Source organism: Pinus tabuliformis, chromosome X (genome assembly GCF_031772625.1).
Source record: "Pinus tabuliformis cultivar Carrire ecotype Pingquan chromosome X, CPIR1, whole genome shotgun sequence".
Classification (NCBI taxonomy): domain Eukaryota; kingdom Viridiplantae; phylum Streptophyta; class Pinopsida; order Pinales; family Pinaceae; genus Pinus; species Pinus tabuliformis.
The window spans coordinates 1,139,402,148-1,139,474,236 of NC_142308.1; the positions used below are offsets into that span (position 1 = coordinate 1,139,402,148).

Below are 72,089 nucleotides of genomic sequence, written 5' to 3' on the forward strand. Positions count from 1 at the left end.
TCCTTTCAAATATCGAAGGACTTTCTTTGTTGCTTTCCAGTGGCTTTCACAAGGCTTAGCCATGAACTGACTAAGTATGCTAACAGAATATGCTATATCTGGCCTGGTAGTGGTGAGATAGTTCAGACTTCCCACCAGTTGACGGTACATTGTTCCATTCACCTCTTTGGTTCCATCATCACTGCACAATTTGACATTCTGTTCTAAAGGAGTAGATATTGCCTTGCATTCAATCATATTGAATCTTTTAAGGATTTCCCTTGTATATTTGCTTTGTGTGATTAATGTTTTACCAGGTTCCCTCCAAACTTCAAGACCTAAACAATAATGCAATTCACCAAGATCCTTCATCTCAAATACATGTGACAACTGATTTTTAATTTCTTCAATCAACTTTCATGCATTTCCTGTTATGATAAGATCATCAACATATACAGATATTAAAGCAACATTCTTGCCTTCATCTTACTTGATGTACAAGTTAGGATCATTTTTGCTTCTCATAAAACCTTTCTCATAAAAGAAGGAATAAATTTTCACATACCATGATCTTGGTGCTTGTTTCAAGCCATATAAAGATTTCTTTAACTTGCAAACCAAATGCTCCTGTCTCTATTTTACAAACCCTTCAGGCTGAACTAAATAAACTTCTTCTTTTAACTCACCATTAAAAAATTCAGATTTGACATCTAACTGATGCATTTTCCAATTATATTTTGTAGCTAATGCAATCATGATTCTAATTGTGTTCATCTTAGCTACAGGTGCAAAAGTATCTTCATAATCAATTCCCTCCTTTTGTGAATATCCTTTTGCAACCAATCTAGCTTTATGTTTATCAATACTTCCATTAGCATTAAATTTAGATTTATATAGCCATTTGCATCCTATGGGAACTTTGTTTTTAGGCAATTCTGTTAATTCCCATGTGTCATTCTTAATTATAGAGTTATATTCTTCATTCATTGCATCTCTCCATTCTTCATATTCTTTTGTTTCTTCATAGCCTGAAGTTTCTACAACATTCATAACAAGAGACATTAATGCATAATCTTTATACCCTATAGGTACCTGACTTTGACGTGATGACCTTCTTGGAGTTTTACTACTTTCATCTTTCTTTTGGCTTTGCAGAGTCTCCTCTCCTCTCTTTAGAGTGTCATGACTGCTTGATGCTACTTGTTCTTGAACTTGTACCTGTTCCTGTGCTTGTTCCTGTTCTTGTTCAACACTTGGATCTAATTTGACATAATCATCAATATCATGCCATACACTAGTATTATTTATTTTATCACCTTCATTTGCATTCTCATGAAACACCACATCCCTACTTGCAAGCAGTCTATGAGTATTGGGATCAAACAACTTGTATGCTTTCTGATTATCACAATAGCCAATAAATATACACTTAATTGACTTTGCATCAAGTTTTCTTCTTTCATCTTTAGGAATATGTGCAAATTCCTTGCAACCAAAAACTCTTAAATGACTCACTTTTGGCTTGTACCCATAAAATGCTTCAAAAGGTGTTTTAAGCTCTAAAATTTTGGTTGGACTCCTATTTTTCAAATAAACAACAGTATTAATGGCTTCAGCCCAAAAAACATTAGAGATATTTTTACCTTGAAGCATACTACATGCACATTCAACTAGTGTTCTGTTTTTCCTCTCAGTAACTCCATTTTGCTGAGGTGTATGTGACACTGTAAATTGTTGCAGAATCCCATTTCTTTTACAATATTGATTAAATTCTCTTGATTTGAATTCTCCCCCTTGATCAGATCTCAAAATTTTGATGTAATTACCAGTTTGTTTTTCTACCATATTCTTAAATTCTTTAAAGTACTCAAAAACATCACTCTTCTTTCTTATGAAATAAACCCATGTATATCTAGATCTATCATCCACAAAAATAAGAAAATACCATGCTCCACCAATAGATCTAGTTTTCATAGGTCCACATACATCAGTATGAATTAGTTCAAGTATTTCCCTTTGCCTTTTTTCTTTATGTATAGGAAATTCCTCCCTATGTTGCTTTCCAAATACACATGCTTCACATTCAACATGATCATTCTTCAAGACAGGAAGCCCTTCAACCATAGTGTTCTTTTGAAGTAGCATTAAATCTTTGTGATTTAGATGTCCATACCTTTGATGCCATAAATCTACTGTTGATATTGTTGTAGATGCCAACGCTTGATGACTTTTCCTGGTCACATCCAACTTATACAAGCCTCCAACTCTGGTTCCTGTGGCAATAACCTTGTACTTATCTTGAATGTCTTTCACTACGCACTGTGATTTAACAAATTCCACCTTCAAATCTTGGTCAGTAATGGTAGAAACAGAAATTAAATTCTTTTTTATATCAGGAACATACATCACATTATGAATCTGTTTCTCTTGTCCATTAGGCAAATTCACACCTATTACTCCATAATCTTGAACTTTAAGTGATCTGTTATCTCTTAGACAAACATATGTTCCATCAATGTTTTCATGATATCCATCAAACCACTCCTTATTACAAGACATATGGAGTGACGCACCAGAATCAATGAACCAAGCATTCTTATCATCATTTTACACAGACAATGCAGCATCATAAACAAAAAATTTAAGATTTTTAAATCCATCACTGATTGAGGTATCTTTGTCCACAAAATTTCCATTATGCCTTCTGTTTCTTTGCCTAGACTCATTATATTTCCTTTTATAACAATCTTTAGAATGATGCCCAGGTTTGCCACAATAATAACACTCATCATTTCTCTTATGGATTGGAAATTTAGACTGTGTCATACCTTTTTGTTTTGCTTGAAACTTGCCTCCTTTGTTCTTGTCCCATGGCTTGCCTCTATATGGATATTTGCCCTTAGCCACCAATGCCAAATCTGAACTGCTAGAGCCCAAATTAAAGCTCTTCATCCTCTCCTCCTCTTGTAGAAGAATTCCTGTCAATTCATCAAATGTAGGGGGTTTCTCTCTAGCTGCAAGACTTGAAACAAAAATTTGATAATCTTGCACTAAGCCATTTAATATGATGGTGACTAAGTCAGTACTAGACACCTTTTCACCAATATTTCCTAACTTATCACTTAAATCTTTGACACGAGACATGAAATTGCTTATATTTTCATTTGCTTCCATTTTTAGTGATAAAAGCTTAGTTTTCAAAAACAAGATCCGGTTTGTATTTGTTGTTTCATACAAACCCTTCAACATATCCCATGTTTCTTTTGATGTCTTGCAATCTCTGATGTGAGGAATACTTTTGTCCTTTACGAACATACGCAACAACACCTTTGCTTTCGTCTCCCTTCTCTCCCAATCTGGAATAGAACCTGCAACAGTGGGTTTGGGCTCATCCCCACTCACTATGGACCACAAATGCATTCAAAACAAGTCTGGCTGCAGGCACTCGTACATTACAATATTTATTTCTTGCTCAAATATTTGCATAGTAGTCGATGGCAAAAAAACAGGAACAAGAAATCCCTCAAAAGAATCCACAAAAGGCCTTACTAAAAATGAAACGTTTAGCGGATAAACAGGAGAAGCATACACTGCTCAAACTTCTTTGGCACGCTTACCACCAGTACGTCGTTCTCCCAGCTCACAGCACACAGCTTACTGCTCTTCTGCAACACACAACAATATCTCACCTCCTTATACACACCACCGAGCCTCACACAGCTCTCAACCTCACACCCGCTCTGATACCATGACAGAGAGCAGAGGCGCACAACTCATGAACACAACACACAAACACTGAACTCAAGACTTGCTTCTATTCATCGATTAACAGGTATATATACAAGCTGAAGAATCTTCTGGATATCAATTCGGGCGGTGGCTTCCTGAAGAAGTTTGCCACTTTGTCAACAATTTCTAGAACCAGCATTAAAATCACTGTTGAATATTGGTTCTGGGTAATTGGAATTATTTCTGGTTCCTTCTAACAGCCTTGAAGGCTGAGAAGCTCGCACTTAAATGTACTCGCCTCCGTCAACAATGGAGAGAAAAATTATTTGAAGTATTAAGCGCGACTCGAGTTTAAATGTGTTTACAATTCTCGGCCGTCACGTAAATAATTCGCCACAGTCCATCGGAGAGAGAAATCACCGTAGTCTAACTGTTCTATGTTAGAGAATGCCAATCTATGCTATAGACAAACTGCAATTTTCCCGTCACGTAAATAAATTCGTCACCGTCCATCGGAGAGAGAAATCACCGTAGTCTGGTCTACGAATTCATTCCCAACGGGTCTCTTGATAAATGGGTGTTCGGCCTAGGCAAGTGTTTAGATTGGAAAACTAGATATTCAATTGCTCTGGATACCGCCCGGGGACTTGCGTACTTGCACGAGGAGTCGAGGCTTTGTATTCTACATCTAAACGTTAAGCCTCAAAATATTTTGCTGGATGAGGATTTCAAGGCGACCATGTTTGATTTCGGCATGGCAAGATGTCTAAATAGAGATATAGAAAGCCACTTGGTGACAGTGGTGAAGGGCACGATTGGATATATGGCGCCCAAATGGCTTTGGGGAGTAGGAATCACATCCAAGAGTGATGTCTTCAGCTACGGGATGGTACTTGTCACGCCCCCAATTCTTTTTTCCTTAAATTGGCCGGGTGCAGCACCGCCTAAGTAACCAACATCTTTCATTGTTAACTTACTTTGCGAACTAGGCCTTAACATTCATCATAAACATGAATAATTATATTAATGTGCGGAAACCATTAATAAAAACATGATAGAACAACCATGAACACATCATATGCAAGAGAATGCTTTTATTATATATATATGAAGATTTTGTACAATGACCGGGAGCTAGGCTCTACCGGCATTTCACCCTAGTTGGGTGCCCACCCGTGCAAGAGCGCATGGTGGTCTCACCTCAACCCAAAACCAAAATACAATACACAACCGAACACAAGTTTTCCTTTGCCCAAATGGGCGGGCGCGCCCGTGCACAACCCACACCAACCACAATCCAAAACCTGTTCCACGTCTGGCGGGCGGGCGCCTTAGAACGCCCTCCACCCGCACCTTCAACCACCCTTACAACCTTCGTGCAGCCCGTGTACACCACCCGGCAAGCGGGCGCATCCCTTGCGCCTTTGCTGCGGCCTTTACTTGCTCGCACCTCTTGTTTGAGCGACAGAAGATGAGCGATGATCGATGGCCAAAATGCCACACACCTCCGCTTGTTTATACTCCTCCTTCGCATGGCGGTCATGCCCTCGGCCGACCCTTCCACAACCTCCAACCAACGCGTCCTCAAACACAAACGATGCTAACACATGGTCGGCTCGCCCTTTGTTTATCACACTCCATGGTTGGCTCGTTCGGCAAGTCCTCCAACTCGCCATATAAACCCATGAATGCCAATTCATCCGCACATGTGCCTTGCCTTTGGTCGCTCGCGGTTCTTCGTTCATGCCTTAGTCGCATCTCGTGGAGGAAGGAGCGCGTGCCCGGTCGCTCATGAACCGCAGGACGTTACATCCTCCCCCACTTGAAATCATTGTCGCCCTCGACAATCCCGACTGCCTCAGTATCTTCCGTTCATACTTCGCAATATTCTTCTTCCATCTCCAAAGCGAGTCCTCTGATTCCCAGCTCTCTTCCTCCGGTGCATTCTTCCATTTGACAAGATACTCCCGTTTCATGTGGCAACCAAGCCCTGTAGTTCTGTAGCTCAAAATCTTATCCAACTCCAGTCCTGGCTTGTCCACAATCCCGGCTGGTCCTCTCTTCGGTTCAGCTCTCTCTGGATGATCATCATCAAGTCTGCATCTCTTCAACTGACTCATGTGAAAAACTGGATGCTTCATGTGCATATGGTGTGGAAGCTCTAGCTCATAAGCAACTTCCCCCACTCTCTTCTTCACTCGGAATGGTCCCTCATACTTCCGTGTCAGTTTTCTTGCAGTCCCCTTGGCTGGCTAAAACTGCTCCCTGGTAATCCTGAGAAACACCATATCTCTTACACTGAAGTGCGCATCCCGTCTTCCTCTGTCTACCCATTTCTTCATTCTCCTTGCAGCTTCGTGCAAGCGCAACCGTGCCAACTCCAAGGTATCCTCCCAAGCCTTCATGAACTTCTTCGCGTGAGGACTCCTCAAGAAACCTCCTGTCACTACGGTATGCGGAGGAACTGGCATCTGCCCATTCACCAACTCAAATGGACTGTACCCCATCGCAGAACTCTTTTGAATATTGTAGCTAAACTGAGCAATATCCAAGAGTTCAGGCCAATTCTTCTGATCAGCCGTCACATAATGTCTCAAGTAATCCTCCAGCAATGCGTTGATCCTCTCGGTCTGCCCATCTGTCTGCGGATGGTAACTCGAACTCATCAACAACTCTGTCCCGACTAACTTGAACAATGTGGTCCAAAATCTGCCTGTAAAACGCGGATCTCTATCCAACACGATGCTTAATGGCATCCCCCAATACTTCACTATGTTCTTAAAGAACAACTCCGCAGTCTGCTCGGCTCCACAAGGAATCTTTGTAGGAACAAAGACGGCATACTTGGAAAAATGATCAACCACGACCATAATCCCATTATACCCCTGAACCTGTGGCAACTGAGTGATGAAGTCCATTGATACACTCATCCATGGCCTCTCAGGAATCGGTAAAGGCTGCAACAGTCCTCCTTCCCTCTGAGTATTCGATTTGTCCTGCTGACAAATGATGCACGTATGTACATACTCCTCTACATCCTCTCACATCTTCTCCCAAAAGAATCCTCTCTCCAACAATGCCAAAGAACGACGCTGCCCTGGGTGGCCAGCCCACGGTGAGTTGTGGCACTCCTTCAAAAGGTGCCTCTTGAGTCCAGATGACTTTGGAACATAGAGTCAGTTTCCAAAGAACAAGAACCCATCTCGTAGAAAGAACTTTCGTGTCTTCCCCTCCTTTATCTGCTTCACTATATTCTGCACCAAAGTATCGGTTTCAACACTTTCCTTGAGCTTATTCTTCATCTCTTCTGACATCTAAATTCGACTCCTACTCCTTTCTACCCGGTCTTCACCTTCCAATGCTGCAAGTTGTCCCTTCCTGCTAAGGGCATCTGCTACCGCATTGTGCCTTCCCGGTCTATACTCGATAGTCATGTTGAATTCTGCCAAGAAGTCCTGCCAACGAGTTTGCTTCGTAGAAAGATTCGGTTGTGATGCAAAATAACTTGCTGCAATGTTGTCAGTATTGACAACAAACAGCTTCCCAATCAGGTAATGCCAATGTTACCTTGGAGTACCCCTTTACAAACTTCTGTTGGTAGTTGGTCATGCCCAAGAACACCCTCATCTCATGGACATTCTTCGGTTCAACCTAGTCCTCGATCACCTTCACTCTGTTCGGCTCCATACATATGTACCCTTGACCAACAATATGTCCAAGGAATGGAATCTCGGTCTGAGCGAACACACACTTAGACTTCTTCAAGAACAACTGATTTTCCCTCAGTTCCTCGAACACCATCGCCAAGTGCTTCTTATGATCCTCCATGTTGTCACTGTACACCACTATATCGTCCAAGTACACTACTACAAACGAATCCAAGTATGGTCGTAGGACATCATTCATCAAAGTGAAAAACGTAGCAGGAGCGTTACACAACCCGAATGGCATAACAAGGAACTCAAAGCTACCATACCTTGTTACTATCGCGGTCTTCTTCTCGTCTCCTTCAGCTATCCGCACCTGATAATACCCATGCCTCAAGTCCAGCTTGGAAAACACTCGGGCTTTCGCAAGCTTGTCAAAGCAATCAACAGCTAATGGCAAAGGATACCTGTTCCTTACCATCTGCTTGTTCAATGCACGGTAATCACAGCACATCCGTAGCTCATTCGAATCCTTCTTCTGCTGGAACAATACCGGAGCTCCATAAGGGGACCTTGAAGGTCTAATGAAACCTGCATCAGCTAACTCCTTTAGCTGTCATTTCAATTCCTCCAACTCAGGTCCTGACAACCGATAAGGTGCTTTAGCCGGGGGTTGCTTTCCTAGCTCAAGCTCAATGCTATGGTCCACTGCACGCCTTGGTGGAAGTTTCTTCGATAGCTCATCAGGCATCAAATCCGCATATTTGGTCAGCACCTCAGAAATCTCAGCTAGAACAGGCGTCCCCACTCCATCACCTTCGACTCCTTTGAACATCACTGCATATGTCTCCATATCTGATTCCTTCATAGCCTTCTCCAAACTTAGTGCAAAAACATGCTGCACCTTGACTTCCCTCCTTTGCCTATGAGTGGGCAAAGTCCAAGTTTGTGACTGTCCAACCAGCACCACCTCATCACAGAAGGGGACAACAATAGCCCTATTGCCCTTCAAGAAATCCTGTCCGAGTATCATATCGAAGTCGTTCATCTCCATCACTGTGAAGTCCAACTGACCCTTCTAGTCTTTTATCTGCACAGGCACTTCGTGTGCCAAACCCGCCACTTTAGCTCTAGATTTCACTGCCTTGACTTCCACATTCGATGGGAAGATCATCAGTCTAACCGCTTTCACCAACCATGTCGTCATGAAGTTATGAGTGGCCCCCGTGTCCACCAAAGCTTGAATGGTCTTGCCATGAACCATCAAGTCCACAAAACCCAGACTGTTCATCCATGATTTCTCCATAACTTTTCCCTGCATACATGTCTGTTCTCTGCGTTCATCATCAAGCAACGGCTTCACCACCTGTGAACCTACTCTGATACCAACTGTCACGCCCCCAATTCTTTTTTCCTTAAATTGGCCGAGTGCGGCACTGCCTAAGTAACCAACATCTTTCATTGTTAACTTACTTTGCGAACTACGCCTTAACATTCATCATAAACATGAATAATTATATTAATGTGCGGAAACCATTAATAACAACATGATAGAACAACCATGAACACATCATATGCAAGAGAATGCTTTTATTATATATATATGAAGATTTTGTACAATGACTGGGAGCTAGGCTCTACCGGCGTTTCACCTGAGTTGGGCGCCCACCCGTGCAAGAGCGCATGGTGGTCTCACCTCAACCCCAAACCAAAATACAATACACAATCGAACACAAGTTTTCCTTTGCCCAAATAGGCGGGCGCACCTGTGCACAACCCACACCAACCGCAATCCAAAACCTGTTCCACGTCCAGCGGGCGCGCGCCTTAGAATTCCCTCCACCCGCACCTTCAACCGCCCTTACAACCTTCTTGCAGCCCGTGTACACTACCCGGCAAGCGGGCGCATCCCTTGCGCCTTTGCTGCGGCCTTTACTTGCTTGCACCTCTTGTTTCAGCGATAGAAGATGAGCGATGATCGATGGCCAAAATGCCACACACCTCCGCTTGTTTATACTCCTCCTTCGCGTGGCGGTCATGCCCTCGGCCGACCCTTCCACAACCTCCAACCAATGCATCCTCAAACACAAACGATGCTAACACATGGTCGGCTCGCCCTTTGTTTGTCACGCTCCATGGTCGGCTCGTTCGGCAAGTCCTCCAACTCGCTATATAAATCCACGAACGCCAATTCATCCGCACATGTGCCTTGCCTTTGGTCGCTCGCGGTTCTTCGTTCATGCCTTAGTCACATCTCGTGGAGGAAGGAGCACGCGCCCAGTCGCTCATGAGCCGCAATTCCTTACAGTACTTCTTGAGATCATCAGCGGGTGCAGAAACGTCCATAAAAATGGGGATTCGGGCAACTGTATTTTCCTTCCATTGCTTTTAACAAAACGAGGGAAGATAAAAAGGAAGAATTAATCGAGAGTGGATTGGAATTGCAAAGGCCTGAGGGTTTTGACGAGGCATGTAGGTTGATAAAGATGGCGTCATGGTGTATTCAAAGCAATTCAGCGTTGAGACCTTCAATGGGAGCAGTTGTGCGAATATTAGAGGGGGACTTGGAGAGAAAGGATCCTCCATTAGACTACACGCTTCCTTTTGCCCCATCCATTGTTTATTTGAGGCCCGCTAGCAAAACCACTCAATCCATTACTCAATCCATTTCTGAGTAAATGGATACGGGTGTGCCCTGTTAATGTAGCGAAAGAGGTTGCTCAATTTGGGAATGGAGTTACCAGAGTTTTTCAAGCTAAAAGTAGAGTCTCCCTAGGGTTTACTCATGGAGACTATGATATTCACTTTATATTAGTTTTGGTATATATATTACTATTTTGAAATTTGATATAGGTATATATTTATTATGTACTTTATACTTTTATTATAAAAAAAATGTTATATTCATATGAGTCGTTTTCGTACGGTATCAGTAAGTTATAATATTGGTTTACTTTATTGTATTAAAAAATTTATTTACAAATTTAAAATAAAATTATAATTTAGTTTATTTATATGTTTTTTTTTAATCTTATATAATATAATATATAGAGTATATATTTTGATATTTAAAGAATTTATTAACTATTTAATCTTTATAAGTATATTAGTTAATGAAATAATTAAATTTCTTAGTAAATAAGAAAAACGGAGATTCACACATAAGAATGTAAATTTTAGAATGAATGAATATATATATATATATATATATATATATATATATATATATACATCGATGATGATGATGATGATGATGATGAATCCCTCTAAATCCATCGAATATTTTATTTCTATGATAAATCCGTCTAAATCCATCTAGAGGAATCAAATCTCTTGAGATGCAAACATCTTTTAGAGTGAAAAGAGATTTGATCTTACACAACTTGGTAGATCAAGAGTTAAGATGGATCTATGTTGTAATATAAATATAGTTGACGTTGAAATATTTTGTTTATAAATCATTTAATTATTTTTATTATAAATATTTTATAAATACTACATATCAAATCAATATTAAACATTGAAAGAATTACAAATATTCCTCATACACTAAGTCACATGACACGAGGACACGAGACACGGAGGACACGTTTTATATATATTTAAATATATATATATATATATATATATATATATATATATATATATATATATATATATATATATATATATATATATATATATATATATATATATATATATATATGTTACAAATATTAAATTGCAGGTTGCAGCTTATCTAATCAAATTAAAATATAATTACTTCTCAAAGTTCATACTTCACTTTAAAAAAAGGTGGTTTTTCATATTCTGTGGAAAGCTGAAAGTTTTAGCTATCAACTTGTTTGCCACGGGAGTCAGCCTTTGTAATCATACTCAGCTTTGTCAACAGTTGAGTTTCTCATAGTTCTGTATTGAAGGAATAACTGAAGTTACATCTTAAAGGAATGGAGCAAGCTTTGAAGAATGGAATCCCACAAGCAGACAAGCTAGCAGTAGTAGCTATTGGTAGGGAATCAATGTTAGATCAACATGTCTTAATGGTTAGCAATGCATAAATTCTCACTGACTTAATGGGATCAACGTTCAACAGCTGATATGTTATAGCCTTTAAGGAATATAATACCCTGTCAGATATAAAGCAGCCGCAACGAAATGTGAGTTTTGAAGTATGGGCACAGTGAATTTCAAATTGACATATTTAGCCAGTTAATAAAAAAACTGATGTGATACAAATTTTGAATCTCCAATGATTGGCAAAAAAGTGTGCTACATAAAGATTTCAGCCTTCAGGGAGTGCCTATTAACTTGTGAGTTTTCAACTGATGTAACATATCACTTTCGGATTTCCATTTTAGAAGAGAGGCTAATCTGCTGGAGTTTCAAATTTAGAGATTTAGTCAGGGAAATCTAGTGACTGCAATCTTGATGAAATCAGACGTGCATACAGCTTGCTTGAATTGCAATTAATTAACATTCAATTCTATATGTGAAACTAGGTAGAAGCACAAGCACAACTGTCAATAGTTAATCAAGATTAGTTAGGATTACATTAGATAAGGTCAAAATTAAATAAGATTAGATAATCTGATATAGAAGGTTTTGTATTTTGTGATATTGAAATGAATGAGATAACTGAGTTATAAAACCTTTGATGGTGTTTGTTGTTTGGTCATCTATTGCAGTGTTGAAAAATAACATAGTATTAGGTTGTCACCAGTGTGTGAAGTGAAGTGAGAAGCAATAATGGGAGTGCCATTCATGCTCCTTCCCAACAAATCCCAGGAGTGGAGTGTCGTGGAAGCTTTTCACTTATAAATTTATATATTATAAATTATTGGTATGTGTTGCATGAGCCCTCACTATCTAACAAACTTGAGACTTGTAAATATGTCCTTATGACTTGGTGGTACAATCCAAATCGTCTGTTGCCATGGTTCCAGAGGAAAATATGCACATGTTCTTGAGTTTTTCTGTGGTCCACATGTCTAATATGCTTTGGAGGCTTCAATAGAGAAGGGGGCCATTACTAAAGCTGCAGTGCAAAGCAGGGGCAAAGGAAGCTTTTAGCAATGAATGCTGGCAAGCTAGCTTGCGTAGCACATGTTGATTGCGAATCAAGAACAAATGTTTTTACTGCCAGTTGACATGCTTTCTGAGTGATCAAGCGAATTTAAAAGTTGGATAACTTCTGTAAAGACATGTTGTGAAGTCTTAGACTGGCGGTGAGAACAGTAGTGTTAAGACTGAAGTTAGGTATGACAGATTCTAATTTAACAACGACTCTATCCCATATATGCATTCAGCTTCCAAGTTCCTATACATAACAGAAACCAGTCACCTCATACCACAGTTCAAACTGATACCCCGACAAGGTTCACACTGTTCATTTGACAAAAAAAAGAAATGCACAAATAAAACATGGGTTCTGGTTTAGGGGTTCCGGCTTAGTGGTTTACGGGCCGGTCTTGAACGCTGCACACTGGCACACTTTGCTCCAGACTTCAAATAGCTCCAGACTTCAAATATAATGCTAACTTAAAAGACAAACACCCTTCTTGCAGCTCCACACGACAGCTCCAGATGACAGCAGGACCAAAATAACCCGGAATAGACCAACGCGTAGGCTTTAAATTATGTTTTTTTCGCAGTACGTATTCAACCTGTCGAAATACGTTAGGGCAACGTATTCTACCAACCAAATACGCGTATTCGAAATTTAGGACACGATGGAAAACGTAGAATACGTATTCAAGTTTTCATGACACGTTGAAAATTGTATTCGACACGTATTAGGGCCGTTTTCGTGTCCAATACGTAAGATACGGGACACAGGACCCTGGGGGACGTGTCCTGTGACTTAGCTCATACATTGAATTAGAAAATAGCTATTAATAAAATAAGAATTTTCTCAATCTTTCTATTTATATATGTTTCATGCTAAAATCTTTTACTGAATATAGATATTGAAATATTTTATTTCTAAGTTACATTAATCTTTATTTATAAATTCTAATGCTGAAGGAAATAAAGGTTAAATTATAAATTATAAACTCTGATTGTAAAGGAAATAAAGATTAAATTATAAGCTATAAATTTTCATTATAAAGGAAATAAAGATTAAATTGTAAATTGCAAATTCTCATTGTAAATTATAATTCTCATAAACTATAAATTGTACTTGTAAGGGAAATAAAGTTTAAAGTTTAAATTCTAATTCTAAAATAAAAATTAAATTGTAAATTCTCATTCTAAATTATAATTCTCATAAACTATAAATTCTAATTGTAAAGGAAATAAAGATTAAACTCTAAATTCTAATTCTAAAAGAAATTAGTATGAGATGTAAATGTAGTGAAAAAACTAAACTATAAAGAAAAGAATAATTGAAGGAAAACTTCATTTAGGGATGGCTACAATGCCAGCAGCCAAAAACAATATTTTTATTGTTAACATATTTTCGTTTTCAATATTACATGACAATTGAATGTAGAATGAATATGACATTATATAATATCAATACTATTATGTTTACATGATATTTATCAACACTAGTTAAGAAATTACATGTATCTAGATTTTTAATTTTCAATTATTTTCTCAAATATAAAATTAAAGTGAAAATTGACGTATTTTATTTATTACCAACATTGATTTTTTTGTTATTACTATCAGACTTGAGGATTCAATATTGACAATGATGGATCATTTTTTATTTGGCATCCACAACATATATATAGCAGTGCTTTCTCCATATTTATGTGCCAATGTGTTTATGTGATGTTATTGTTGCTTTATATGTTTAAATAAATAATTAATATATATATATATATATATATATATTAGTAATTTTTTATGTTTGCTGATTTTTTGCCCATTCTAATGTTGTCAACATTGCTTGGAAGTGGGCAGTAACAATTGGGAAAAAACTCCATGCTCTGAAACTCCTATTAAAACTGACTATAGAGAAGGAAAATGGTGTAGAAATTTGAAGAAAATGTTGCTTGATGCTGATTCAGAAATTTCACCTCATTCTTTAGGCTCCTCAAATCAATTACCTGCACCTCTTTGCTACTATCAGACTACAGAAATATGCGAATTATGGCCAACATAGATGCAGGGAAACCACTTTTGCATATAGGATTCTTTACTATACAAACAATATCTATAAAAATGGGGAGGTTCACCAGGGCACTACTACAATGAAGTAAATGGAACATAAGCAAGAAAGAAGCATGACTATTACTTCTACTGCAACTGCATGTGCATTGAATGATTAGCATATAAACATTATTGATATTCTGGATTGGAATTGGAGCGTCCTCTTAGAGTTCTTGACGATTCTATCTGTCTATTTGACAGTGGTGCTGGTGCTGAGTCACAGTTAGAGACAGTATGGGGGCAAGCAGATAGGTATGGTGTTCTTAGATTTATCTCTGTCAACCAAATGGATCTACTTGGAGCAAACTTTTAGAGAACAAGAACATGATAATAACAAACCTAGGGGCAAAACCTTTTGCTCTGCAAATTCCAGTTGGGGCAAAGGACTACTATCAGGGACCTGTTAGAATAAGCATCATTAATGCTGTACATACATCATTAACCAATTGTATGTATGTCCTGCATATTGTCTTTCAATGAAATGCATTTGGGTTTGTAGAAATAAGTAGATAAATCAATTCAAATCTCAAAGATAAGCATATTTTAAAAATTATGTTTTCTTGGGGTCCTTAATAAATATAGTTAAAGTCTATAAGCACTTTTTTAAGGCATTACAACACACCTCAGTAACTAATTTAATCATTTGCACATTTCTTGTCTTTTGGTGAGCGCGTTGGGACTTTTACAAAAGTTGTCCTGTTTTTTCGAACACAGAAAGGATCAAAGAACTAGATGTATCTGTTGTGTTTCTTTGCTTGTTTAAAACTTTTGAACAATTGATATCGTTCGACGTTTATGTAAATTGAAGTTATATCATAAGCCCTTAACAAGAGAAGAAATTTATAAAAATATGCTTTAACATTCAGATAAGGAATTAGTGAATGGGGACAATTATTCTCCCCGTCCTAATTCAATTTAATTTTCTTATAAAAAAATATCAAATAATAAATTATAGTCATGAAAACTAGGTCATTGGCGTCATTGTAGAAGAATTTTGGTTGAAAACTAGTCTCTGATAGATAGAATTCCCCTTTTTATAGCTCTTGTTACAAAAGAGAAACTTCCAAAATTCAATTTCCTTTTTTAGCATGCAAAGTATGTTTCAAAAGTAAAATCAATTAGAAACAAATAGCAGCAACTTCCATAGTATAAAAAGATTTCTATCTCGAGGTATCACATACTATTCAAGGATGCCAAGGAATAGGTCAAAAGATGAGATCATTGTCATAAAATGGAAAGATCGATTCAATAAGATGTCTCTACAACCTTAGGTACTCATAGAGCCATATGAAAAATGGACTTTAAACTTTGTAGGGAAAATTGCTCCAATAAACCAATGAAAAATGTCAGACCAGGTAGTAACTCCTCAACCAAAATTGATTCGTATATCTTATTCCTTCAGGTAGGTCTTCATTATATACATGAGGGAGAGACTGTTCACTTCATCTCCCGATGACCGTTCATATTACTTATTTATTTATTTACATTATATTCACCCAATCTTGATGGTTAAGTGTCAACATTCCCCCCCTTAATCTGAAGGGATGTTGGTGAGTCCAAGCATCATTCTGAATCGTTCAAGCTTTTCTCTTCCAAGCGCTTTGGTGAAGATGTCTGCAATTTGCTCATTAGTGGAACAATGATGGAGATGGATTGTTTTGGCCTCAAGATGATGTCGAATCAGATGATATTTAGTATTGATGTGCTTCGTTTGATCATGGAACTTTGGGTTCTTGGCCAACTTTATTGCAGAGGTATTGTCAATCATGAGTGGAGTTGATTGTACTTGTTTTACCTACAAATCTTCAAGAATTTTTCTGAGCCACACAATTTCTTTTGTTGCTTCAGCTGCTGCCATGTATTCTGCTTCGGTTGTGGAATTTGCTAGAACTGATTGTTTGCGTGATCTCCAGGAGACAGCTCCTGATCCAAGACTCATAGCATATCTTGAAGTAGATACCCCAATTTCTTTGTCTCCATCAAAATCTGAATCAGAGTATCCAATCAAGTTGAAGTCGTCCACCTGTGTATACTTGATTTCAAAGTCTTGAGTTCCCTTCAAGTACCTTAGAACTCTTTTTGCAGTAGACCAATGTCCCTCACAAGGCTTTTGCATAAACCTGGAGAGGATTCCAACAGCAAATGAAATGTCTGGTCTGGTAGTAGTTAGGTAGTTGAGACTTCCTACAAGTTGTCTATACTTTGTTGCATCCTCAAATTCTTTTCCTTCAATATATGTGAGCTTTAAGTTTTGTTCCATTAGAGTAGTAAGAGGATTACATTCTGTCATGCCAAACCTGTTCAACAGATCTCCAATGTATTTCTTTTGAGAAAGAAATATGGACTTCGGATGTAGGGTTACTTCAATACCAAGATGGTAGTGAACATAGCCCAAATCAGTCATTTCAAAACTTTTCCCCAATTCCTTCTTTATGGATGCAATGTATCTTTCATTGTTCCCTATCATCAAAAGATCATCTACATATACCACAAGATATACAACTATTTTGCCAACTTTCTTGACAAATAAAGTTGCATCATCAAGATCATAATGTTTGAAATTGAGTTTTAGAAGATGCTCAGTTAGTTTTTTCATACCAGGCTCATGGTGCTTGTTTGAGGCTATACAAGGACTTCACAAGTTTGCATACTTTATGTTCATGTCCTTTCACAGCAAATCCTTCAGGCTGGGACATAAAAACATTCTCTTTTAGATCTCCATTCAAGAAGGCAGTTTTTACATCCATTTGATGGACTTTCCAACTATTCTGAGCTACTAGGGCAAAGAGTGTCCAGATGGTAGCCCATTTTGCTATGGGGGCAAAAGTCTCCTCATAATCGACCCCTTCCTTCTGTGAAAAACCTTTTTCCACGAACCTAGCTTTGTGCTTGTCAAGTGAGCCATCAGCTTTATACTTGTTCTTGTAGACCCACTTGCAGCCAATTGGTTTGGTTCTTAATGGAGGATCAACCAGCTTCCAAGTGTCATTCTTTATGAGGGCATCATACTCCTTTTGCATTGCTTCTTTCCATTCATCATGAGAAGCAGCTTCTTTGAAGGAAGTTGGTTCAAAATCTGTAGACAAGTTCAATTCACAATCATAAGAAACATCCATATCAACAGGTGAATTACAGTCATCTACATCACCTTCGTTTTTCCGATTTGAATTTCTAGTTCTTGTCTTTCCAACTTCATCAGGATGAACACTTTCAAGTGTCTTTGTCAGCCACTTTGGGGGGACCTTTCTCAGATGGTCTAGACTGCTCTGTTGATTGAGTTGGGACAGAATCAAGGTTGAGTCTCCTAATTCTATCAATCACATCACTTAAAGAATCATCTGTTGTTGGAGTTTCATGTGGGGGAGAGTGTTCTTCAGAAGAAGATTCCACATGTTGATCTAGTATAAGAATACCCCCCTCAAGATGTGGAATTTGATTATCAAATTCTTGAAATGATTTTGCATTTGCGAATATATCCAAGCGATCAAGTTGCCGCTCAACAACATTGTCAGTTTTGGATGATTCAAGAAAAATTACATCTCTAGATATAACAAACTTTTTATTTACTTTTTCATAGAGATGATATGCTTTGGAGGTGTTTGAATACCCCAGGAAGATACACTTACGACTTCTAGCACCAAGTTCGTTTCTATGTACCTTTGGTATCAAGGCATAATAGGTGGAACCAAAGACCCTGAGATGCTTTACCGAAGGAACATGTCCATACCACATTTCATATGGAGTCTTGTTTCTAATAGCATTAGATGTACATCTATTCTTTATATATGTAGCACATAGAACAGCATCAGCCCAAAACATTATCTTTACATTTTTGAAGAAGAGCATGGATCGTACCATATTTAAGATTGTCCTATTCATTCTTTCAGCTACACCATTTTGTTGGGGATTATAAGGCACAGTTTTTTGATGTTTGATCCCATGTTGGCGAAGATAATTTTCAAATTCATTTGATGTGTACTCTTTTCCATTATCAGTGCGAATAGACCCAATATGAGATTGTGCATCATTTTCAATCCATTTATGAAAGTTATTGAATGTTTGAAAAGCATCAGATTTGTTCTTCAATAAATACACCCAACACATTCTGGTGCAGTCATCAATAAATTTCATCATATATTTATTTCCATTTGCAGAAGGAACAGGCGTTAGACCACGTAAATCTGAATCAATGAGTTCAATTTTTCTATGTGCTCTTGAATGTGAATCATGAAAAGACTGTTTGATATGCTTTCCTAGAATGCAAGCATCACATTGCTTAAGTTTCCTAAGAATTGTAGGTGAACTAGCAACACCATTTTTCTTCAACAAGTGGAGGCTATCATAGTTCAAATGTCCAAATCTAGCATGCCATAATAAACTTGATGGAAGAGTACCTTCTTCATGATGAGAATTGTATGAGAAATGTTATGCACGAGCAGAGGTTCCTTGCAGCTTGAGAAGCCTTTCTTCTTCTATTGCCCTCGTGACAAGTGAGTGGTCAAATGCTTTTCTCACCTCAAGCTTGCCATCAATCATATGAATGGAGTGACCTTGCTGGCGGATGTGAACCAAGGACAGCAAGTTTCTCTTCAGCTATGGGAGATATAGAACATGGTGCACAAGAAAGTTTTTCACAAGTTTTTTAGGAGTTTTCTTTAGTGCGACTTTTTGGACTTTCCGATGCCGGAATCCGACGGAAACAATTGAGGTCAAATCTTGATTTGTGTTATTTAAATTGGTTTTAAGACTGTATATATGGATTCAGCACCCTGAAAAAATCCCTAGGGAACTTCGATTGTGCAGGGATTACCCATCAAGCTTGTGATTTTAATAAATTCCTACCGGATTTTAGAGAAATTAGACCAGAAAAGATTCCAAAAAGTCTCACTAAAGACAACTCGGTTTTTTTATTTTTATTTTACTTTCACCGAGTAAAAAAAAATGAATAATTTTATTGAAAAAATAAAAATATATTATATTATTTTTTAAAATAAAAATATTACATTTTAAAATATTATATTCAAAACATAGAGTCCAAAAATTATCAATGGTAAATTCACTATTTTATTTTAATCTTATTTTAATTTATAATTTTATTTGCTTTAATTTTAATTTTAATTTTTATGCAATTTGACTAAGTCAAAATGTTAAATAGGACAAGACAGGACATTACAACATCTCTACCATACTGGCCGGAGAGCACCTCTCAACTCAATAAATAAAAATAAAAAATATAATATAAATTGAGTATTAAATATTATGAAAAAATATTTTATGTATTGATAATCTCATCTAATTAATAATATTCATTAAATAATTTTTTTTGGTCAGTCAAAATATTTTCATTAATTCTTCAAAAAGGTATATCATATATGTAGGTTTTAACCCCGTACAGAAATTACCTGCATACAAATTCTAAAAACAAAAAATAAGCAATGGCAAAAGCATAACACATAAAACAAATATACACAGATTTTCTCCTGGATCCCAAAACTGGGACTACTAGATTGATTTTTCATTATGTTCCTTTCAATGTTACAATACATATATATACATGTCGAAGCATCCATAAACCCCAATCCATTAACCCTAGATTAGAACATAATCGTAGTTCCCTTAACCGGATCTATAAAATACCATGGACCGAAAACCATCGCACCAAAAACCATGTGCGAAATCCATGCACAAAACCATAGTTAGGTCTGCCCACCTAATATAGGGTCCAAACAAATTTCCCTGGGCACTACCTTGGACCCCGTGCAATGTACAGGGGGCCTACCGCCTGACAGTGCAACGTACAGGGGGGCTACCGCCCCCTCTATAACCCCCCCCTTGTGTGGGCTAGTCATGGAAAGAATATAACACTACCCAACATTCTCCCACTTGTTTTCTTTTCACAGGGGCCACAGGAGAGCTTAGTCATTGATCCAACCCTACAACGCTCATTGTTTCTCTACACCAAGAGAACTTCTCAGTGCTCATAGACTTAGTCAATGCATCTGCAGTATTCTTCAAATTGTCCACCTTTACCAGCAACACCTTTTTGTCTTCTACCATATCCCTCACAAAGTGATACTGAACATCAAAGTGCTTTGTCTTTGAATGATAAGTAGGGTTCTTTGCCAAGAAAATTTCACTTTGGCTATCACAGTCTATTCCTTATAGCTCACTTTACTAACCCCATACTTGAACACAATCTCTGCAACCAAACTGCTTCCTTGCTTGCATGAGTGGCTGCCATGTATTCTGCCTCTATAGTTGAAAGTGGCACTATAGATTGTCTCTTACTCATCCAACTGACTTCACCACCAAATAGGTTAAACACATATCCACTTGTAGATCTTCTCTGATCCAGATCTCTAGCCCACTCTGCATCAACAAAGCCACAAATTTCCAAAACTCTGTCCAATCCTGGTCTTCCTTGGTAGCACAAGCCATAATCACTAGTGCCACGCAAATACCTGAAAACCCGCTTCACTGCTGTCCAATGCTCCTTCCTTGGTTTTGACATAAACCTACTCAATACTCACACTGCATGTGCAATGTCTAGTCTAGTATAGACCATCACATACATCAAGCTATAGACTACACTTGCATATGGAACACGGGACATGTCCTCTTCCTCTTCTTGTGTCTTGGGACACTATTCAGCAGATAACTTTACACCTACATAAATAGGAACCTTCACCGGTTTACTATCCTGCATATTAAACCTCTGCAATATTGTCTCCGAGAAAGCCCTACTGCTGCCATTGTCAAATTCAAGGCCGGAAGTATCGAGCCGGCCCATCACCATACCTTTGGGCATGATCTTCTTGTTGTGTCTGGGTCGAAGAGAGTGTGGAATCTCACTAAGAATCAGTGCTTCGATTTGGGCCCCGGGGATTATCTCTATACTCCTGCGCCTGATGTGCACAGGGTGCAGTGTTTCACGGATACTGAGTTTTTCATCAGATGGGATGGGCATTGGGATATATTTCTGGACGAGGATTTGCCCACAGCAGCCGATCACATTAAGGCGAATGTAGAGGAATCCAAATAGGTGTTTTTGCGTGTGCGTAGAAGCTCATATGCAGGTGCAAGCAATAAGTTAATTTCGTGGTACTATGCTATTTAAAGTTTCTGTAGTTTATTGTCTGGGGATGGATTTTGTATGCTATTTCCTGAAATTATGTTCAGGTCTTTTATATATATAATAATTAAACTATATATTCAAAGTTTGCCTAATACCCTTTGTGATGTAAATAAATTTCAATGAACATCAAACTATTCTCATAATTTGCATGGATTCTCGCAACATATCGTCAGCAGGTTTTTTCCCTTCAATTTTGTGATTCCTTCCTTCTGGTCAAGGAAGGTTCCAGACCTTCACATCTTACCTGAGCTCAGGTAAGGTCCTGGTTGTGAGCTCTGCTCAGTCAAAGAGAGGGCCTTACTCGCCTGAATAAAGGTAGCTTACTCAGAATTTTCAAGACCTTAATTGACCTTGAGTTATTTTATTTTTGCACAAGAGAAGCAAGGTGCCGGGTGGGCGTGGGGGCTGAGTTGTGCAAAATTTCACGCCCTGTTGAAGGTAGTGTATGAAGGTGTGAAGAGAAACATGATGGGCATGGGAATTGCACTCCCTCAAGATGGTGGGGTTTGGTGAATTGCACTCCTTCAAGATGTAGTATCATTCTATATATGTATATTATTCTTTATAAAATATAATAATAATATCATGGTTTCTAATGGAATTAACTTTTTAATAGCAATATATCAACATGTTTTCTAATATTATGTTTTGACTTTCTAAATGCAATATACAATTATGGTTTTCAATGAAATATATTGGTAGGGGATAGTCATGGTGGTTATTGCCTTGGTCACTAGCAAGCTTCGTATATGTTTGGCTATCTGTAGAGGTTTCTTGATTTTGGGCAATTAATTTAACCTCTTGATTTTGGGTAATTAACTTACTCTAAAATGAAATAAGACATTCAATGTGTTCCTTGTAATATAGATATAAACAAAACATCTAAAGAAAAGTAATTGCACAATGATCGAGTCCAAGAAAACAAGGTTTTCTACAAACCAACTAACTCTTCTAGAAAAATTCAACAATTCCAATTTAATAATCCTATCGGCCTCTCTTTGTACCTTTTGGGACAATTGCTAGTAATAGTTTTTTGAAAAAACCATAATTAATAATTCAAATTTGAAATTCTTACCCTAATCGTTATCCTTCACACTAATAATGATTTGATACTTGATATTTTGAAAATACTTATCACGTGGTTATCCTTCGCAATCTTGAAAGTTTGAAAATATTGATACTTGATACTTTGAAAATACTTATCCCGTGGTTATCCTTCGCAGTCCTCGTTATTTAATACTTTCTTCGCAGCCTCATGATTTGAAAATATTTATTTAGTGGTTATCTTCGCAATCCTGAAACTTTGAAAATATTTATTAAATATTTGTTCCGTGGCTATTCTTCGCAGTCTCGTGATTTGAAAATATTTAGTTAGTGGTTATCTTCGCAACCTTGAAACTTTGAAAATATTTATTAAATATTTGTTCAGTGGTTATTTTTTGCAGTTTCGTGATTTGAAAATATTTATGTAGTGGTTATTTTTGGAAATTTTGAAAAGATTTATTAAAAGAGTTGTATTTAGTATTATTTTTTGGAAATTTTTATAGTAGGTTTTTTGGTTTAATTTTTCTAAAATTTAGTAGGAATTTATTAAAATTACAAACTTATGGTTAATCTTGTGCCTTAAAAGTTTTCCAGAATGCTGAATCTATATATACAGTCAAAAAACTAATTTAAATAACATAAATTAAAATTTTATTTTAAATTTTTCCACCAAATTCCAACACATAAAAAAATCCAAAAAATAACACTAAAAACAAAGTTTTCCAGAATGCTGAATATATATATATACAATCAAAAAACTAATTTAAATAACATAAAATAAAAATTTATTTTAAATTTTTCTACCAAATTCCAACACATAAAAAAATCCAAAAAATAACATTAAAAACACCTGTGGTTATTCTTTGCAGTCTCGTGATTTGAAAATGTTTACTTAATGGTTATACTTTGCAGTCTCGTGATTTGAAAATGTTTACTTAATGGTTATAGTTTGCAGTCTCGTGATTTGAAAATATTTATTTAGGGGTTATCTTCGCAATCTTGAAACTTTGAAAATATTTATTAGATATTTGTTCAATTGTTATTTTTCACAGTCTCCTAATTTGAAAATATTTATTTAGTGGTTATCCTTCACAATCTTTGAAAATATTTGTTCAGTGGTTAGTCTTCGCAGTCTCATGATTTGAAAATATTTATTTAGTGGTTATCCTTCGCAATCTTAAAACTTTGAAAATATTTATTAAGTAGTTATGCTTCGCAATCTTGAAACTTTGAAAATATTCATTAAGTGGTTAGTCTCCGCAGTCTCGTGATTTGAAAATATTTATTTAGTGGTTATCCTTCGCAATCTTGAAACTTTGAAAATATTTATTAAGTAGTTATGCTTTGCAATCTTGAAACTTTGAAAATATTCATGAAGTGGTTATGGTTCGAAGTCTCATGATTTGATACTTTGAAAACATTTATTAAGTGGTTATCCATCATTTGAGACATGTAACTATGTGTTGTGTTGAACACATTTAACTGTGACAAGAAGACTTGGTGAGAGAACTCAATAATTTTCTGTGACTCAAAAGAACTTTGCGATATTTCGCAGTCGCCTTATTTATTTACTGTTAAACCATCACCGTCCCCGACATTTCTTTGACAGGGAAGGGAAGGGATTTCTTTGACAGGGAAGGGAAAGGATGGATTATATAGGTCTCACAGCTCAAATAATGGAGATAGGGAAGGCCTATACAGGTCTCACAACTTAAATCATAAATTTATTTTAATATTTAAATTTATTAATGCATTTATTATTAAATAATTATGTATATAATAAAATAAAAGTATTATTAAATAATTATGTATATAATGAAATAAAATCAAGTAAATTTAATTAAAAAAATAATGTTATTTCATATGTTATTTTGATTGGAAGAAATTTAGAAATCATTATATTATAAAATAAATTATAAATTTAAATAAATATTAAATATTCAAAACTTATAATTGACTTAATAAATTATAAATTTAAATAAATATTAAATATTCAAAACTTATTATTGACTTAAATTTTTACCAGGATTTACACAAATGTTTTCAGAGGAATAAACCTATAACATTGTGAGTAGTAGACTATTCACTATGTTGAGAATCTACTAGTTTTCTAGATGAAAATAGTAGCTCACAATACATGATTATCACACACTGAAAATTTATAGAAGATTTCCAAAAATCAAAATTAAGACTTCACTTTTGCAAAAAACAATAAACAGTTTCTGAAATCATGGAAAGAAAAAATGGTATGTCCATTAGCTACATGGAAAGGATCCCAACCTAATTTGCTTTCGAAGCATTGTAAGCCCCTCTTTTGATAATCTATCAACAACGACAAAGTTACCTTTCCCTTAATTTTTATTGACTTACTTTGTTAGTTATTCAACTTATTCTACCACAATTCATTTCTGCATACGAAACTTTACCATAATTACAGTATTTATCTGATATATTAAGATAATCTCTTTATCTTTTATATCTAATAAAAAAATCTACTCTTATGCCTAGAACCTTGGTAATTAGATTTTGATTTTAAGGTATTCTGGAAGCTAGTTGTGAGTTCATAATTACCCTTGAGATGCAATTATGAATATGGTTAAAGTCAAAATGAAAATGAATCTAACAAATCTAAAAACAAATAATTATAAATCTTATTTATAATATGTATATTTATTTTATTTGGTTAAGAGTTATTTTTTTTAGATATAAGGAAAGATTTAAGACTTGGAGATATATGGCAGGAGTGAAAGTCTGTCTCTTTACTAACTTGTGAGGTGTTTTCATGAGTAGTGATAAAGTGGGGTGTTTTCTTGAGTAGTGACAATGTGTCAGCCTGCATTTTCTTGAATAGAGATAGACGTCTTCATAGTAGATTTTACAACTAAGTTATGATAGGTTTTCCCATTGTTTTAAAAAACATGATATAATGTACATCTCACTAAAATATTAAATTAACAATATATTATCATAAATCTTAAAATTAAAAACTATTTGTTAAATTAAATAACAAGGTAATTAAAAACTATTTGTTGAAAGAAATAACAAAGTAATTCAATTTTTTTTTAGACTTTTTTATCAACATGCAAAAGAATATTAAAGTAATGGAGATATGGAAAATTAGTAAATATAATTACAATGAAAGGGTTAACATATGTGATAATAAATTTAATATTGTATTAACAATTTTTTTATTAACAATAAAATAAATGTGTGAGAGAATTAAGAATACACTAGATATAAAATAATATTAGATTTGTAAACTTAGATAAATCAAAAGTAGAAATCATAAAGATTTTATATTATTTTTTTTAAAATTAATAAAAAAATTGATTTAATATTAAAATATTAAAATCAATAAAAAAAATTAATTTAATAAATGTCAGGGACGGTGATGGTGATTTTTTACGACGGTGATGGTTTAACAGCAAATAAATAAGGCGACTGCGAAATATCGCAAAGTTCTTTTGAGTCACAGAAAATTATCGACTTCTCTCACCAAGTCTTCTTGTCACAGTTAAATGTGTTCAACACAACACATAGTTACACGTCTCAAATGATGGATAACCACTTAATAAATGTTTTCAAAGTATCAAATCATGAGACTTCGAACCATAACCACTTCATGAATATTTTCAAAGTGTCAAGATTGCAAAATAAATATTTTCAAAGTTTCAAGATTGCGAAGGGCGTGGTTTTTGTGGTGAGCTTGTTTTCGCGTTTTGTGGTGAGCTGGTTAGTTAATGAAATAATTAAATTTCTTAGTAAATAAGAAAAACGCAGATTCACACATAAGAATCTAAATTTTAAATTTTAGAATGAATATATATATATATATATATATATATATATATATATATTAATTTTCATGGATGATGATGAATAAGAAGAAGAATCTCTTTAAATCCATCTAATATTTTATTTCTATGATAAACTTGTCGAAATCTATCTAGAGGAATCGAATCTCTTGACATGCAAACATCTTTTAGAGTGAAAAGAGATTTGATCTTACTCAACTTGGTAGATCAAGAGTTAAGATGAATCTATGCTGTAATATAAATATAGTTGACATTGAAATATTTTATTTATAAATCATTTAATTATTTTTATTATAAATATTTTATAAATACTACATATCAAATCAATATTAAACATTGAAAGAATTACAAATATTCCTCATACATTGAATTAGAAAATAGCTATTAATAGAATAAGAATTTTCTCAATCTTTCTATCTATATATGTTTCATGCTAAAATCTTTTACTGAATATAGATATTGAAATATTTTATTTCTAAGTTACATTAATCTTTATTTATAAATTCTAATGCTAAAGGAAATAAAGGTTAAATTATAAATTATAAACTCTGATTGTAAAGGAAATAAAGATTAAATTATAAGTTATAAATTTTCATTATAAAGGAAATAAAGATTAAATTGTAAATTGCAAATTCTCATTGTAAATTATAATTCTCATAAACTATAAATTGTACTTGTAAAGGAAATAAAGTTTAAATTCTAAATTCTAATTCTAAAATAAAAATTAAATTGTAAATTCTCATTCTGAATTATAATTCTCATAAACTATAAATTCTAATTGTAAAGGAAATAAAGATTAAACTCTAAATTCTAATTCTAAAAGAAATTAGTATGAGATGTAAATGTAGTGATGGGATGTACCCGCCTATGCATGTAGTAGCGTCGATGAGTCCTTCGTTAATGCTGCTGAGTACATCACAACTTCAAGCTCAACCACTCGAATGGACCTTATGTAAACAAATGAGAAATGAATTAATGAAGATTCCATTTTCCTTCTTGTAATGCAAGAAGCGTTTAGAAGGGAAAAATTAAAAGAGGGTAACTTCAAATGGTGGGCCTTACGAGGAGTTTTGGAGCACTGTGCAAGCTGCTTTTTTAAGCAGAATTATCGAGCCAATTTGGATGTCTCCAGATACAACCTGTGGGCTATATGCGGATGGTAGCAAAGTCTTATGTTGATGTGTTCCATCAGATAGAGTAATGTGGAAGTGCGAGGATGTTGTTTTTAATGAGGTAACAGAACCAACATCGATTATCTGAAGTAGTGGTTGAATCTCAGTGCAACCATTCAGCAACAGAGGAATGGCATTCATTGTCAAGGTTGTCTCCATAATATTAATAGGAGGATTCTTTTTCCTGTGATAGTAGTACCTGCAATTCATCAATTTCACCACAACACAAAATTCTAGTCAAAGAAGATGTGATGTGAATGCGGAATCTAATCTAACAAGGCTAACTTTTGATGGTGAAACAATAATAAGGGCACAACCTAGATGGGGAGGAGAACAACCTCTCATATTAACCACCCAAGGTAGACCACATTAACAAAATGCCTGTTAATAAGATTCGGTGACAAGGTACATATTGTGCAAATTTGGAAGTACCTCAAGCGACTCAAAGATCCTTATAGTCTTACAGTACCTTCAAAACATCTATGAAATAGGAACATTTTCCAGCCATTCCTAATACTGATCCTTTCTGCAATATTCTGTTCGCACATGACATGCGATCCTTGTAGGAAAAATCCACACGTTTCTTACACAACGTAAAACCCATTAAGAGATGTGTTTCAATCAAGGCATTTGCCATGTATTTCGCTCACTTAATTTACCCTTTGCAGACCTCTTTTAAAGGCTGACTGGACTCCTTATGGCTTTGTAATAATATTTTATAAGTGGTTCATATTAGTAGGCCTTGGAGGCATCGACATAAAGTTCCCACACTTAGGGCAGGCAGTGTGAGACCCATCACTTGGAAGCAGTGTGCTTCTTTTGTGAATCTTGTGCATAATTCATGATATTTTAACTATTTTCTGAACAATGCACAATTTTTTTTTTTATGCTATATTCGGTTGTACTCACTGTGCTTGTGCAATTTTGCACATTATAGGGAATCACTTTCATTAAACATATGTTGAATAGTAGCCATTGCATATAACAAACACGCTATTCAAACACTATGTATAGCTTTCAATAAATTTGTGAGTCTGATGCATGAAAGGGTAGAGCTATTGAATCTGAAAGTTCACACATTCCTTCAGTCCAGGCATCTAGAAGAGCTATCTGGGGCCAAGCTCATGTTTGTAATAAGAGCCACTAGAAGAGCTATCTGGGTCCTCCCTCTTGTCAGAAACAGGACCCTGAAAACAGCATCCAGACCATAACAACAATCAGATTCCATCAGTCACACAACTATGGCCAAATTGCAGACTATCATGGGCAGTTTCTATATATTTGCAGCCTCACCAACCCATCTAAATGCAACGATCTGCAAAAAGAGGAGTAATTCAATTCCCATTTTCTTTTCGTACAAAGTTACAAAGAGCCAAATGGAGTATGATGTGCAAGTGGAAAGAATGTGGGCAGTTTCGATATAATTTTAGCCTTGCCAACCCATGTAATTTCATGGACTGCAAGGAAGGGCTTTGAATGACCTCGCCTCCTACCTATCCTTAGGTGTGCACAATCAAAATTTTCTCTGAAAATGTGTGCTCATAGCATGTTTTGTCTAATAGTATTGTTATTATGTCAGTTTGTTAAGCAGCACACATGCAGAATTCAGAGTAGAATGAAATGGATAGGCCTCCACAATGTTTTTTGAATAATTTGTACTTATCTATGCACTCTAGGGTATGTCTGCCTAAAACTATATATTTCTTGTAAACCTACGCTACATGGTTTAGCCACAGTTTTTTAGAATATAAATTCTAACTGTTATTGTGCAAAAAAGAGCAAGTTTAACACAAAGAAACTTTATAGAAGATTGTGTGTTCGTAAAAGATGTTAGAACCTGAAAGGTACTGATCAAATCAAAATGATAGGTCTCTCGTTATTTTCTTAAATGCAAATATTGCTATTAAGTTACTATCAGCAGTTGTAATGAATTTCTGCTACATTTTCCAAAAATTTTGGCTTCCAATTACAAAACTAGTTCGAGTTTGCTATTTAAATTTTGTATTAAATTGGATTCCAAAACTTGTTAAACAATATCTTCAAATTCCCTGATTTATTATTCAAATATCCCCATGGTCTTAAGATAAATTAATGAAATGGTCTCACTAAGAGTTATTCTATTGTTAAGCAGCAAAGGCGGAACATGAAGTGTAATTGTCTGTTGAATATCTCACTGCTTGCAACTATGTTGACATAGGGGAATGAGGGAGAAGTTTCCTATCACATCCTTTACAGATGTTATGTTAAGAAAAGGGAAATGTATGTTTATAAACCGTCTTCCCATCATCGCGATGAAGCCCTTGGAAGGATTCCTTCTCACTTATTCCAAGCCCTATCATTCCAAAATCTATCTTTCATCCATGAGCTCTGTATATATTTTACTTCCATACTCCTAAAATTGTGAGCATCATGTAATCTACCCAGAAAGTTTTTGATTTGCAACTGAATCTTTAGGCCGATAGGCCTTCCTTTGAGTGAGACTTTCGTCGTCCTTTTGTTTCTAACGTTGACACCTGGCGTCCACATTCAGGGGGCATTCAACGGGAAATTGTTCATATGTGTCGTGCAATTTCTGTTTATTCTCAGCAATTTCGGAGAACATCCTGCTTTCTTCCACCATATCCGTCTGTTTCCTGCTCTTCCTCCATATCCGTCCATTTTGTGCTCTTCATGTTCTCTTCCACGCCCTCTGCAATAATGTTTTTGTGTTTTCGAAAATGAGCATTGACTCGGGCTATAGAGTTTGAGGTATTGTGGATTAGGGTTCACAGCAGTGGATTGGATTGCCTATTATTTATGATGTTCTGCGTATTGAGCTGTGGATAGCGGTGAACAGGTCTCATGAGCTGTCGTTGTGTAAAGAACAGTGCATCAAGCTCTAGAATTTGAGGCTTGGTGTATTAGGGTTTGAAGCAGTGGATCAGATTCCGTTTCTTTATGAATTTCTGCAAATTGAGTCGGGGATACCAGTGAAAAATTCATGTGAGCTGCCTTCATGTAAATAACAGGGAATCGGGCTCTAGACTTCGAGGTTTTGTCAATTAGGGTTTGAAATAGTGGATTGGATTCCGTATTCTATACTATGTTGTTCGAATTGAGCTATGGATAGCTGTGAACAGGTCTTTTGAGCTGCGGTGAATGAGGGATGGGGTGTATATTTTTCCAAGCAGCCAGCTCCAGCCCCCGCGGAAGATCCTGCAAGCCCTAAGGAAAGGCCTGTTCAGATTACATCTGGAAGAAGGTCAAATGCTTCTGTCCAGAAGCTCGAGAATGTTCAAGTCTCCAACGGAGTTGGAGAGGGGAAAGAGGTAGCCAAGGTGAGGAGTAAACGCAATGCTGATCTTGCCGCAGATGTGGCAGAGCCGGCACGGGAGAGGCAGAGGGAGAAGCCCAATCCCAAATTGAGCAATCCTCCCAAGCACGTACATGGAGAGCAAGTTGCTGCGGGATGGCCCGCCTAGCTTTCAGCTGTTGCTGGAGAAGCTATCAAAGGGTGGATTCCACGCCGTGCAGACACCTTCGAGAAGCTTGATAAAGTAAGTGATAATAGTAATTATAGATTATATTGTTTGCATAATTGTTTAGGTTTGGACTCTGCAGTTGTCTATGAAAGTTGCTCCATATTTTTGTTTCTTCCATTAGTCTTGCGCAAGAGAACCTTGTGGTAAATGCAGTTTCATATATCTCGCATTTACTCAGGTCGAGTTTATGGGTTCTTTTTATGACTCATGACACAGAAAGTGTGAATATCCGATTCAATTTATTAAGAACAGGGTATGGTAAACTCATACATGAACACTTAAACAACTTGAGATTTCCATGATAATATATGTGTAACCAGATTTCCTTCCTGCTTTTTAGTCCGCAAAATATATTCTCGTTATTTTCTTAAATGCAAATATTGGTATTAAGTTACTATCAGCAATTGTAATGAATTTCTGCTACATCTTCCGAAAAGTCTGGCTTCCAATTACAAAACTATTTCGAGTTTGCTATTTAAATTTTGTATTAAATTGGATTCCGAAACTTGTTAAACAATATTTGCGAATTCCCTAATTTATTATTCAAATATCCCCATGGTCTTAAGATAAATTAATGAAATGGTCTCACTAAGAGTTATTCTATTGTTAAGCAGCAAAGGCGGAACATGAAGTGTAACTGTCTGTTGAATATCTTGCTGCTTGCAACTATGTTGACATAGGGGAATGAGGGAGAAGTTTCCTGTCACATCCTTTACAGATGTTATGTCAAGAAAAGGGCAATGCATGTTTATAAACCGTCTTCCCATCATCGGGATGAAGCCCTTGGAAGGATTCCTTCTCACTTATTCCAAGCCCTATCATTCCAAAATATATCTTTCATCCATCAGCTCTGTATATATTTTACTCCCATACTCCTAAAATTGTGAGCATCATGTAATGTACCCAGAAAGTTTTTGATTTGCAACTGAATTTGATACCTATCTTACTTACAGAAAATTAGTAATGGTTTAGAATAAAGATGGAGACTGTATCCTCACAAAGGGAGTACTATCTGAGAAAGAAAGTGATCTTAACAAAGGGAATGATACTGACTTGAATATTTTGTAATTGTGACCATTGACAGACCACTGGTTAAGGTAATTGTAAAAAACACAAGTTATCAATTGGTTCATAAATTGTATTACCGAGCTTTTTAAATTTGTTTGGAAGATCCTATGTCTTATATTCTATGATGGAATTACCTTGTCGTTCATATACCATCACACAGTGGAAACCGTTAAATTAATTAATATGTTTCCATAGTATTTAATACAACTGAAAAGCCTAAATGCAGTTTCATATATCTTGCATTTACTCAGGTCGAGTTTATGGGTTCTTTTTATGCCTCATGACACAGAAAGCGTGAATATCCGATTCAATTTATTAAGAACAGGGCATGGTAAACTCATACATGAACACTTAAACAACTTGAGATTTCTATGATAATATATGTGTAACCAGAATTCCTTCCTGCATTGTTTTCGATTGAAATCTAATGGACATGCTAGAAAGTAGAAGTTGTCCATATGAAGAGCAGTAATTGTTGCTCGAACTGAAACCCAGATAGCTTTATCGGAGCGTTGCATGCGAGCAATTTCATGAAACGTCTTTCGTGGTAGGGCACGTTTCAAAGCAACACCATAGTTTCTACTCAAAGATGGAGAAGAAGAGCTATAACCTGTTTCACGGAACCATGCATGTAGTTGGTGAGTTTCTTCAACTTGTGGATTTATGGTGAGAGTGCTTGTTGGTATCGTCCCTATTGTGGTGGCATTAAATTTAGATACACGACCTCCTTTGATTGCAAGGATTGGTGGGTTGTTCCCTCTCTCGTCTATGGGCGGTTCCACTATTTCAAACAATTGGAATCTATTGAAGGTGCCAACGTATTCAACAGAGAATATCTGATGAATCTGACTGGCTTTCCTGCAATATTCGCTTACGAGAGCATTGAGATAGCCACAGGCGGGTTCAGCAAAGAAATTGGAAAGGGAGCATTTGGGGCAGTTTATAAAGGAACTTTGATGGATGGTACACTGGTGGCTGTAAAATGTCTGCTTAACGAGTCGAGGCAGGGACAAGCAGAGTTTTGTGCAGAAATCGCTACAATATTGTCCATCAATCATTCGAATCTTGTGAGATTGCATGGAATTTGTGTAGAAGGTGCTCATCGTATTCTGGTCTATGAATTCATGCCCAACACGTCTCTTGATAAATGGTTGTTCGACCTAGGCAAGTGTTTAGATTGGAAAACTAGATATTCAATTGCTCTGGATACCACCCGGGGACTTGCGTATTTGCACGAGGAGTCGAGGCTTTGTATTCTACATCTAGACGTTAAGCCTCAGAATATTTTCTGGATGAGGATTTCAAGGCGACTGTGTCTGATTTCGGCATGGCAAGATGTCTAAATAGAGATATAGAAAGCCACTTGGTGACAGTGGTGAAGGGCACGATTGGATATATGGGGAGTAGGAATCACATCCAACAGCGATGTCTTCAGCTACGGGATGGTACTTCTTGAGATCATCAGCGGGCGCAGAAACGTCCATAAAAATGGGGATTCGGACAACTGGTATTTTCCTTCCATTGCTTTTAACAAAACGAGGGAAGATAAAATGGAAGAATTAATCGAGAGTGGATTGGAATTGTAAAGGCCGGAGGGTTTTGACGAGGCATGTAGGTTGATAAAGATGACGTTGTGGTGTATTCAAAGCAATTCGGCGCTGAGACCTTCAATGGGAGCAGTTGTGCGAATATTAGAGGGGGACTTGGAGAGAAAGGATCCTCCATTAGACTGCACGCTTCCTTTTGCCCCATCCGTTGTTTATTTGAGGCCCACCAGCGAAACCACTCAATCCATTACTCAGTCCATTTCTAAGTAAATGGATACGGGTGTGCCCTGTGAATGTAGCCAAAGAAGTTGCTCAATTTGGGAATGGAGTTACCGGAGCTTTTCAAGCTGAAAGCAGAGTCTCCCTAGGTTTACTCATGGAGACTGTGATATTCACTTTATATTAGTTTTGGTATATATATTACTATTTTGAAATTTGATATAGGTATATATTTATTATGTACTTTATATTTTTATTATAAAAAAATGTTATATTCATATGAGTCGTTTTCGTACAGTATTGGTAAGTTATAATGTTGGATTACTTTATTGTATTAAAAAAATTATTTACAAATTTAAAATAAAATTATAAGTTATAAATTTTCATTATAAAGGAAATAAAGATTAAATTGTAAATTATAATTCTCATAAACTATAAATTATACTTGTAAAGGAAATAAAGTTTAAATTCTAAATTCTAATTCTAAAATAAAAATTAAATTGTAAATTCTCATTCCATGCAATCTGTTGTGCACGACCTAGCCCTCTTGTTCCATATAAACTGTTTACACCTGCATTTTACTGTTCAGAAATTGTTCACTCAGGTGCTCAAGTATACACTGTTTACACCTCCGTTTTACTGTTCAGAAATTGTTCAGGTGCTCAAGTATACACTGTTTACACCTCTGTTTTACTGTTCAGAAATTGTTCCCAATTTTCAGGTCAGTGCTCTCAAAAATGGGTTTTCTGATCCCAAACCTTACCTTTATATATATATATATATATATATATATATATATATATATATATAGTAATTTTAATTGGTTGTTAAGTTAATAGTTAGTTAAAAAGGTATTAACTATTTAATAAAAACATAAAAAATATAAATATTAGAATGAGAAAATAATATTACGTTAATTGAATATCTAATTGTTAAATTAATCTTAAAAAAAATAAAAAATAAAAAATAAATAAATTTAAATTATCCATATTTAAATTAATTGTATATATGAATATACCTAAAGGAATAAACTACCTTATAAAAATTAAATTTATAAATAAATAAATATATATATAATAAAATAAATTAATTTAATTAAGATAATAGTTAGTTATAAAAGGTACTAATAGTATAAAAATATTAAAATAAGCCAAGGGGTGGAAAGAATAAAAATATTTTAAATAATCAGATAAAATAATTGTATATGTTAAATTAACTTATTATTATAATTATCTAACAGTTCAAATAATTAGATGAGTCAAAAAACGAGCGGGGGGGCGGGAGGGCTGGAAAGGAAGAAAGAGACTAGGAAGAGAGTGCTGGGACCCAACACCTACTGATTTTCCAGCCATCCTCTCTATTGAGATTGCTCGGCCTCTTTTCAATCTCAAGAGCTTCCCTAAATTTCCAATGATGGAACTGTGAAACTCTAGCAATAACACTAGCCTCCTCAATACAAACATGATGATTGGTTTTTTCCGCATGCTCAGCTAAAGCGGAAGACTTTGTTCTCCTATGCTTAAGGTCAACTGCGTGCTCACTAATCCTTTGATTAATGGAGCGACCAGTCTCACCAATATAGGGGGTCCCACAGGAACAAGGGATAATATATACCCCTTTCATATCTTTAGGGTGGATAGGATCTTTCGCTGATCTAAGGGACATACGAATGTTGTTAAGGGGCCTAAAGGTCACAGGGACACTATGCATCTTGAGAATCATTGCAATCTTATCAGTGTTCCCCTGAACAAATGGAAGTTGGACACTTGGAATTCGTTCCTTCGGTTCGCTTTTAGCAAGAGAATTCTTGGCAGCTTTTAGGAAAGCCTTTTGACCCATGTATCTACTATAACCATTCTCAACAAAGACATCAAGGAGATGGGATTTTTCTTTCTCAAAACTCTTTTTATCTGAGATCCTTAGGGCCCGAGTAGCAAGGGTATTGAGAACACCCATCTTCTGAGCTGGGAAATGGTGGGAACTGGCATGAGGATACTGCTCCGTATGAGGGTTTTGATTCCTAGCATGATTAGATCTGTTTCATAGATATCATTATTGTTTTATTGCATAGATAAAGTTATGGATCATTGTACTCTCTTTTGCTGCATCATTTGATGAAAATTTAAGAAGAAGAAGATTTGCAAGGGTTTTCCCCATAGTGGGTTTTCCCTGGTCTTAGATCAATCCTGGTGTCTCTATGTGTATGCATGCTTTTTTCTATTGTACATTTTATGTTCTGCTGCATTGATGATGATGGTGATGTTGTTTATTTCAATGTAATTGCATATGCTAATGTATAATGGTGTAGATCCGAATAATGTAATGATGATATGGGGTGAACTTAAAGTATTAATGGTGAAATGCAATTATCAAAGTAAAGAACAGTGTTTCCCTAAGAAAATTAACATGGTAGCAGACTGGGCTGAAGAAAAGCCATGTAGATCACCTCGATGATGACACAATCGATGGAAGAAAGAAGAGCATGGTGGATACCTAAAATAATTCTATGGTTTGAAGAAAACCCTAGGTAACCTGATTATTAGGGTTTGATAGATTCTATGAGGTTAGGGTTGAAGAGAAAGCTTTGGTTTATGGAAACTATATGAGATATAGTATGGTCAATGAGAAGATGGTCAAGCACTTGTGGGAGATGAAGACCTAGATGGGATAATCCCTATGAAATCTATTTGGATACTTTAAGAAAACATTGTTATATGGACCATGGACATTGATGGATCTTGAAGATTGGTTCAAGAGGGAGAGGATCACCTCTCATTGAAGATAAGTATTTCTTTACTTATGATGCTTCTTACTTGTTAGACTTATGGATATGATGATTATGTTTATTACTTGTACTTCCTGCATATGTATTTGAGTATATGGATGTTTCTAACCTCCTTGATGAGATGTGATGTGTACATCCTTGTTGAGGATCAGTTTGAGATGCAGATATGGAAAGAGATAAAGAGGCACTTGATGAAAATATGACAAAGTGCTTCAAACAGCTTATGTCTAATGAGTAGGTGCTAAGGTATAATACCACAAGGTATGTTGTGTGTCAGCTACTGGCTCAATAAGCCCTTAAGGTATGATGAGAATGTCTCTTTATTTCCTATGATGAAAATATGCACTTAGTGTTGAACATTTTGACCTTCTTGAATTCTATGAGGCTATCTAATGTTGATACATTGATACACTTGATGTTTGGCTAACATCTATGATCTATCTGTGGATATCCTGATCCTATAAAGAAGGCTACCACCTTGGCTCTAGAAAATGATACTCTTAATACTTGTCATGATGGATTTCATATAGAAGGATAGTTCATTGACTCCTATACACGAGTTTTTTGGTAATGCTTGTGAAAAGCATGATTAAAGCATATGGAAAGAGCGATTGGCACTCTTGTTGTTTTGATGAATATTTATTGAATGACCTAATTTGATATCATTGGTCATGAAGTTCATGGGAGATGTATGAGTGTAAGATTGATATTCTATATCTCTTACTACCTATGGTCTTGTCTTGACACATATGGTTAAACTTGATAGAGTGACTTGACAGAAAGTGCTATTGTGTTCATAATCTTTGAGAATTATCTACTATTTTGAGTCTAATTTTGATGAAAGATTGATGTCATGATGATGATAGCCATATGTTTATGATCTAAAATAACTGATGTTGCATGAATCTAGTAGAGACATGTTGCTTACATGAATGAAGATGAATGATGTAGATCCCCAGTTAGAGGGAGAATATCTTCTCAAGATTCTTACCCTTATTACTATGTGTATTATATGTTGCTAAAGTATGATTTATGTGCATATGACAATATTGATTTGCAATAGAGTCTTAGATATGAATCCCATATAGAAATTAGGGTTTTTGCTCTGGACACAGTGACAAATCTAGGAGATTTCGTCCCTAGACACACACATGCTAAGGCCTAGACAACGTTCAGGCAACTAAATTTGCTCGCATGTTAACCTGAAGGGGGCAACCAGAGGTTTGAATGTTGTTGACCATCATCTGAAGCTTTCTAGAGCTACTTGAACTCTGAATCATGATGTCCCTAACATAATCTGCCACTGTTAACTGATTTTTTAAGTTGTTGAGTTAAATTGTTGATCATATAATGAAGTATTATGCATGAAATCAAATGGTCACTTGGAAGACATCAGTACCACATATGTATTGTAGATAACAACAAGATCTTCTAGTAGGAAAAGCTTGAATGGTTTCCATAACATGAACATGGAGACTGAACTTGTGTTTGCAGAAGGTCGAGACATACATATAGATATCTCATTATGTTTATGCTACAAGAGGTTGGCATGATTTGACATAGTATATATGAAAAGTGTTTTGTCATGATGCTTGATAATAACTTTGAATTGATGATTGAGATGTGCTTTGACTATAGATCTCTCTACGATATCAGTTGGAATTGACATGATGTCTAGTGATATGATTTGATGATTGTTGATTTTCCCTAATATCGATACTATGTGGGCATGATGACTTATTTGGAGATTGGCCTCCTTATTCTTATCACAATGGTTGAAATAATGATAGTTGTGATTCAACATGAAAATGGAACCTACATGACTCATCCTTGGTGTATGCATTTGCAACTAGTGACATATATGACTTGTGTTATGATTATGAGAATGACTTGATAAAGTTCGAATTGATAATACATGGTTGATGACAACTTGTTGGCATAATTGAATTCAGAATTGATATGAGCTCTATATGTCTCCTAGTTGAAAGTATTAATACTATGATAATGATGACTTTGATAATGGTCGTGATATTCCTTCTAAACTATGATTAGTTGACTTTTTTGTTGATGGTACAACATTGAGGATGATTGTGTTAGCTTAGCAAGGCATTATGCTTAGAGAATTGCAATCGAGATATGTCTAGATTTGATAGTCATCTGATGAAGTCATGATGATGAGTTCCAAGGTATGGCTTTGATATTGATTATGGTTTTTGTTTTATATCCTGATGATCTACTAGTGACAGGTGATGAGCCAATGATGATCTAAATTAGAGGGAGATATCGCATGAAGCCTGAAATGATGTATCATGGAATGATGAATCGATTTCTAGAATTTGGGAAATAAATTCCATATTGCAAAGCCATTGGAAAATGTTTTCGAATAATGAAAATGAAAATCATTGGATATTCTGATTTGAAGTTCAAGATGTTGTTGAACTTCACATGGCATCCCATGGTTGAAGCATTGATGTTCTGTTTTGAACATCCATCTGTATATATATGATGTGCATATAACCTTAATGAATTCATGAGTGAATTGCTTCATTCACATAGAGTTGCCACCGAACATGCTTTGAAATATATGCATGAGGTGTTTTATTTTGAGAATGAGATATTTCTCCTACGATATGTATCGGCATAGATGTATAGTTGATATTTGAGATTATTATTGATAAGCACAGTTGGATGCTTCTTTAGTATGCGATCTGCGATGATATCTTGGATGAGAGGTCCATATCATGAGCGAGGTGGATCATGATGTTGTTAGCATGGCTAGCTGTGAGGCAGGACACAAAATCTCCTTAGAGAGTTGTTTGAGTATGATCTGGATATGACATGGAAACATTGTGATGATTCAATTGGTAGTAAGTCCCATATTTATAGTTGGGACTGAAATACTCTAATATGTTGAGACAATGGAGTTGTGCGAGACAACCTTAGGCTTGTGGTTGGAACCTCCTTGAGAGGGAGGATGATTATGGTATCATTTTGTGATTCATATGATTATATATGATCTGACATGATATTTGATTTGATATTCTGTATGAAAAGAAACAACTACTATTGAGAAAAGATGATGATGAGAGCATCGTTGATCGAGGACACTCAGAAAAATATTCCTGCCCTACTTGAGCTCCCAGGGTGAGGAATTGAGATAGAGGTCTCTTGGGGTTGAGGGAACTCTCGACAATACGAAGTTACCCTATCTTTTACCTAGGGTAGAACAACGTTTCGCCCCTATCTTTATAGGTTCATGGAATTATATTCCCTTATTGGTCTTTGCAATGTATACCCCAGTTGGCATCATACCCTCAAGTAGACCAACTTGATGGGAATACCACTCCTTGTTTTGGCCAACAAGTTGAGAGTATACTTGGGGTGTACAACCTAAGTCGATTATGATGCAAGTGTTCTACCACATGATTATTCAAGGTCTTCAAAGGGAATATCAGTGGGAAATAACATTTGTTGAGATAACCCAATATGATTCTGGGTTGAAGGTAAGCTCCCTGATGAAATTCCATGGTTGAGGGTGTACTCCCCTATGTGGTGAGTTATCCTATTGCTCAATATGGGTGGAAGTTATAGCTCCCCGATGTGGTTCCACACTGAGACATGCTCCTTGATGATATACTCTCCGATGACGATTGATGATGATATTCTGGGTAGTAGCCCGCCGATAGAGATTCTAGATAGGAGCCTAATTGGATAAAGGGTGTTAGCTTAAGCTCCCCTCCGTTAAAAAAAATCTTCTTCTAGATCTGAAAATGTTCAACATACGAGCAATAACAATAAGAGATAAGCAAAAATAATAAACGGATAGATCGAGATGTATAATGATGATTTATGATGATGGGACACTTGATATGGACATGGAACAATGAATACATGATAGAGATGATCCGTGATGATATGTGATGACATTCGAATATTCCAGAATAGCATATTGTTTGATGGACATATATTGGCAAGTGTAATTCTCCCTAATTGAGAGGGAGTGTTAATTTTTGCAATTGCGGTAAAATTTCACCTTATACAGCCCAAATGATCTAGATAATGATTGCATTAGATTCCTCTTTTTTAGAGGACCAAAATATAACTAAATATCACCCAATTTGGTTAAGTGGAAGTTGAGTTATGAATTATTTTATTCATACATGTATTATGGAATGGGTCGGCCCTAACCACATGAGTAACTACTTTGGTAAGCCTTAACCCCAAGTGAACCCTCAGGAAATACTATAAATAGAAGAAAACTGAAGATAATTTGGACACATATTCTCTTCTCTTTTGTCTTGGTTCACATAGGTTCGATGGAAGGAGTTCGCTCAAGGGTCTGAAGTCATAGGCGAAAGGTTCGCTCTGGGTTAGGGTTGTTTGGATCTCGGTTGCTGGCACAGAATATGGCATTCTAGTCTCTGGACACTGGCACATAATCCTATGAGAATGACTATAGACCCTTGGACTCTGACACAGAGGCTTATGGGAGCGTCTATGGCTTCAAAGACAGATCTGGAGGTATCACTCCCTCGTCGTTCACACAAAGTGGTCCTCAGAGCGACCAGGACATCTCAGTCGTTTGCACAACATTAGTAAGGGAGTGACTATGGATTTTAGATATATTATGTCATAATCACACACATAAATAATTCATTAGAGCAACCCTATAGTCACATTCGCTTGCATACAGTTACCGAGAGAGAGTGACCAAGGAGTTTCAGTCGCACGCAAACAATCATGATGAGGGAAACCAGAGTTCAGATATAAGATTTGGCATCTTGGATTCAATTGAATTCAGTGATCTGGTAGATATGGGTTTCCTTCTACTATGATAAATATCTATAGATCTGATTTGTTAGTTTTTGTTGCAAACATATGTATTTGTCTCGTTGACAGTGACAACATTTCTCAGCAGTGTTCGACATAGTGACAACAGTATACATCAGTTTGTGACATCACATTACAACCATCAGTATGAGGGTTCTGATTCCTAGCATGATTAGATATGTTTCATAGATATCATTATTTTTTTGTTACATAGGTAGAGTTATGGATCATTGTACTCTCTTTTGCTGCATCATTTGATGACGATCTAAGAAGAGGAAGATTTGCAAGGGTTTTCCCCATAATGGGTTTTTCACTGTTCTCGGACCAATCCTGGTGTCTCTATGTGTATGCATGCTTTCTTCTACTGTTCCTTTTATGTTCAACTGCATTGATGGTGATGGTGATGTTGTTTCTTTTGATGTAATGGCATATGCTAATTTATAATGGTGTAGATCTGAACAATGTAATGATGATATGGGGTGAACTTAAAGTATTAATGGTGAAATGCAATTATCAAAGTAAATAACAATGTCGCTCTAAGAAAATTAACATATCTAGCCATTCCACTATTTCATTGACTCGATAATCTTCCTTTTCAATGAATTTTCTTATATGTTCCACTTCCTTGCATTCGTTAGGCATGTGAGAAAGAAATGATGATGGATGACAATGCAAACCATTAGCCCCTAATATTTCAATGTCCTCATCGACTCTCCATGTTTCACCTAGATCATTATTTACATATTGTAGCTTACTAGACATATCAATATATCCTTCTGGGAGAGCAATAATGAAATCCATATTGATTTATATTGGAATTGATGTGTGTTGTAGTGTTGCAGATGTTTTGTTGGTTGGCATTGAGGTCAACTTGGTTGTCTGGGTTGTAGGTGTGTTAGTTATGCATGTGCATGTGTGGCTGCAAGTGGATTGTGTATGGTGGAGATGTGATGGATGGTCCTTGGCATGTCTACTAGCTTAGAATAGCTTGGAGATGTGATGATTCTCTTTATCATGTTGTTACATATAGGTATTTATGGCTTCTACAAGAGTTAGAGTTGAGGAGCCTTGTTGGTTTGGTCTCCATGTTTAGGATTAGGCCTCCTATGGTTGATGATGTTATACCTTGGGTTTGGAGAGGATATACATGTGTCAGTGGATGCGTGAGATGGTTGTAAAGGTGTTGGAGGATGTCTGACATGCTTTTGAGCTGCATATTGCTGGAAGATTATTTGTGGAGCATTTTTATGGCCCATGTTCTAGTATGGTTGTTGGTTAGTATTCAAGCCACCCTAGTTTGACTGATGATGATGACAATGATGTGGAAGTGATTCGATGAAGTGTTCCAAAGGTTCCTTGAATCCCATAGGTCCTATAGATGATTATCAAGCTCTGGAAGAAGGTGGCACATTTTTTGAGCTAAGTAAATATGTTTTCCTTCATCCTTTGCCCCAATCGCATAGATGTTGAGTCATGTGAGAAACTGAAAAGATATAGTCACTATAAGGGAGGCCTATGGGAGTGATTAAGGAGTTATAAACACATGGATCCTATTTTATGCATGCGTTTGAGCCTTTTGACAAGTTTTTCTATGGATTCCTCATGCTACTTAGCTAATTTTGGTGTTGTGGTGATGTTCTTGGTTGGAAATTTTTGGCATATGGTCGGAAAAGGTAATGGAGCCTCTAGAAGATGATCAAGGTTGAATATATCCAATGGCTAGTGGAGTAAGTGGTTTTATTTGGTCAAGAAGCCTATCTCAACCAAATATAAAGTGTGTGAAAAGAATTGTTGAGTGGTCCATAACCTGTAGCACTGTAAGTTACTTAACAAAGGAAAATGATAAATAGAAGAAGGCTATGAGGTTACTTGGTTGTTTTTTTTGAGAGTGTGAGAGAATGATAGTGTGAAGACATTGAGAGTGAGTAGAGATTGCAGTAGCTTCTCACATAGTATTTGCAGAGTTATATCATAGACTTGTGAGCAAAAATCAAAGATGGAGTTGAGAAAAATATTCAAAATTTGTGTGTTGTTTGTGATGAAATATTGGGAGTTTGTGGTGTGTTTGAGATAAGTATTTTGGTGTGAGTAGAAGAGAAGAAAAATCCTTCTCTAGGAAAAGTTTCTGATTCATATTTAATGAGCATAATGATGGAGTTTTTGGGTTTCTCATGTTGAGTGAATTGACAACCCAATGTGAAACATTTATGAAAAATCGTTCGCATGGAGGAAGTGAAGGTGTCGAGGCTTCAAAATAGACAACGATTTGGTGAATTTAGTAGTAGGAATATTTTTATCCATCCAATAGGAGTTGGATATTACAATGGTATTTAGGCAAGGATTGTTGGTCATAGAAGCTTCTAGCTAATAGATTTTTGTAGATTCGTGAGAGAAACGGATTTCCGAATTAATAGATGTCAACATATTATAGAGGAATCCAAGCCTTACAGGTTATGGGTGTAAGCTAATCCATGTATGATTTGCTCACTGGAATAACAAAAGAATTGAGCAACGCAACAATAGTAAGGTGGTTTTCTCTCGAAAGGGTTTCCACCATAAATACTTGTGTTCTTGTGCATGCATGCTTGTGTTGATATTCCTCATGCTTATTTATCATGGTTATTACGTTTTGAGTTTATTGCTACTTACATGTTTTGATGAGCTAATGTTGTAAATGTGCATATATGTTTGAGATTGTGGAAAAATATTTAAAATTGGTATAAAGGCCATCACTACTGATTCACCCCCCCCCCCCCCCCCAAGTAGTGATTATTGTTTCCAACAATTGGTACCAGAGCAGGTGCTCTTTAGTGAAGCTTGACCGCTTGGAGAGTAGATCATGGATCACAGCCAAAAGCAAGAGGAGGATGTCTCAAAAGACAAAGAGTTTGAAGAAGGAATAAAATAAATCCATTACAAAAGAAGCTGCAAATTGTGAAATCTCATCCAAATCAGATGTGTCACGAGGTAATATTTTGAAGGAATTTTTGAATTATGATTCTAACGATTTTGTAGAGCCACTTAGTGAATATAAGAAGGATATTTCTATTTTTAAGGATGAATATGAACCAATAATTGTTGTGATAAAAGAATTAGTTTCTCAAGTGGAAAAACTAACAACTACATGTAGATATTATAAGAAATTGTTGTAGATATGTGATGAGAAGGAGAAGAATCTCGAGGAGGAGCTCATTACCTTGAGAACCCAACTCACAGATTCAAAAAGAAATGAATAAATAATATGCAGAAAACAGGAAGAAAAGAAATATCACGTTGAAGCACTCAAAACTATAGTAGATAAATTGAGAAAGAAAATAGAATAGAAAGACCAATAGCTTGAAAAAATTAAGAGAAACATAATACAGAGAAAATCTAGCTCTAATCTTCAATGAGGAGATGCAAGTTCGGATGTAGGAAATATTAACAAGATAGATTCAAAGAAGCCTACAATGAAATTTATGACTAGCCATGATAATGCTAAAGAAAAGTGGTATCAATTTCATCAACAAAAAAGAAGAGATTAGAAAGGAATATCTATGCCAAGAAAATCATTCACTCCTAGAGTCGATAGTAGCAAAATTCAAAGGAGAAATCACAATTCATTTTCTCCTTTGATGAACAAAATTGAGTGTTTTAATTGCCATAATTTTGGACATATAGCAACCTTTTGTAGGAGCAAATTGGACACATCCATGTAGCAGTTTGGACAAAAATAATGATATCTTCCTTCAGGTATACAAGTTTATTTAATGGTTTATATTATGCTTGTAGCCTTTTTGTCCATAAGGCCATTAATTACAGGTATGGTATGAGAGATTGGAAGTCTAGTATGAGGAACAAAAGATCAGATCCTTTGGCTTCTTATCTTGGTCATGTAGAATGTTTTATGTGTCACAACTTTGGACACATGGCCAAGGATTTCCTGATGCCTAAATCTATGAGACCATCAGTACAAACCAATAACCTAAAAGACATGCACAACAAAGGAACCAACTAGGAGTTGTGTGGAAGAAAAGGGAGGAATAATTAGGAAAATGTTATATTGATAGAGGATGATAAATAAATATTGATAGAGGATGTTCACATAATATGATAGAGGATGTTCACATAATATGTCAGGAGATAGGAGAAAAATTCACTTCCTAAAGAGAATCAATATGGTCATGTTTTTTCTGAAAGGAGTGAACCAAGAGTTGGGAAGTGGTAAATCCATCCTTGGAGAGAAGAGGACCATTGCAGAAAATGTGTGGCTCATAGATGGTTTAAAGCACAATATTTTAGGTGTGAGCTAAATGGTTAATGGAGGTAAGGAAGTTGTCTTCAACTCCAAAGGTTGTTTCATTTGAAAGGAAGGATCAAATAGGGTGATAGCTAGAGGAGTTAAAACACCAAACGATGTTTATGTGTTGGAGGGAAGAGTAAGCAAAGAGAAGAGATCAAAGAAGTACTCTTCATCTTCAGATTATAAGTACAAGAGATTAGCACATATTGAAGTCCTCTCTTGCATGATAGATATTTTAGACTGCAAAATGGATGTGAAGCCTTCATAGGCTTAGGGAGAATATATGGCATATCATTTTTTTGCATACAGTTAGTTTGTGATGATATTAATGCTTATCTCTTTGATTATGATTTCTTGATGATGGATTTTTTCTATTGATGTTGTCTTTGCTAAGGTGTGACTAGGAGGAGAGATGGCACATGTTCAGGGGGAGAACTTTATATGCTTCCAAAATTTCAATGGTTTTGATGGAACCATGGTTCCTTGGAGGAGTTTCTATTTGTTCCATGCTATATGTTTATTTGATATATAATTGTTGCAGGAGCTTGCATTTTGGTTATGCATGGATATTATACTACATGTGTAGTTGACTTTAATCATGCATTTTGGGCCAATGATTTTATGCATATGGTCATTCCATGGAGATTAGTATGATGATGGTGCATGATGCTTATATTTATGTGTTTCTTATTAATGTTGCAGCTACATATGATGATGGTTATGTTTTCAATTATGGTTTCTGATGTGATGTTTTTGCTCTCATTACATCATTATATGCTCATTTTTTCCTATCAGTTTTTGAATATATTATAGAGGATCATGCTTCATATGATGGTTATTATTGCTACCTTGTATAGCTATAGAGAGATGATATATTGGGCTTATTGATGTGATATGTTTCTTCTTTATGATGTTGCTGATATATGATATTGTTGGGACACTATGTATTGTTATGTGTTGTCACCTACTGTTGATGAATTATTAGTTCATGGTGGATGATTTGGAGAGGCTGATACATGTCTCTTATGTGATTTATATTGACATTATCTTACCGCCATAGGAGGACATGTTGTGGATCATATGCTCCATGTAATTTCATTATGCAATTGTTTAGACATACATGGATGAGAGGATTGTTATGAAAGTCATATATGAGAGACTCTCATTCTTGGATGTTTCATGCATAGTGTTGAGAGACATGTTTGATATATGTTGTATAATGAGTTATGAGAGTTGGTTCAACTATGTATTGGTTGTTAGAAGTATTTTTATAAGCATGTATTTAATGTATTATTTGTGTACACTCTCATACTTATGATGGAGAGATGATCTAGAGTCATGTATGCATTGAGAGAAAGTCACGGTTCAACCATATATGGCCTTATTGATGTAATTGTACAATCATGTATTCTCATTTTGGTAGCCATGTAGTAGGTCTATGAAGCCCTATAATTTGTTGCACATCGTTTGGTCATATTCCTTGGTCTATGTGGAGTAACCTTTTGCATATGAAAAGGAGGCATTGGAAGCTATATATATACATAAATTTACATTGAACCATGGATATGTTGGCATTAAGTGGAGTATGGTTGATCATAGTGTTGTGATTTGTCGTCACGTACTTGCTACCACCATGTCTACTTTAGATCGGTGTTACTTCTAAATAGTCATTGTTGTTGCTTGTATATGAGTTTTTTGTTCCTAGAGAGTACATTGTAGAGAGGATGTATTTGTTGTTGTTGCTTCAGAATGGTTGGATAGATGCTACTAATACTATGGAGTTTATCAGTGTTGTTGCTGCTAGCTGGTCTTACTATGTTGTTGTTACTATGTGTTGGTGATCTCACCCGCTCCTACTATTATGTCATGGATTGTGTTGTTGCTTCTTAAGGAGCGAGAGCATGTCATTCAATTTTTATTGCTGTTGAGTGAGAGAGCTTATCGTTGCTGGTGGTAGGAGATGTATATTATTTCTCTGTTGAAAAATGTGCAACAAGAAATGTTAAATTTAGAATGTGCTAAAAATAGACCTGCTAAAATAGCATGTCTAAAAATAGTAGTTTGGCCAGTGAGGTCATTGGCCACATTGAGTGAGAGGTGAAACTGCTAAAAATAGAAATTTCTAATAATAGCATTTCTAGGTCCCTTCCTATTTATAGCAGTCCCTAGTCTATCTATAGGAAGTAAAATTAATTTTGGTCTTAACAGCAGTTGGAAATATTAATTAATTAATTCAGTTGAGTTAATTAGTTAAGGAAATTCGAATTTGAAGTCTTTGTGAGCATGCACATGAGTTGTCCCACTGATTGAGGAATTTATCCTTAATTTCCTCCACTGATTGAGGGAATAAGTATGAGTTCTATAATGAGAGAATCAGTTGACTTAGTTTTAACTAGTCAAGTCCAGTTAGATTATTTTAACAAGTTGTTAAAATAATAAAATATAGTTTGTTAATGCTTGCATGCATGTGACAACTATTATTTTAGATAACTGAGAATTCACTCATGGATAACTATTGCATGTCAATTCTGTCAAAGACCTAATTGAGATCAGATGTGGGACAGTGTATTATAAGATGCTTGGATATTTCTAGTAAGTATTCCTTGCATGGAGAAGGATTTATTATAGGAGATTGGAGGACTTGTGGCCTATATATTGAGGCCTAGGTAGTCCATGATTTTCATCTTCTGATTGAAGATCATCAGGATCTTCTGATTACAGAGAGAGCAGGATAGCCATTGAGCTGATTCTTTTTGTATGCTGAAGAGGATTTCCACTTGATTGATAACACAGTGTTGGGGTTTTATGTTGGTGCTTTCCCCAGTGATATACTATGTGTTATGTGTGATTGATTTCTCTTGATCAGTTATGCATGTTTCTACTTGATGTTGCTCATGAATTCGATTATGCTTCCGCTTAATGTTTTGTAGAAGTAGAACAAGTATTATGCTTTAGGACATTGCATATATCGGTTTGTTCTACATGTGAAATTTCTACATGGTATCAGAGCACAGGTGATCAAGCAAGAACAATATACTAGTAGGAGAAATTCGAAGTTTATTATTCAGGATATAGATATCAAGTTCTTATCACATCTATTTCATCAATGGCATTCTATGGTTTGAGGCTTGAGTATGCCCTTGATGGCAGCTCAAAATATATAGCTTGGAAGGATCACATGGAGGCAGTTTTGGAAGATAATGGTCTTAAGGATTTCATTGATCAAGAAATCCCTAAGCCTACTGACAAGACTGAGCAGGTGGAATGGAGGAAGTGTGTGGCTAGAGCTAGGAGAATTCTCTTGGAGGGAGTGCGAGATCACATTGTCTCGAGCCTCCATGGGAAGGAGACTCCGCATGCAATGTGGAAAACATTGAAAGATTTATATCAGAATAGCAGTGATTAGAGGAAGCTGGCACTAAAGGACAAACTTCAAAAGATCAAGTGTGAAAGGGATGAGACGATCTCTATGTATCTGACCAAGCTCATCACATGCAAGGATGAGCTCGCAAGTGTAGGGTTCTTGACATTGGATGAGGATATGGTGAGTCTAGCACTCCTTGGCCTTCCTAAGACTTGGCATAGTTACCAGGACTCAGTGAATGGAAGGGAGAAACTGCCAGATTGGGAACAACTATGGTCAGATTTGATGCAGGAGGAGATCAGATGGAGCACCAGAGATAGTTCTTCATCTATGCATGATGAGGAGAACTATGACTTAGCAAGTAAGGCAAAGAGGGGAAAGGAGAAGGTTTCTCTTTCTGAATCCAGTTCTTCCAATGATGGGAATAAGGTTGACAAATCGAAAGTGCAATGCTTTCGTTATCATGAGGTGGGCCATTATGCTACAAATTTTCCATGGATAAAATCCAAGAAGAGATCCAGGGAAGGATCTGAAGGTGAGGCACTTGCTTCATAGTTTGAGTTGGATTTCAGACTCTTCGCATGCATGGTTTCATCCATGGTGGGAAGTGGTTGGTTTCTTGACAGTGGAGCTTCTTTCCACATGACCGGCGACAAGAGTTTGTTCAGTACTTTGGAGGAGGAAGATCTCCAGATACTCATAGCTATGGGTAATGATGAGAAGTATAGTGTCTCAGGTGAAGGCACTGTTACTTTTCAGAGGGAGCATGGAGCTCGCCTTACCTTGACCGATGTCAAGTATGTACCAGGACTGAAGAGAAACTTGGTGTCGATCACGATGCTGGAAGACAGAGGCTATGATGTAGTCTTCAGTAAGGGAAAGGTTTTCCTTAGACACATCATCACTAGATAGGTGAAGAAGATTGGTTCATGGGTCAAGAACCTGTATGCTTTTGAGTTTCAAGATGCATGCAAAGCCTTGAGCAGCAAGGCAACTGATGGAGACTTGGTGGTTGAGAGGGAGGGTATATTACCTCTCAACATGCAGAGCCAGAAGAAGTCTCAGATGATTGTGGAGGATCCACGATTGGTACAACAACTTCAGGAGGTTGTGGAGCAAACACAACAGGGGAAGTTGAGTGGATATCGAGTAGAGACATCTACTCATGCAGAGACCTATAGTAGGGGGAAACTTCGAGCCAGGTGGGCTGAGGGATCACATGCAGCCATACCTCCAGGTAGGAGGTGGGGCAATATAGAGTGATTGTCCCAAGGAGGAGGGGCAGGATCCTTGAGGTACCCAACCCCTTGGATGAGACCTTGCTACAAGATCCCCGATGTGGAGTAGCAGGAATTGACTGATTGGGTAGAGACAGATGCGGATGGAGTGGCAGAGAGAGCGATAGTGCAGGGAATCCCTGGACAACGCATAACTAGCAGGCTACATTAATGCGAGAGGCACAAGTGTTTTGCATAGTGCTAGGTGGCACAGAGAGGTGTGCAATGGTGTGAGATGTATGGAGATGTTGCAGTAGCGCAGATGTCAGAGAGGGAGCACTTGTCAGCAGCAGGTGTAGCTTCAGCATCAGAGTATGTTCCTAGCCAAATAGAGTGTTCAGTTGAGAATGTTTTTGTTCCAAGTGTTGTTGGAGCAAGTGGACCGGGTAGATGCGTTGCATGTAGAACATTCCAGAGTTATAGGATCGGGTTCGAGAGAAAGCCTTTCTTGTTGAGAGGGAGTACTAAAACATGTGCAACAAGAAATGTTAAATTTAGAATGTGCTAAAAATAGACCTGCTAAAAATAGCATGTCTAAAAATAACAGTTTGGCCAATGAGGTCATTGGCCACATTGGGTGAGAGGTGAAACTGCTAAAAATAGAAAGTTCTAATAATAGCATTTCTGGGTCCCTTCCTATTTATAGCAGTCCCTAGTCTATCTATAGGAAGTAAAATTAATTTTGGTCTTAAAAGCAGTTGGAAATATTAATTAATTAATTCAGTTGAGTTAATTAGTTAAGGAAATTCGAATTTGAAGTCGTTGTGAGCATGCACATGAGTAGTCCCATTGATTGAGGAATTTATCCTTAATTTCCTCCACTGATTGAGGGAATAAGTATGAGTTCTATAATGAGAGAATCAGTTGACTTAGTTCTAACTAGTCAAGTCCAGTTAGATTATTTTAACAAGTTGTTAAAATAATAAAATATAGTTTGTTAATGCTTGCATGCATGTGACAACAATTATTTTAGATAACTGAGAATTCACTTATGGATAACTATTGCATGTCAATTCTGTCAAAGACCCAGTTGAGATCAGATGTGGGACAGTGTATTATCAGATACTTGGATATTTCTAGTAAGTATTCCTTGCGTGGAGAAGGATCTATTATAGGAGATTGGAGGACTTGTGGCCTATATATTGAGGCCTAGGTAGTCCATGATTTTCATCTTCTGATTGAAGATCATCAGGATCTTCTGATTACAGAGAGAGCAGGATAGCCATTGAGCTGATTCTTTTTGTATGTTGAAGAGGATTTCCACTTGATTGATAATACAATGTTGGGGTTTTATGCTGGTGCTTTCCCCAGTGATATACTCTGTGTTATGTGTGATTGATTTCTCTTTATCAGTTATGCATGTTTCTACTTGATGTTTCTCATGAATTCGATTATGCTTCCCTTAATGTTTTGTAGAAGTAGAACAAGTATTATGCTTTAGGACATTGCATATATCGGTTTGTTCTACATGTGAAATTTCTACATTCTCTATTGTGTTGTTGATTGGACATAACTTGTGTCCAGGGGGAGTTTATTGCACATATTTTTTAGTTATGTGAGGGAGTGTTGTTGTCTTTTAGTCTTAAACTCAATTGTTCATCACATGCATATGATTTTGAGTAGAGCTTATGTTTTTTTATGGAGCCTATTTTCATCTAGAGTAGTATATAGCATTTGTCCTTGATATATCTAGCCCTTTTCCATTAATGTCGAAGGGGGACGATGGGAAGATGTTGATTAGTTTTCAAAGGAAAACTTCAAATGATTAGTTTAGCAAGGGTTGACATTAGTGCCAAAGGGGGAGATTGTTGGAATTGATGTGTGTTGCAGTGTTGAAGATGTGTTGTTGGTTGGCATTGATGTATGTTGCAGTGTTGAAGATATGTTGTTGGTTGGCATTGATGTCAACTTGGTTGTTTGGGTTGCAGTTGATTTGGTTATGCATGTGCATTGTGGCTACAGGTGGCTTGTGTATGGTGGAGATGTAATGGACGGTCCTTGGAATGTCTACTAGCCTGAACTAGCTTGGATATGTGATGATCCTCTTGATCATGTTTCTATATAGGTATTGATGGATGCTACATGAGTTAGAGTTGAGGAGCCTTGTTCATTAGGTCTCCATGTCCCGGATTAGTTCTCCTATGGTTGATGATGTTATACCTTGGATTTGGAGAGGATATACATGTCTCGGTAGATGCTTGAGATGGTTGTAAAAGGTGTTGGATGATGTCTGACATGTTTTGGAGCTACATGTTGTTGGCAGAGTGTTTGTGGAGCAGTTTGATGGCCCAGGTGGTAGTATGGTTGTTGGTTGGTGTTCAAGTCGACCTAGTTTGGTTGATGATGATGACAGTGATGTGGTAGTTATTCAGTGAAGTGTTGCATAGGTTTTGGTGACTTCTAGAGGTCTTGCATAGGAATTTAAAGATCTGGAAGAATGTGGAGAAGCTTCTGAGCTAAATAAATATGTTTTCCTTCATCCTCTACCCTAGTCGCATGGATGTTGAGTCATGGGAGTGACTAAAAATTTCTAATCATTGGTAGGAAAATCTATGGGAGTGAATAAGGAGTTACAGTCACATCAATCTTGTGTTATGTGTGTGACAAAGCCCTTTCATGAGTTTTTCTCTAGATTCCTCATGCTGCTCAGCTAATTTTGGTGTTGTCGTGATGTTATTGTTCAGAACAAAATTTAAAGAAAGCATGGGGCATGCAAAAGATTTATGTAAATAAATGTAGAATACCAAGGGAATTCAAATATGGGGAGCATGTATTTCTAAAAGTGAAACCAAAGAATTTTTTTTTTGAAGTTGGAGAGTTGCATTAAGTTGGAAATTAACTATTTTGGTCCTTTTGAAATCTTAAATAATATAGGAATTGTTGGATATATCCTTTCATTTTACTAACATAAAGGGAATACATGAAATATCTTTATTAAAAACGTATGTACATGATCCTAACCATGTCATTAAGTGGACTTTGATCTTGGTGGAATTGAAAAGAGAGTTCCAAGTACAATGAGTATATATCTTAGACAAGAAGATCATTATGCTTAAGAATATTTCTATAAGGTAGGTACAATTTCAATAAACCCATTACATTTCTAAAAACACAATGTGAGAGTTGGAAGAAGATATGCATGAGGAATACCTATAATTTTTTTGAATTTCTGCTGTTAAATTTTTGATATTGTACATAATCTAATATTTCATTGAGGATGGTTCAAAGCTAAGGGCGAGGGGGATGCACTAGCCCAACTTAGATCACCATATTACTCATCATATATCTATATGAGGAAATGGAATTATGTTGAACACACGTGACTTGTAAATTGTACATTGAATTATAAGATAAACACATTACATATGATAGAATAATAAGCATTACATGTCTCTATAACCTTTTTTATATATATAAGGTTATTAACAAAACAACCCATGAGGTGAAGCTTAATGTGTGTGTGGGCATAGCCTCTATTAAGTATCATGGTCAAACCTTATGGGCACGCGTTAAGAAGAGAGCCAATTGTGAGAGATAAAAGCTTTCTCAATGGGCATCCATGTTCGACAAGCCTCATACAATCCTAGTGATAACATGCCACCTTTAAACAAATAGTTCTTCCATCCAAGATAGAATAAACATTACATAGATATGAAAAAGCAAAGTTTCTCTTCATTTCACTTGTTGCATCTTTAGACTTTTATGCAATGTCTCTTTAACATAGCATGCCACCGAAAATACTTTTTCTCTATTTTCTTGGCAGAATTTCTAGGCTCTCTTATCTAAAATCGTGTCAAATTAAAAAAATCATAGTTTTAAGTTGTTAAATCTGCATAAATTAAATATTCTAAAGCTTATTTAAAATGACAATTCCATTTTTGTATTTAAAATACAAATAAAATAATAGAACATCATAATCTCACCAAAAAGTTGTGTTACCAAATATCTATATCTATATCTATATATATATATATATATATATATATATATATATATATATATATATATATATATATATATATATATATAATATCACTTCATTAGGTACACCCCATTTTATTTTGGATAGTTCTAAGAAACACATTCCTTTTGAACTTTTTCCAATTCACTATTTACATTTTTAACATGTTAATTATCTACTAACAATCATAAATACCACAAAAATACCATGCATCACACTACGAATTGCATTATAATAATTAAATCTAATTGTTTTCTGGATCCAATAACTTTTCTGCAATTTACATCAAAATAATTATAATAGTGTTTATTGCCCTGCAAGTCCTGGTCAAACAAAACACAACGAAATACTCCGCAATATCCCCAAATACTCGGCCCTGGCAACACGACTTTCTTAACTACCCTACATGTCCTGGGCAACACAATTTCCTTACTTCGTCAATACGGGGAGCATAACTACTCCTTGGTCAATAGGGTGAATTTCTTACCATGTCCCACGTCTCTCCCAAGTAACCCAACAATTTCCCTTTCACTTCTGTGTAACTTTTTTAATGTTTTGGCCCAAGAACCTGCACACAAATGACTTTATATAGTAGCAGCCGAACTTATATTTATGTGCATAGATGGGTACAAAACTCAAAGCATTGAAGGACATTTGAGTCCCAGTGGATGATAGAGAGAAATGGATCTTAAAGTTGTCCTTCACCTTCCTCTGATGACACTTTTGTGCTTTCTCTCCATGGCATCCTCTGTAGCCACACCAACAATCAATTATACTCATCCACAAGATGGTTTTTATGGTGATCAGCCACACCAAGGTAATATGTTGCAGGAAGGCCATCAAGTCCCACTATCGATGGACGTGCAGGCTCTTTTAGCTTTTAAAAAGGATATTAAAGATGCATCTGGAAAGTTGTCCCATTGGACATCAGAGAACTCAGAGGAGGTATGCTCTTGGTTTGGTATTACCTGTAGACAACACAATCCAAGAGTAGTTTCCATAATCCTTCATGGATTAAATCTCACAGGTACTCTTTTGTTGTCTACCAGAAGCCTCTCCTCATTGCATACTTTGAATCTGTCACATCATAATTTGACAGGAGAAATTTTGCCCGAATTTGGGCAGCTTAAAGTGCTACAAGTGCTTGACTTGAGCTTTAATCCTATGCCCATTGGATTTATTTTTCCATCACTGAGCTTTAAATCTAGGCTCAATGGGTCTATTCCATAATCACCATCTAATTGCATAAGCCTTGAATGTCTTTCCCTTTCTCATAACAACTTTACAGGTTCCATACCAACATATTTTGGTCGTCTGGTAAAGTTGGAACAACTTGACTTTTCATACAACTCTTTGACTAACCATATCCCTCCTACTCTTAGCAACTGTATTAATATATCCTCCATATTTTGTATATCCAGTTAAGGGAACTACGGTTATGGATGCTTCGGCATGTATATATATGTATTGTAACATTGAAAGGAACATCCCAGTTTTAGGACCCAGGGGAAAATCTCTTTGTATATTTTTTTTATGTTTTATTCTCTCTCCATTGTTTATTTTCTATTTTTAGAATCTATATGCAAGTAATTTATGTACAGGGTTAAAACCTACATGTTGGAGGTCAGATAGAGAGGGGGGTGAGAAATGGTGATAAGGTTAAAGGGCAGAGAGAGAGGGAGGTAGGCGAGAAATTAAGAGAGGGAAAGGACCAGAGAGAGGACTTGAGAGAGAGGATGAGAGAGGGAGGGATAGAGAGATGAAGTTGGAGGGGGAGAGAGGGAGTGATAAGGGAGAGATGAAGAGAGAGTGTGTATGTTTTGGGGTGAGATAGGGAGACAAATAAGGAGATATGGAAGGAAGGGGGGAGAGAGATGGAGAGAGGAGAGAAGGAGGGAGATAGTGAAACAATTAGAGGGCGAAGAGAGAGGGGGGGAGATAGAATGATATCGGAGATAAAGGGACAAAGAGGAAGGAAAAGAGAGAGAACATGACAAAGAGGAGAGAGGGAGGGAGGAGGGGGAGAGAGAGGTAAGTAAGAGGAAAGACATAAAGAGAGAAAAGTGGGGGGAGAGAGGGAGGGGGAGAGAGGGAGGGGGAGAGAGGGAGAGGGAGAGAGGAGAGTAGGAGGGAAGAGAAATAAAAGGGAGAGCAAGATAGAGGGAGAGTAAGAGGGGGAGGAGAGCTAGATAGATATGGAGAAAGAGTGTATATGCTTTGGGGATGATATATAGAGATAAATGAGAGGCAGAAGGAGATAGAGATATAGATGGGAGGTGAAGATAGGGAAGAAGAGATAGATAGAGAGAGGGAGGAATGGTGAGAGGGATATATATATATATATATATATATATATATATATATATATATATATATATATATATATATATATATATGGAGAGAGAGAGAGCATGTGTGTTTGGGGGCGTGAGATAGAGAGACAAAGAAGGAGAGATGAAGGGAGATATAGATATAGATGGAGGGGGGAGAGAGGGAAGAATATTTGATGCAGGAGGTTGACGAAATAAGGTGGTAGTCTAAAAATAGACTAATGGTTAAGTTTATAGCCAATCAGCTACGTTTAATCGGATTCTATACATGACCATTTTCCTTTGAGGATCCCGCTTTTCTCACTAAACACCTTCGGACCCACTTTAACTTTACCTTTTAACAAGTACTTCACTATGCACCATTGATCTTCTCTCTCCAGATATAACAGCTATTGCTTTCCCTGATCGCCAACAGGCCCATTGATTTTCCACTATCAATCTACTCCGTCTGATCCAACGGTCATCGCGCGATCTCGCGCGGACTCTAGCATGGTCGTTATCACTTCGGAGGCACATGAGAAAAGATGTATTCTCTCTCCTTTCTCTGCTACGTGTCAAGCACTGAGGCTAATCAAGCAAACTTGGAACATTACAACTTACCACCTTTTGAGCATGCGATATACCGCTTCTCGCTCATCAAATACAACCCATGTGCTTTAAATCAAAACTTTAATAAAGCGCTTAAAGAAGGTTTAGCACATAATTCCAAATTTAAACTTTAACACTAAATGACCGTGATTAACAATAAAACAGATAAATGTCGAGATTTATAATTAAAATGTTAAAACAGAGGAAATACCCATTTAGGATCCAGAACACCGATACGTAGACACAAATGAACTTCTGCACTAGAATTAACACACAATTGCACACTTAATCATTTTATTCGATAAAATAGGAATTACAGGGTCTTGGCCCTCTTGGCTCAATTACAATAGTTTTATTTGACCTCTGTCACAAGCTCCAACCCTATCTATGACTCAGAATCTCTCTTACTCACTCAAATCCCTATCATCTCAGCTAATCCTTCTCCATTACATTATTTTCTCTTTTATGAGTCAAAGCCTATTCTAATTGCATTAACAACTCGATCTCTATTTTAATCAATTTAACAATTAAATCTCTATTCTTAAGCTCTGTTACACACCTATGCTAACAACTTATCCCTTAGTCTAAAAATAATACAATTTTCTAATTGTTACAATAATGAAGTAAAAATCATTTTTTTGAGAGATCCAACCCTCTCTACTAAAACTGACTTTTGACTACTCAGGTCAATGAAATTCAACTCATTTAGCCAAAACATGTGAACAAACAATCACATTGTTGGTTGAGTCTGGATGCTCCTGCATCAGACTCCCGAGGAAGAAAAGAATCATCCCTCAGACTTTCAGGGTTTACTCCATACTTCTGCAACTCTGCTGCTGTCAACCAACTAGCATCCTCCCCCGACTGTCCTTTCCATCTGAATAGATACTGAAAATAAACCTGTCCTCTGGTTCTTTTGGATACTCTTTTCTCCAAAACAGCTTCCAATTCTTTCTTGACTGTCTTTGGCATTTGTTCTTCCCAGTTCAAAGTTTGAACTTCATCTTCTATAGCTTCCTTCTATAGCTCTACGTCTGTCTCTTTGTATGGATACAAATCTACAACATTGAAGATAGTTGATACTCCAATTCCTTCTCACAATTAAATTTCATAAGAATTAGTTGAAAACTTTCTTACAACTCTACATGGCCCTATCTTTTTCATCTTTAGTTTATCGTAAGTCTTAGCAAGAAATATTTCTTTTCTCAAGTATACCATTACTAAATACCCCACTTGGAATTCTTTTTCTCTTCGCTTCATATCAGCTCTCTATTTGTATTTGCCATTGTTCTCTTGCAATCTGTCTTTGACATCTTCTTGTAGTCTCTGCATCTGCTCTACAAACTCTTCAGCTTTTGCACTTCTTGTCTCCTGTTTACCCAAATTTCTGAGCTTATACAAATCTCTTGGATTCATTCCTAAAACAATCTGAAATGGACTCATTCCAGTATTTCGGTTTGGAGTGTCATTATAAGCAAACTCTGCCTGAGTAAGTGCTAGATCCCACTGCTTAGGATTTTGATACACTAAACTTCTCAATATGTTCCCCAAGCTTTTGTTTACCACTTCGGTCTGTCCATCTGTCTGAGGATGGTATGATGAACTAAAACTAAGGTTAGAACCTAGTTTATTCCAAAGAGTTCTCCAGAAATGCCCAACAAACTTTGTATCCCTATTAGACACAATACTTACAGGCAATCCATGTAACCTTACAACTTTTGAAAAAAATAGATTAGCAATATGTGTTGCATCACTAGTCTTCTTACATGCAATGAAATGTGCCATATTGGAAAATCTATCTACCACAACATAAATGGAATCATTCCCCCTTTGAGTTCTAGGTAACCCCAAAACAAAATCCATGCTAACTGCATCCCATGGTCGGTTTGGTATTGGAAATGGTTAGTACAATCCTGTATTTTGACTTCTCCCTTTAGCATGCTGACATATCCTGCACCTCTCAACAAATCTCTTAACATCAGTTTACATCTTTAGCCAATAGTAAAAAGCATTTACCTAAGCAAAGGTTTTGTCTTGTCCAAAGTGACTAGATAGTCCTCCACTGTGTTTCTCCTTAATTATGTTTTCCCTCATAGAACATTTGGGAATACACAATTTGTTACCTTTAAACAATAAACCTCCTTGGATAAGATAATATAACCACTGAATCCTGTTATGAACTATTGGATTTTGTATAGCTGCATAAATAACTTTGAAATCTGCATCATCATTATACATATCAACCATTTCTTCAAATCCTACAATACCAACTCTTAATTCTTGCACAATGAAATTTACCTTGCTCAAAGCATCAACAACCTTTTTCAACTTACCACTGGTATGTTTGATCACAAAAGTAAAGCTTTGTAGAAACTCTACTCACTTGGCATGTTTCTGGTTAAATTTTGGCTGGTTATTTATGAACTGTAATGCATGATTGTCATAATACAATATAAACTCCTTTGGTAGCAAATAATGTCTCCACTTTTTTAAAGCTTGCACAATAGCTTAAAATTCTTTATCATAAGAAGAACACTTCTTCTTAGCTTCATTTATTTTCTCACTAAAGTATGTTATTGGTCTATGTTCCTGACTCAAAACTTCTCCAATTGCAGTTCCACTAGCATCTATTTCGACTTGAAGTACTCTTAAAATCAGGTAAAGCTAAAACTGGTTTATCTGTGATTTTCTTCTTCAGCAACATAAAATTTATGTCTGCTGCTTCTGTCCACTTGAATGGCTTATTAGTCTCTTTGATTGTTTCAAGAATCAGTGCACAAATCTAACTAAACCTCTGATAAATTTCCAATAAAACTTGCAAGACCATGAAAGCTTCTTACCTCAAATATGTTCCTTGGAATAGGCCAGTTCCAAATCACTTGGACTTTCTTTGGAATAGACTAGTTCTCAAATTAATTCTTCTTTCATGAAACTACACTTCTTCATATTTTTCAGTAGTTCCTCTTTTTGCAAAGTTCTTAAAATCAACTTAAGATGCTCCAGATGTTCTTCTTTTATTCTACTAAAAACTATAATATCATCAAGATAAACAATAACAAACTTGCATGCAGATTCCTTCAAGACTTCATTCATAAATCTCATGAATGTGCTAAGTGCATTATTGAGTCCAAAAGGCATCTCTAACCACTCATAAAAACCACGATTTGTTTTAAGTGCAGTCTTCCACTCATCTCCTTCTCTAATTCTTATTTGATGATATCCACTCTTCATATCTATTTTAGTAAAATACTTTGACCCACTCAAACAATCCATCAAATCATCCATGAGTGGTAAAGGAAATCTATACCTGATAGCGATCTTGTTTACGGCTTTGGAATCAGTACACATACGCCATTCACCTCCTTTCTTTGGACTGAGTACTATTGGTAGAACACATGGACTAAGACTTTCTTTGATTAGTCCCTTATCCATCGGTTATTGCACTTGTCTTCCAACTTCTGCATTCTCTTGAGGAGTTAATCTGTATGCTGCTTTGTTTGGTAAACTTACTCCTAGTATTAGGTCAATATGATGGCTAATACTCCTTATTGGTGGCAATGCATTTGGAAAATCATCCACAATAATATCAACAAAATCATTCAACAGAGTTTTGATTTCTTCAAGTAAATCATTCAAGTTTGTGGAAGTCGAAATTACCTTAGGTCTCCCTATGACAGCAAAATGCATTTCTTCACCTTTTCCAACCTCTTGCAACAACTCCTTTCCACTCATCAGCATAACATTGTTTCCATTTGTTCCTTTGTTAGCTTCATCCTTTAATGGCAGTAGTGTATGTTTATTTCCATCCTTCTCCAGAATATAAGTATTTCTCCTCCCATCATGAATAGCTTTCCTATCAAATTGCCAAGGTCTTCCCAGCAATACATGGCATATATCCATTGGAATTACATCACACAATATCACATCTTTATAAGTACCAATCTGTATCTCTACCTTGCATTGTTCTGTCACAGTAATCTAGTGTCCTTTTCACAACCATGACACTTTGTAAGGAGTAGGGTGTACTGACTTCACTAATCCTAGCTTGTCCACCATTTATGTAGAAAGAACGTTATCAATGCTTCCACTATCAATTATTAATTTACAACATTTGCCTTTGGATTTTCATGTAGTTCTGAATAAACTCTTCCTCTGAGCTGGTTCTCCAGTGTCTTTCTCTGCCTTAAGTAATACCCTTTTCAACAACAGGGATTCTCCTGCTTCAAGGGGTTCTTCCTTGTCTGCAAGTTGAAGTTTTTCTTCCTTTCCCTCAGTCACATTCACATTCCTATAACTTGTTGCTTTATTATGAGGACAATGCCATGATCCATGTCCCCATTCTCCACATGTATAACATCAAACATCTCTTCCTCGATCTCTTCCTCTGGGTGAAAATCTCACTCTATTAAAGTCTCCTCTCTGTCATGGTCTACTACTTGAACTTAATGTTGCTGAAACCTTGGTCTGGTAGTTCCTCTACCTCTTACTGAACTTTTCCCTCTATTCCTATAATTTTGTTTCCTCAACATCTTCTCTTCTGCCTTCAAACCTACTTGATAGGCATCTTCAATTGTCTTTGGACTCAGCAAGCTAATCTCCTCCTGTATGTCATATCTCAAGCCATTGATGTATCTAGCTACCTTCTCCATGTCATCCTCTACATGTCCTGCTCTAATACTCAGCCTATAAAACTCTTTTGTATATTCTTTGGCAGACATTACTTTTTTCCTTAAATTTTGTAATTGTTTGAAAATATTTAATTGATAATCTTTTGGCATAAATTTAGCTTTCATTTTACTCACCATTTTATCCCATTTCTTGATCTTGGATTTTCTTTTTCTTGTTCTGGATTTTTGTAGTTCATCCCACCAAATAATTGCATGACCCTTCAATCTAGTAACTGCAAATTTCACCTTCTTTTTATCACCAACCTCCTCATAGTCAAAATATTTGTCCAATGAATTGGTTCAATCCATTAGCTTTTCTGCATTGAGACTCCCTTCATACACAAGAATTTCCACCTTTGCTTTTCCACCTACTTTAGCTAACATCTTGATAACTTTGGTAGTTTCGTTTTCCTCCTCTTCTTCTTCCTCAGAATATTCTTCTGCAGCACTGGCAACTCCTTCATCATGTGCTTTCCTCTGAGCAGTCTCCATTATGTCCACCCTTGTACGCAAATTCCGGATCTCCTCTAGCAAAACTGCATTTGCTTCAGGTCTTCCTCGACCTATGCCAGCTCCTCTCCTTGATGGCATGTTTACTACAGCCAAACTCAATCTTTGTGCTCTAATACCAAAATGACGCAGGAGGTTGATGAAATAAGGTGGTAGTCTAAAAATAGACTAATGGTTAAGTTTATAACCAATCAGCTACGTTTAATCAGATTCTGTACGTGACCTTTTTCCCTTGAGGGTCCTGCTTTTCTCACTAAACACCATCGGACCCACTTTAACTTTACCTTTTAACAAGTGCTTCACTCTGCACCGTTGATCTTCTCTCTCCAGATCTAGCGGTTATCGCTTTCCCCGATTACCAACTAGCTCGTCGATTTTCCACCATCGATCTACTTCGTCCAATCCAACGGTTGTTGCCTGATCTCGTGTGGACTCTAGCACGGTCGTTATCACTTTAGAGGCACGCAAGAAAAGTTTTTTTCTCTCTCCTCTATCTGTTACATGTCGAGCACTGAGGCTAATCACGTGGAGTTGGAATATTACCACTTACCACGTTTTGAGCACGCGATATACTGCTTCCCGCTCATCAAATACAACCCATGTGCTTTAAATGAAAACTTTAATAAAGCGCTTAAGGAAGGTTTAACACTTAATTCCCAATTTAACGTTTAACTAAATGACCGCGATTAAAAATAAAACACATAAACGCCGAGATTTATAATTAAAATGTTAAAACAGAGGAAATACACGTTTAGGGTCCAGAACACCAATACGCAAACACAAATGAACTTCTACACCAGAATTAACACACAACTGCACACTTAATCAATTTATTCAATAAAATAGGAATTACAGGGTCTTGGACCTCTCAGCTCAATTGCAACAGTTTTATTTGACCTTTGTCACAAGCTCCAACCCTATCTACCACTCAAACTCTCGCTTACTCACTGATATCCCTATCATCTCAGTTAATCCTTCTCCATTACATTCTTCTCTCTTTTATGAGTCAAACCCTATTCTAACTGCATTAACAACTCGATCTCTATTTTAATCAATCTAACAATTAAATCTCTATTCTTAAGCTTTGTTACACACAACTTATCCCTTAGTCTAAAAATAATACAATCTTCTAATTATTACAATAATGAAGTAAAGATTGGAAGCTTCAGGGAAGAGGGTGTTACCTGATGGGCGACGAGGGTTTCTGGAGCATTAGGGTTAGCAGCGGCGGGACCGCACGAGGAGCGATAGCTGAGATCAAGGTAGGGGGGTGAGCTTCCTGCGCTCAACCAGACCAGCGACGACATAGAAAAGTGGAGGGTAGGTCCATAAAACAGGGAGGAACTGAACGATGCCATGGCAGGGGAACCAGGGAGGGGAGAGATCACCTCCTACAAAAACGTAACGGCGGGAGAATCAAGTGGAAGCGGACTACAAAGAGACCCAAAGGAAAACAGTAGAGGTTTGCCAGTAATGGGAAACCGATGGCAAACAAGACTAGGGGGCAGATGTCTTCCCAGAGCTCTAAAAAAACCCAGGTTCATAATTCCGAATAACAAACTTGAAGAATACAGATGCTATATGAGAGACCATGCTTTAATATGTAAGTATGTAGGGTTTTGGCCATCCGGAAAGTACCTGTCGAAGTGGATACAACAAAGATGGAAACCGAAATAGCATATAGATCTGAAGCTGGGGGCAAAGGGTTTCTTTACAGTTATATTCTCAAATCTAGAGGACAAGGAAAAAACCTTTGAAGGAGGACCGTATTTCATGAATAACGTTGGTTTATTCATGAGGCACTGGGAGGACTGCTACAATCCAGACCAAGAAAAAATGTTAGCGGCGTCCATCTAGATAAGACTGTTTGGCTTACCAATAGAATTTTGGGACCTTGAGATTCTTGAAGGAATAGGTAATACAATCGGAACATTTGTCAAAGTAGCAGAGACCACAGAAAGAGGGAGATATACATCCTATGCAAGGATATGTGTATACATGAATATATCAGAGCCTCTACCAGAGAACATAGAGTTAGAATACCATGACGAAGTCTGGCAGCAACCGATGGATTATGAACACATCCCCTTCCGCTGCAGAAGATGCCATGAATATGGACATCTCTTCAAACAATGCCCATTAAATGTTGCAGAGGAAACATCAAAGAAAAAAGAAGAATAGAAGAGGGGGATAGAAGCTACTGAAGGAGTGAAGGAGGGTTTTCAGGAAATCCCCATAAAAAGAAGACCAGGGAAAGGGACGCCAAGAATGCAACAACCTGTCAAAACAGCGCCAGTAGAATGCGAAAATAAGTTCAAAGTCCTTCAGGAAGAAGAAGGGGAGATGGAAAAAGTAGAAAGCAAAGAAGAACCTATGGAATTAGTTAAAGAAGCAAAGGAGCCAGACTTAAAACAGAGAAACATGGAACAAGAATGAATAGAGGAAAATATGGACACGCCCGTTGAGCAATCTCAGATGGAGATTGACTTCGAAAAGGGCCGTGGAAGCGATGAGGAGCGAATAATGAAAAGACTGTTACAGGAATGGAAGAACCTAGATGAGAGGTTCATACCTGAAGACCAAAAGCAATTGTATAAAGAGATGTTCCAAAAATACAAGGAAAAGAAAGGAACTCTTTTGGCGAGTCAACTGGAACAAATAGGAGTGCAAGGATCCCAAAGCGTGGGAATGGGCAGTACTGGAAAAGGAGGCAGGAAAAGAGAGAGACGACCAATGAGCGAAACCATTCAAGTGGTAGGGGAGACGCTGGTAAACTCAGGTAGAGTTATACCTCTTTCAGAGGTATTTCAACAACCATCCAAAATTTTAAAATGATAGTCACAAGTTGGAACATCAGAGGTCTTAATAGTAAAGGAAAACAGAGGTATCTGAAGGACAGGTTGAAGAAAGACAAACCCAGTATAATGATAATCCAAGAAACCAAGATCAGTTCCCAAAAGTTAGAATAAATAATGAGAAAACACAATCTTCATTACGAGGTATTGGGTCAGGACGCGGCAGGCATGGCAGGAGGGTTGGCAGTCCTTTGGAACCCTGAGGAAGTGCAATTCAAAAACTGGGTAAGCCTTCCTCGAATCCTCTTAGGAACTTTTAGAATGATAGGATCTTTTGAGTGGATTCTCATCACAGGAGTCTATGGCCCGCACCTATCAAGGGAACGCAAAAATTTTCTTCAAAACATGAAAACAATCCAAAGGATCTTCCCAGAGATTCCATGGATTGTAGGGGGGGACTTCAACATGATTAAAACCATACAAGAAAAGAGAGGAGGATCAAAAAGACTGGACCAAGACATGGAGGCTTTCGGTGAAATGATAATGGAGCAAAGACTGGTAGATACTCCGACGATAAATGGGATCCATACATGGAATAATAGAAGAGGAGGCAGAAACAAAATAGCATCGAGACTGGATAGATTCTTAATATCGGAACAGATCATAAACAGGGATGTATTTTTAGAGTAAATGATCCTTCCTACCATGGGCTCAGATCATTGGCCCATTAGATTGGAGATAGAAATCAATAAGAGCCCTAACAAACGGCCCTTCAGGTTTGAAGCCTTCTGGCTCAGGAATCATCAGTTCATGCCGAAGGTGGAGGAATGGTGGACTCAGAGCCAACAAAGAGGATGAAGCAAGATGCAAACCTTTCAGTTAAAGCTCAAAGAACTCAGAGGGAAAATAAAAAAATGGAACAAAGAGGAGTTTGGGAACATATTTACGGAGAAGCAGAGATTAGAGCAAAAAATGGAAGAGATGCAACAAAAAATTATAGCAGATGGCCGAAACGAGGAAAGAAGCAGAGAAGAGGGAACATTGATTAGCCAACTAGAGGAACGGAGAAAACAGGAAGAAATATTATGGAAACAAAAGTCTCGGATAAACTGGCTTCGAGAAGGAGAAAAGAACACAAAGTTCTTCCACCAAGCCATGATCCAACACAGACAAAGGAACAAAATTTTCTCTATCAAAAATGGAGAAGGGCAAAGAATAACACAGCTTGAGGGAATTGAACAGGTACTAGTTGGGTATTACAAAGACATTCTGACTGAACCCCAAGTTGACAGAGAAGAGGCTATAGAAAGGATCTGCAACGAAATCCCAAAAATAATAACAAGGGACCAAAACATGGCCTTGATGAGGGCAACAACATTGGAAGAAGTGGAGGATATAGTGAAGGGAATGAAAAAAAACAAAGCCCCAGGACCTGATGGATTTACAGCGGAATTTTACCAAGCAGGCTGGCATTTTCTTGGACAAGACATTCTGGAGGTGGTAGAGGAATCTCGCAGACACCAGAAGGTATGGCCGGGTCTTAACTCTACTCTTTTGACTCTTATTCCTAAATCTGCTAACTCAGAAAATGCCCAAGGTTTCCGTCCCATAGCCCTTTGTAATGTAATTTATAAAATAATTGCTACGGTGATGGCTAAGAGATTGAAACCAATTCTCTCTAGTATAATCTCCCCGGAACAAACTGGGTTTGTGGAAGGGAGACAAATCCTAGATGGTTTGGTGGTATCTCAGGAAGTGATCCATTCTCTAAAACAAAAAAAGGAGAGGGGAATGATGATAAAATTGGACCTGTCAAAAGCTTATGATCGCCTAAACTGGAAGTACCTCAAAGCAATTCTTATGGCATTTGGTTTCAGTAATAGATGGATAGACTGGATCTATAACATGATATCAACGCCCAATTTCTCTATCCTTTTGAATGGGACGCCAACTTTGACCTTTAACACCACAAGAGGACTGAGACAGGGTGATCCATTATCCCCTTTCTTGTTTATTATTGCGGCGGAAGGTCTTGGAAGATACTTCAAGAAAGATATGAGGGAAAGAAAAATCAAAGGACTGAGGCTATGGGGAAACAACTTATCTATTACTCATTAGCAGTTCGTCGATGACATCATGCTCTTTTGTGAGGTCTCACTAAGAGAAGTGAAGAGGGTAAAGAGGATTTTGGACCTTTTTATGGAAGCCTCGAGTATGGAAATCAACAAAGACAAATCCTGTACATTTCTCTTTAACACCCCAGAATCGATCAAAGCCCACTTGACCAGAACGTTGGGCTTCCGCTATGGAGAATTACCAACAAAATACCTGGGGAATCAATTAGCTTTAAACCCTCTAAGAATAGCAAACTGGCAGCAAACGGTGGAAAAACTCAAGAATAGACTTGCAAACTGGTCCTTTCGATCGCTGAACATAGCAGGAAGACTGGTGCTCCTGAAATCAATTCTCCAGGCTATTCCAATCTATCCTCTTTCGGTGATGGCGGCCCCCAAAGGAGTATGCACAAAAATGAAGGAAATTTTCAGAAAATTTATTTGGGGAGGGCCTAAACAACAAAGGAAATGGGCCCTTGTGTCTTGGAAAGGTCTGTCAAAACAAAAAGAAGAAGGGGGACTAGGTCTCAGGGATCTGGGCATCTTGAACCAAGTTCTAGGGGCGAAGCTGTGGTGGAGGTGGATGAGGGGTGGTAATGATTTATGGAAAAGGATATGGACCCAAAAATATAATATGCCCACAACTACAGAAGGTATTCTCAGACTGGAGGAAGTCCCAAAGGGATCCGCAATATGGGACCTAGCCAGCCAAAACAGAGATATCATAGGCAAATATGCCTTCTGGGAAATTAGGAACGGAAGTATAGCCAAATTTTGGGAGGAGGCATGGCAGCAAAGGGAAAGAATGGTAGGAATACAAGCCCTGCAGAGTACATATCAGAAGGCTGTAATGGGGGGATTAAAGTACATCAAGGAATACTGGAAAGAAGAGGAGCTAGATGAGACCTGGCGAACTTGGAGGAAACCAGAAGAATGGGACAGAAATATAGACCAAGAGCAGAAAGAGATACTAGTAAAAGAGATGGAATCAAGAAGAATCAAAATTAGAACGGGACCAGATATACTCAGATGGGGAAGATCCATAAGGGGGACCTTCACAGTCAAAGAAGCCTATTATTTAATCACCCGACAGGAACAAGAAGAGGAAGTTCTAGATTGGAAGCAAATATGGAGGAACAAGTGGTGGCCAAAGGTAACTATGTTCGTGTGGTTAGTAGGAAAAGGAAGAATCCTGACGTGGGACCAGATACAGAAGCGAGGATTCCAGGGACCCCCCAAATGTAGCCTATGCAAACAAGAAAACGAAACACAGGAACACCTTCTGAACTCATGCCCCTTTGCCCAGCATCAATGGGATGAAGTCAGGAACCTCTTTGGAAAATCAAACAGGGACCCCCTTGATATCAAACAGACCATCTTCCAATGGGGAAAGGGCCAATTTTCATGCCCGGTAGTAAGGAGAGCCTGGAGTCTAGCTATGGGATTCATCATATGGCTTATATGGAAAGAGAGAAATCAAAGAATCTTTCAGGACAAAGACAATCCACCAGAAATGATCTGGAGAAGAACGCAAAAATTAATAAGGGAGACTGTTCTAGTAGAGACTTGGGAGGAAGAAGACTGGAAATCGACTCTAGATGAGGTTCGAATCTTAGCTAACCTAAACATGGATTACAACATGGTGTATCCCCAAAAGAAAAGAAACCAACGATTACAGATCCAGAGTCCAGCACAGTTCAATTATCCTGGTGAAAACTTCATTAAATTGAATTTTGACGGGGCTTCCAAAGGAAACCCAGGGCCAGCAGGATTTAGAGGTATCTTCAGAGATAACGAAAGACGCACTAGATGGGTGTATGCTGACCGGGGAGGCATAATGACCAACAATGAAGCAGAATTGATGGCAGTCTACCAAGGCATCAGAATAGCAATAAGAAACGGATACACAAACCTGGAAATTGAAGGTGATTCGCAGATAGTAGTTGAAATGCTCAGGAATCTTAATAATGGGAAGAATTGGGAATAGGTAGCAAAGAGCTGGAGGACTGCAGGGATAATTCAAGACTTGGAAAACATATTGAAACGTATTGAGTATAAAATTATTAACCATGTTAGGAGAGATGGAAACAAAGCAGCAGACTTCCTCGCAAACTGGGGATGCAACGAGCAGGAGGGGAAGGTAGACAGTATATGGCCAACATTAATGAACAAACCTCAATGGGAGACTCTCAACTCAATTATCACTCAGGATAATAATGAAATCACAGCTTTATAAAAAGGATCGCCAATGGTCCCCGATCGGGGTGAAAATGGCGGCAACGAGGGAGATTATTGTAATGACAGGAAGGGGTATGATAAGCCACCTTGCACAAGGATAATAACTCAGGTTGACAGGATGGACTGCAGGCAGGGCATAATTCCAAGAAGCAGTGGAGACGGAGCAATGAAAGGAAGAGGTGGGGAGAGAGGCGGTGCTCTAACGATGGGACACAGGTTAGCTGGCACAGGATTAAGCAGAGGAGGAGTGGGCGATCATGGAGAATGCATGCGGCAGAGGGAGGAGGTGCAAAAGAACAGAGATGGGCGACAGGATAAGGTAATTGGATACAGGAAGAGGCGTGCAGGAAGGAAATCCGTAATTGCCCTCGGCGATAGCTCGGATAGGAGTAAGGATTCGGACGATAGTTCAAGGTATAAATCAGGCAGGCGAAAGCAGAGGGACCAGCCACCCATCCTTGGAAAAACAAAACGAAAGGCAGCAGAGAGAAGCATGAGAAAGGTAGCAACTGATGCGAGCAGGGAAGGAAGCTGGACTGGGTAGGAAAGAAGCATGGCTGACCCCCGAGAAGCTATGGAACATAAAAAATTGGGTATGGAGAGGAAGATAGGAGGGGAGGAGGTGAAAAACCCAGAACAGGGTTATCATGTGCAGACGCGGAAAAGCGGAATGGGGAAGGGGAGGCCTCCCAAGGACAGGCAACCAGAAGAGGCAATGAACCTAGAGAAGAAAGCCAAGGGGCGTGGAGATGAAGGATGCCCTGGAGCCCCCTCTGTCATAGCTGGTTAGGGAAGCAAAGCAAAGGATGAAAGTAAAGCTGGCCGCTCAGGTCGGGGAAGGGGACGCAGAGGCAGAGTGAGAGGAGGCCAAGCTGGAAGCTAGGAGCGGAGCTCCCCATCACTGGTTGGAAAGCGTCGTGGCAGAAAGACGCTGAAGCATAAGGTCCAGGAGGCTGAGAGAGCGTATAGTGAGGAAACCAATGCTGACATTCGGAGGATAATTCAGGAGTTGGAGGAAGCGGCCATGCAGGAGGAGTCGGACCCTGAAATGGAGGATTGGGAATATTTGTTGCCGGACCCAGGAAACACCAGAGGCCGTATGTCCCTATATAAGCAGGCCCTTCATGTTTACTGGGTAATGAAGAGATTGCTGGCAAAAGCAATGGAACAGGTAGCTATGGAGATGGCTGAAATGGCCCAGGGCATTCCAAATCTGAAAAAAGAGATGAAGAACCTTCAGATAACTCTTCTCATGCAGGATAGCAAGCTCGAGGAGATTCAACAATAGTTAAAGAAGATAGTTCCTGGAACAAAGGAAGAAGACAATCAGCCGGGTACCATGGCAGACTGATCCCTCTAGATATGTATAAGTTTCTCTTAGATAGGTTGCTGAGAGCATGCTCTCCTTTTTGTCATAGTTCTTTATGCAGATAGGAAACAAGATTAGTCTCTTTGGCTATTTAGTATATTTAGCATGGACAAGCAGACTTAGTATTTTTTGTTTTTGGATGGCCTATAAAAACTTAAGGTGGCCAACAGACCCGGTTTCCCTTCGGGGCGGGTTGAGGCCACTGTATGCATGTACAGGTTTCAACGCGAATTAATAGAATATGAAAGGTCCTATGTTAGCTTACAAAAAAAAAATAATGAAGTAAAGATCATTTTTTTTAGAGATCCAACCCTCTACTAAAACTGACTTTTGACCACTCAGGTCAATGAAATTCAACTCATTTAGCCACAACATATGAACAACAATCACATTGCTGGCTAAGTCTGGATGCTCCTGCATCAAGATTTCTTCCACAAGATGTATTGATTTCAGTATAGATGATGACTTATAATCCTATTTCATTGTTTTCATTAGATGCATTCATTTTAGTGTAGGTGTTGATTTCTAATTATATTTGATTGATTGCACTAGATGCATTGATTTCAGTGCAGATATTTATTTCTAGTCCTATTTGATTGTTCTCTCTAGATACATTGATTTTAGTGTAGATGATGATCTCTAATCCTATTCGATTGCTTGCATTAGATGCATTGATTTTAGTGTAGATGTCGATTTCCAATTATATTTGATTTCTTTCACTAGATTCATTGATTCAGTGTAGATGTTGTTTTCTAATCTTATTTGATTGCTTGCATTATATGCATTAATTTCAGTGTAGATGTTTTCTAACCCTATTTTATTGCTTGCATTAGATGGATTGGATTGTTTTAATCTTGATACCATCAATTATTAAAAATATTTTTCAACATTAGATGGAGGGAAGAGAGAGGGAAGAATATTTCTTGCACTAGATGCATTGAT

At 37.1% G+C, this 72,089-nt stretch overlaps 1 pseudogene; it reads left to right on the plus strand.

Annotated features, from left to right (window-relative positions):
• The first annotated feature begins 33,110 nt into the window (after positions 1–33,110).
• LOC149143859 (G-type lectin S-receptor-like serine/threonine-protein kinase SD2-5 pseudogene) lies at positions 33,111–33,614 on the plus strand (annotated as a pseudogene).
• The last annotated feature ends 38,475 nt before the right edge of the window (positions 33,615–72,089 follow it).